Source organism: Strongylocentrotus purpuratus, unplaced genomic scaffold (genome assembly GCF_000002235.5).
Source record: "Strongylocentrotus purpuratus isolate Spur 01 unplaced genomic scaffold, Spur_5.0 spur5_contig_852, whole genome shotgun sequence".
NCBI classification, from domain to species: domain Eukaryota; kingdom Metazoa; phylum Echinodermata; class Echinoidea; order Camarodonta; family Strongylocentrotidae; genus Strongylocentrotus; species Strongylocentrotus purpuratus.
The window spans coordinates 64,312-136,400 of NW_022145560.1; the positions used below are offsets into that span (position 1 = coordinate 64,312).

Here is a 72,089-nt window from a genome sequence, read left to right on the forward strand (position 1 = left end):
ATCTCTTTGGATGTTTTTACAATACCTCATAATCGTATTGTTATTGCTTGTATTGGATGATTTCAATAACAATGCAATAATCTTTTTTATTTAACAGTTCAGTTTAGTGCATTATTACGCCAAAACCAATTAAATGGAAAGATTATTGGAAAAAAATAAACAGCACGATTAGACATAGAAACAGATGCGATAACAGCTGAAATAGTGGATTTTCTTTAAGTCGATTTCCTAAAACCTTTAAAATAATCTTTCTTTCTCCTGATTTGGCTTTCGCCCTACCACCACAGTCACTTTTTAACGAACTACCACTCATCACCACCCCACCCACTGCTTTCTATACTGTGTGTGTGTGTGTAAGAGAGAGAGAGAGAGAGAGAAAGTGGGTGTGCGTATGTTTGTGCGCGTTAGTGAGTGAAAGGAGAGGTATATAGAAAGAAGGAGAAAGTGAAAGTGAGAGAGACAGAGAGAGACAGAGAGACAGAGACACACAAAGGGAGACAGAGAGAGACAGAGAGACAGAGAGAGTGATAGATAGAGAGACAGAGACAGAGAGAGAGCAGAAAAGGAGGGGGAGGGGGAGGAAAACAAATCTATAAAAAAGCTAACAAATATTATGTGACCCTTCTACCCCTCTCTTTTCTCACCTTTATTTATTTTTTCTTCTGTTTTCTTCCATACGTCAATTTTACCTTTTCTTTTTCCCTCTTCCTATCACTTTAAGGGAGAAAATCGGTCACCCTCCCTATGAAGAAAAAAATTATATTTTCCCTAAAAGTGCAGATGATACGGGATATTTGCAGGGATTTAGGAAACGGATGTTACTAGTTTATCCAATAAACGTGGATTGCGTAGTCAGCTGTTGATCAAGTACCATGCCAGACGAAGGAATCCTTTACATCCCATTGTTTGATCAATAATATTCAGCGAAATTATCAAAAAGATTGTTTTTACAAAGACAGTCATAACATATTTGGTTCGTATATATCTAGAACATTTGCGACATGACTCGAGTTAATTCATTATTTTTATTTTTATTTTATTGAAATATATTTATTCTGGATAACAAGAATCAGATATACATTGTAGATACAAAATCTGCTTTACATCATGGTCCTGAACAGGATAAAAATGTAGTACACGGAAATATAAATAATGAATATCACCAAAGCTCACAAGCAAAGGTAAGAACAGTATAAAACTAACATATAAGAATAATATGCATTAAAAGTAGTAAAAAGCACAAAACAAAAATCAAAAACGACAATGTAATAACAGCGGAAAAAACATAAAATCACTTTAATAAAAAGGCATTAAAATATCACCATAAAAAATTGGAAGAGGAGAAAAGATATAAGGAAATTGGTAGAAAGTAAAGGAGGAAAGAGAGAAAGAAAGAAAGAGGGGAGAGAGAAATGGAGAGAGAGAGAGAGAGAGAGAGAGAGAGAGAGAAATAAGCCATGTCAAGAGCAGTAAATGAATCGGCATTGTATCACACAGGTTTAAAAAAATTGTCCTTGTACAAACGTTATATTGTTTATAATGTAAATTGACGACAATAACTGTTACAGTTACGAAATGGATAACATAAAATAGCAGAGCAACGACTATATCAGGGACTGAATAAGATCGGATTTTGTTTTGTTTTGGGTAAACATTTGATCGTTTGAGCACTACATTTGGATTTAAAAAAATTATGTAACAGTTATTACTTCACGCAGGGAAGGGGTGTTTTGGGGGTTCAACTTTCCCCTCAATTTTTTTGTTTCTCAAGGAGGGGGGGGGGGGGGGTGGTGAGTAAAATTAATGCTCCTTAACCCCCTCTCCCCAACTGAGCGAAATATCGGCCGACGCGATTTTCCTATTTCCGGGGGCAAAAATGAATTGCTCACTACCCCCCCCCCCCCAAGCCCACCCCACTGAGCAAAATATTGGTCGGCGCGATTTTCAATTTTTAAAAAACCCTCCTTGCTTGAAAAAAATCCTGCGTACGCTACTGACCCCACCCAACCCCCTGAAAGCCCATGAAATCTATACAAACAGCATGGGAGACTACCAAGACATTACGGCCCCATTAGGTGATGACTCTGCTCTCATCTGGGAGGGGGAAGGGAAAAGATCCACCCAGGCGCGTACGCAGGATTTTTCTGAAGGGGGGGGGGGGTTAAAAATTGAAAATCACGCCGAAAAATTCGTAACGACTCAGCCAGCCGCTGAATAAGCGGGGGGGGGGAGGAGGTAAGAGGACATTTTTTTTTTTTTTTTGGTGTCCCAAAATTGGAAAATTTGACCGATCGATATTTCGTATCGTTGGGGGGGGGGGGGGGGGGTAAGGTCAGCTTTTTGGGGTCACCCATTACCACAATTTTTTTATTTTTTTTATTTTTTAAATTAAAAACAAAACAAAAAGGGGGGGTTCATTAAAAACACACACATACAAATGTTAAAGGGGGGGGGGTTCAACCCCCATAACCCCCCCCCCCTGCGTACGCGCCTGGATCCACCTCCCCACCCCTCCCCCTGTAAAGTTATACCCGGGTAGCCTACGTCTAAAGGGTGATTAGAGAACATGGGTGTGATTGATCAAACTTCACCTTCTGACTCCCTGACTGAACAGAACACAACCAATTGTGAAACCATGGTCACACATTGCCAAGATTCGAGATTCGAGATTCAAACTTTGTTCATACGTCTTGAACCACAAAAAAGATACATGTGATTTCCATTGGCCTTAGGCCTATTTAATATATTCAAAGGTAGTCCCCCTCCCATCGGAATATTTCAAGTACATTATGAATAAATGAAAGTGTTTTATGTGAAAATAAGAACTGTATAAAAGCACATTTATGAAAGATAAAATACTGCACTGTTGATGAACTGTTGAAAGAAAAAAAAATTCTGTATTTATTTCTATTTAAATGCGTTTCGTATATGAACGCACTTAATAGGGGGTGTATCCTTCACCTTGATCTAGAAAAACCCGTTGAACTACATGTGATATATATTCGAATAAAGGTATTTTTTGAGGTGCGTGAGACCATTTAAAAAAAGTCTTTCTATTAGCATGGTTTTGGCAATGCTTCCGGCTCTTGGTTAAGCATCTGCTTTTATGAAGCTTGAACTATCATGAACAGGGGCGTAAATCCCGGGGGATGGGGGGGGGGCTGCATCCCCCCTGGCTTGAAGTAGGGGGGATGGCCTGTACAAACATCCCCCTGATATCATCCCCCCTGATATTACAAAAAAAAGAGAGAAAAAAAAAAGGAATTTGTTAATGTATGTATAACTGTATAGCCTACACGTATACAGTATGTCACTATCATTGAGAATAGTTGCGCGACGTGCGCGAACAAGCACTTCATAAACCTCAGAATAATTTTTCGTTATTTAGCAAGGTATTATTATAGCCCAGACTTAAACGCGAGCGCTTAAAAAGTGCAATCATGTACAGTAGATGGCCGGCTCCCCCCCCCCCCCACTCAGTGTTATTTAGGGTACGCGTATGCTCGTTCCCTCCCTTTGAAAGCACCCCCCCCCCCCCCATCTCAGGACTGCCAACATTTCTGAATCCCCCTTTCGCCGGCTTTTTGCTGGCTTTTCCTGCCTTGGAGACCCCCCCCCCCCCCCGCATCCGGAACACTGCTAAATGTACCACACCCCCACCCCCCAATTTCAGGTGAGCTCTAGTCGATCGAGGGGGCCTGGGGGCCAATGTTTTTACTTTTCAAAATGAAATAATCCCGAATGAGCTTTCAAAGCTAGCAGGAATTTCAGGAATTTGATCCCGGGAATTGATCAATTTTTTGTATGATATTCAAGATATTTTATAACCTCCTTTTTACATTTATCAGGAGTCCAGAGAGAGAGAGAAAAAAACCCTCCCTTTTTAAAGAAATTAAGAGTCGAGAACGGTACAACGAATCGTCTTCTTTCTCTAATGATTTAATGAAACGTAAAAGCTTCCGCGCTTCGCGCGGGCGGGGAAGGGAAAAACTGAATTCAGATGAGGATTAAAAGTTGAGAACGGTACAACGAATCGTCTTCTTTCTCTAATGATTTAATGAAACGTAAAAGCTTGCGCGCCTCGCGCGGGAGGGGAGGGGGGGGGAAACTGAATTCAGATGAGGATTAAAAGTCGAGAACGGTACAACGAATCGTCTTCTTTCTCTAATGATTTTATGAAACGTAAAAGCTTCCGCGCCTCGCGCGGGAGGGGGGGGGGGGGGGAAGGGAAAAACTGAATTCAGATGAGGATTAAAAATCGAGAACGGTACAACGAATCATCTTCTTTCTCTAATGATTTAATGAAACGTAAAAGCTTCCGCGCTTCGCGCGGGAGGGGGGGGGGGGAAGGAAAAACTAAATTCAGATGAGGATTAAGAGTCGAGAACGGTACAAGGAATCGTCTTCTTTCTCTAATGATTTAATGAAAAGTAAAAGCTTCCGCGCTTCGCGCGGGAGGGGGGGGGGGGGAGGGAAAAACTGAATTCAGATGAGGATTAAAAGTCGAGAACGGTACAACGAATCGTCTTCTTTCTCTAATGATTTTATGAAACGTAAAAGCTTCCGCGCCTCGTGCGGAAGGGGGGTAAGGGAAAAACTGAATTCAAATGAGGATTAAGGTTGAGAACGGTACAACGAATCGTCTTCTTTCTCTAATGATTTTATGAAACGTAAAAGCTTCCGCGCCTCGCGCGGGAGGGGGGGGGGGGAAAGGAAAAAACTGAATTCAGATGAGGATTAAAAGTCGAGAACGGTACAACGAATCGTCTTCTTTCTCTAATGATTTAATGAAACGTAAAAGCTTCCGCGCTTCGCGCGGGCGGGGGAAGGGAAAAACTGAATTCAGATGAGGATTAAAAGTCGAGAACGGTACAACGAATCGTCTTCTTTCTCTAATGATTTTATGAAACGTAAAAGCTTCCGCGCCTCGTGCGGGAGGGGGGTAAGGGAAAAACTGAATTCAAATGAGGATTAAAAGTCGAGAACGGTACAACGAATCGTCTTCTTTCTCTAATGATTTAATGAAACGTAAAAGCTTCCGCGCTTCGCGCGGGCGGGGGAAGGGAAAAACTGAATTCAGATGAGGATTAAAAGTTGAGAACGGTACAACGAATCGTCTTCTTTCTCTAATGATTTAATGAAACGTAAAAGCTTCCGCGCCTCGCGCGGGAGGGGGGGAAGGGAAAAACTGAATTCAGATGAGGATTAAAAATCGAGAACGGTACAACGAATCATCTTCTTTCTCTAATGATTTAATGAAACGTAAAAGCTTCCGCGCTTCGCGTGGGAGGGGAGGGGGGGGGGGACTGAATTCAGACGAGGATTAAGAGTCGAGAACGGTATTCTTTCTCTAATGATTTAATGAAACGTAAAAGCTTCCGCGCTTCGCGCGGGAGGGGGGGGGGAAGGAAAAACTAAATTCAGATGAGGATTAAGAGTCGAGAACGGTACAAGGAATCGTCTTCTTTCTCTAATGATTTTATGAAACGTAAAAGCTTCCGCGCCTCGCGCGGGAGGGGGGGGGGAAGGGAAAAACTGAATTCAGATGAGGATTAAAAGTCGAGAACGGTACAACGAATCGTCTTCTTTCTCTAATGATTTAATGAAACGTAAAAGCTTCCGCGCTTCGCGCGGGCGGGGGAAGGGAAAAACTGAATTCAGATGAGGATTAAAGGTTGAGAACGGTACAACGAATCGTCTTCTTTCTCTAATGATTTAATGAAACGTAAAAGCTTCCGCGCCTCGCGCGGGAGGGGGGGGGGAAGGGAAAAACTGAATTCAGATGAGGATTAAAAATCGAGAACGGTACAACGAATCATCTTCTTTCTCTAATGATTTAATGAAACGTAAAAGCTTCCGCGCTTCGCGTGGGAGGGGAGTGGGGGGGGGACTGAATTCAGACGAGGATTAAGAGTCGAGAACGGTATTCTTTCTCTAATGATTTAATGAAACGTAAAAGCTTCCGCGCTTCGCGCGGGAGGGGGGGAGGGAAAAACTAAATTCAGATGAGGATTAAGAGTCGAGAACGGTACAACGAATCGTCTTCTTTCTCTAATGATTTAATGAAAAGTAAAAAAGCTTCCGCGCTTCGCGCGGGAGGGGGGGGGAGGGAAAAACTAAATTCAAATGAGGATTAAGAGTCGAGAACGGTACAACGAATCGTCTTCTTTCTCTAATGATTTAATGAAAAGTAAAAGCTTCCGCGCTTTGCGCGGGAGGGGAGGGGGGGACTGAATTCAGACGAGGATTAAGAGTCGAAAACGATACAACGAATCGTCTTCTTTCTCTAATGATTTAATGAAAAGTAAAAAAGCTTCCGCGCTTCGCGCGGGAGGGGGGGGGAGGGAAAAACTAAATTCAAATGAGGATTAAGAGTCGAGAACGGTACAACGAATCGTCTTCTTTCTCTAATGATTTAATGAAAAGTAAAAGCTTCCGCGCTTTGCGCGGGAGGGGAGGGGGGGACTGAATTCAGACGAGGATTAAGAGTCGAAAACGATACAACGAATCGTATTCTTTCTCTGATGATTTAATGAAACGTAAAAGCTCCCGCGCTTCGCGCGGGAGACGGGGGGGGGGGAGGGACTGAATTCAGACGAGGATTAAGAGTCGAGAACGGTACAAAGAATCGTCTTCTTTCTCTAATGATTTAATGAAAAGTAAAAGCTTCCGCGCTTTGCGCGGGAGGGGAGGGGGGACTGAATTCAGACGAGGATTAAGAGTCGAAAACGATACAACGAATCGTATTCTTTCTCTATGATTTAATGAAACGTAAAAGCTTCCGCGCTTCGCGCGGGGGGGGGGGGAACTGAATTCAGACGAGGATTATTTTCGAGAACGGTACAACGAATCGTCTTCTTTCTCTAATAATTTTAGGAAACTTCAAAGCTTCGGCGCTTTGCGGAGGAGGGAGGGGAAATCGCCCCCCTGCCGCCCCCCCGCCCCCCCCCCCCCCCCCCCCCCCCCCCCCCCCCCCCCCCCCCCCCCCCCCCCCCCCCCCCCCATTACGCCAATCCTGGATCCGCGCCTAAATTTATGTACATGTGTTTGGGTATGTGTGTGTTTGTTGTTTGTTCGTTTGTGTGTGTGCGTGTGTATGTGTGTGTGCGTGTGTGTGTGTGCGTGTGTTTGTGCGTGCGTGTGTGCGTGCGTGTGTGTGGTGTGTTTGTGCGTGCGCGATCGCGTGCGCTTGCGTAAATTAGTGTGGGCGTGTGCTCGTGCTAGTATGTGATGGATATCGCCGATCATCCCCCCCCCCCACTCCTCGGTACGGATTTACGCCCCTGATCATGAACATAGTCAACCCGCAAGGAAAAGAACATCAAAACGATTAGAACACATCGGATGACAAAGCGTGTGCACACACATTGAAAGTAGAATGAACCCTCGGTGTCATAGCCCACAAACATTTAAGCTAAAACATTTGAACTTGAATTTGTATTTCAGTCTATTTAGAGAGAGAGAGAGAGGGAGAGAGGGAGAGAGAGAGAGAGAGAGAGAGAGAGAGGGGACGAGGCGTTGGAGGGAGGTCTAGGGTGACTTGCTTTCAGCATTTCAGACCATAAACTAAAGGGCTATTACCATTTTAATTCAACTACTATTCCATATAAATCAGAATTGTACTAAAAATGTTCCATGCTGAAAATTGACTCTTTTGTACAAAAGACACGCTACTACATCATGTACATTATTGGAATAAATCCCCTTATCTTTATGTCTCTCTCTCCCTCTCTCTCTCCCTCTCTGTTTCTATCTCTCTCTCTCTCTCTCTGTTTCTATATCTCTCTCTCTCTCTCTGTTTCTATCTATCTCTCTCTTTCTCTCTGTTTCTATCTATATATCTCTCTCTCTCTGTTTCTATCTATCTCTCTCTTTCTCTCCCTCTCTCTCTATCTATCTCACCACTCTCTCTCTCTCTCTCTCTCTCTCTCTCCCTCTTTCTGATTCTTCCAAGTAAGGTGTACATGTATTTCGTTTTTAGAGTAAAACTTTTCCAAGTTCGGTGATCTTCCTTAAATCTCCGTCCCATTTATGTTTGGGCGAGTTATTGCACACACCCTCACATGGCGATCAAAACATCTTTCTCTCTGTTCGCTGAGTTTACCCTCATCAGATGTACGCTCCGATCGAAAATATAAATCAATGTATGACATAGCATACATCCTGACATAATAATTAGCAAGACTCGGGGTATACGTCTAGCACAGATAAAAAGGCACATAAACTGGGTAAGGGGGTGGGTACCGGGTTCATTCAGGGACAATTTTTTGTTTTTGTTCATCACAAAAAGATGAAAATGCAAATTAATTAGGGAAAAATTAGGGTAAAACACGTACGGGAAGGGATGTCACTTTCTTTTCACATTCCGTTTCCCCTTTACCCCCCCCCTTTTTTTTGGGGGGGGGGGGGGCGGGGGCGGGGTAATCGCATGTAACCTATTTTACATCCCACATAGAGAACACGTACAAGGCATAATGCTTAAAGATATGGTTACAGAAATGTTTCTTTGAAATACTTATAAGCATAACGTTTATTTACACGGACTTAGAATTTATAGAGAAGCAGGCAAATTTCTGAAATTCCATTTTCCCAATCTCTTTATTTCGTATAATTACATTTTCACCGACCAAACATTATCATATAGTTGTTGACAAGAAAATAGTAGAAATATAGCATACAGAGTCCTTTATTAATTTTGTTAATTCAATTCGGAATACCTCACTAAAAGGGATAGTTGAGTTCTGTTGCAGAGGGCGCTACACAAAATATTTTTTTTGAGAGATAATGAAAAACTGAGTGTCAAATTTGAAAGAACATAATATTTAAATGACAAAATCATCTTTGTTTGATCAAAATCGGTTCAGAGACAGCTGAAATATAACGATTTCTAATACTTGTGTACCACCACAAATATTAGATATTTTGACAAATTTGGAAAAAACCGTTGAAAACCGTTGAAAAAAAACGAAATAATGCCTTTTACGTCGTATTTCAGCCAATGCCGATGTTGGCTTTTTTGTTGGCATTTTCGTGTTGCTTATATTACCCACAATCAGCCGGCTCATGTATTGTTATCTTTAGTTAAATAATTAAGTAGCGGTCACCATGTTCTTTTTTTAAGTGGAGCTGAATTGAGTACCGAAGCTGTGACGTCATAAAAATCTATTTTTAGAATTTCTCAATTTTTTCTTCATTTTCCGAAAGAACATCAAAAATAATGTCCAAATGTCGAAAACCAATTGAATATGTTAAATATTGTCTGAGATATGACCATCTGAATAAAGATACTCCCCATAGGAACTCAGTGTTATATTCTCTGGCTCCTAATGGTCCTAAATGTTGCCCTATAAAGTATATAAATCAAGTCTTATAACAATACATTCATGTTACGATATGATGATATATTCATCACAATGAATAGACAGCTCTCTTCCATATACCCAGAACATCCTAATAGACAGATGACAATGATTTTCAATCGTTATATCACTATGAATATGACGGACAAAGAAAGAGGACAAAATATACAGTTCCTCATTCTACCCTCAACAATTAGAGTGGTAGACAAAGGAACATCCCTTCACTGCTATTAATATGTAAACGTGTGTAGAACAGGTGTCACATGCATATTCACCTGTTGTACACAGTGGAGGGATGTTCCTTTGTCTACCACAGCAATTGTTGAGGGTAGAATGAGGAACTGTATATTGTGTCCTTTTTCTTTGTCCGTCATATTCATAGTGTATGCACCCCGCCTATTAAATCAACTGCCCCGAAACATCATCCGTACAGACCCACATTATAGACACCTTTAAGAAGCACTTGAAGACGTATTTATTTAACTGATTTTCCACCTTTGTACAATGTAAAGCGCTGTGATACTTATTGTGTGAGAGTGCCATATAAATGAATATATCTTTAATACAATTATTTTAAAATCAGGTTAGTCAAAGTTACGCAATTTTACAAACTATCACCAAAATTAACAGTATGAACTGGAAAATAATTCTAAAGCAAAGATTACAAAATAAAGCCATTTCACGGATACGACAAAACATATAATAAAAACATATTTTGAGCATATATTGGTAATTAATGCATCACTCAAACGATAATGAAAAATGAGAGACGCTGAAGGAAAATGACGTCAACAAAATGGCGTCATATTCATGTCTGCAGTCACGTGATAAACGGTTTCCTCCAATCAGAAGCGTGCTAATAGCCGATACAAAGCTCAGTATAATCCCTCCCTGGGATATGGCCTATAGAATGAGAGAAAAAATGTAAAAATGTATTTTACTGCTTCATACTTCAAGGCATAATCATCAAACATAAAGAAAGCCATCATCCATGTATTGATTATTAGTTATTAACTTTGGATATTAATAAGGGTAGCTTTTATTCAGTATTAGAAAAGATACGTTGTTTCGAAATGAACAATTATTATTTGTTACCTGAACATGTACCATGAAACCCAACTTTAGGTATGCACTGTGTTTCTTAAGCATAAATAGTTGATTTGTTCCCCCTTCCACTATTTTCTCTCACTCATTCTCTGCCTATCTCTCTCTCTCTCTCTCTCACACTCATTCTCTCCCTATCTCTCTCTCTCTCTCTCTCTCTCTCTCTTTCTCTCTCTCTCTCTCTCCCCAACCCTTTCCATTTTCTCTTTCTTTTTCTCTTCCCCTCTTTTGTCTCTTTCTTCCGAATGGCCTGAAATTTTTATTGCATCTCTTAGTTCTATTTTCTTTTCTTTTTTTAATCTTAAAAAAACTTAGTTCTATCTTACCATGCCTCTCAGAGACCGTTTTACAGATTTCATCATAGCGCCCTCTCTGGACAAGGAGATCAAACGCGTCGTTCCACCAGATGACGAAATCGGGGTTATTGTGACGTGTCATGATGGAATTCCCTCCCTTCAGACACTTATTATCGAAGTCTGGTGGCGTGATTTTCATCAAGGTGGTGTCTTCTTCATATTGACCTAGGGCTGAGACAAAGATGACATCAACCTACAGAAATAATGAAAAAAGAAGGTAAGTATAGGCCCATTTTCTTAGACCTATATAATCATAGATTTTGAAAGTTTGGCGGTGCAATTCATATCAAAGCGCTTGTTTACTGCGTGAAGACTGAACCAAAGATGACATAGCCTAAGGAAATATAGAAAAAAGTAGGCCCTGTTTTATTTTATCATCATTAATAATACTACCGATATTAACGAATCTAATAATATCAATAGTAATAACAATGATAATAATAATGATTATTATTATACTAATATAATAATAATGCCGATAATAATACTCCCGACGACGGACAGTCAACCTGTTCGAAACGTCGAGCCACTCATCCTCTCCAAGCGCTATAGTTCTCCTTAGAACTATAAGCTAAGAAAGATAACAAACAGTCCTTTTCAGGACTACACACCCCCAAGAAAGATTACCGAGTTAGAGTCCTTTTCAGGCCTCAACCCTCTCTCTCTCTCTCTCTCTCTTTCTCACATGGTGCACCCGCAAGCCTACTGTATCATAATAATAATAATAATAAAAACAGTTATTATAGTTACCAAAAATAATGATGATGATAATTATATCACCAACAATGATAATAACTTTGTTTAACTACGGAATCCTAATCCAAACAAAGTATCAAACATCGTGTCATCTATAAGACTGCGAGCCCATGAGATCAGCTAGGCCCCATTTCAGGGCTCCATTTTACAAAACAAATCTACTGAAATCATTGCTTCTGATCGGCAGATTTGTCTCTAATTTTGTCATTTGCAGGATTTGATGCACGCTGATGATGGTCTAGTACGGGGAATCTCGCTCAACAAGCCTAGATTTTCTGAGATTCCCTTTTCCCCCTCTTAGTTAAATCAAGCAATTTAAAATACTTTGTCTTATTCTCAAACTTTAATGTACTCTGTTAACTTGATATATTACGAACGTATTTCGTTACTTGTATAATTTATTTGCTCTATTATTATATTGTTATACTGTATAGTTTATACATTTAATTTAAATTTATAAATATTTGATTGGAAAAATAAATCAAATCAAATCAAATCAAAGGCCTTGGGAAACGGGTACCTGGCCGAATGGCAGATCCTTTGAAAAAAGAACTACAGGGGGGTGTTTCATAAATCTTGTTTTCAATAACAAATGCAAAATTTCTATGACAAATTTGCTCTCAGCCAATTAGATACCATGATTTCAGTAGCTTATAACAGTAGCTTGTAACTTGTTATTGATAACAAGTTTTATGAAACGGGGTTCTGATCAGAAGGCCGTCGACATGTCGGTCTCATGGTACCTCTAACCAGGCGCGGATCCAGGATTTCTTAGGGGAGGGGGCCCAACTTTTTTTTTTTGCTCCCGAAAATTTGAAAATCGCGCCGGCCGAAAAGTCGTTCAGTAGGGGGGGTGGGGGTAGTGAGCACATTTTTTTTTTTTGATCCTCAAAAAAATTTCAATTTGCACCCCCCCCCCCTTGAGCGCCAGGGGGGGGGGGGGGAGGGGGGCCAACCCCCCAAAAAGGTAAAAATCACGTAATTTTACATGATTTTTTCCCCCTGGATCCGCCACTGCCTCTAACACCTTTTCAAAATGCCCGATAGAGCGGCGCTAGACTGGGAGGAGTCGGTCACGCGAGCTGTCGGTCAATTGATGGGCCATCACTTTTTGTAATTGTTTGCCATTGAAAGTCTAAGTAAAGTGTCGTTTTTCGCCTGTTTATATTATCGTATTTTGCTGTCACTGTATTATCATAACTTAAAGGCTGTCAATACTGCTGGGCCAGAAGGGATTAGACCACCCAGCCAGGTCACTGACAGGTGGTTATCTCATCAACTCAGCTCTCAACTTTCATAAGAAAAAGAGGATCATGGGGGAACAACAGGCACCAATTGGCAAAAGTTTTCTATATTAGTGGGAGCAAGTAGCTACAAGTAGGACAGTGGGGCTTTAAAGAGCTACATGTACTTCGAGCTTACTTTGCATTTCTTCTAGATTAGCCATGTCAAATCATTCGTTCCCAACATTTTGTTTCATAAATTGTCTTATTCATCGTGATTTGAAAACATATTACCACTATGTATTAAAATGCTCATATTGTTACTGATTATTATTGTATGAAGACATCATAAAACAATACATGAAATTAAATCAAATATTCAAGTCAGCTGTTATTACTTACTAACCTCTCCATTGTTGAGTGCTTCAACTAGTCTGTCTGCTGAGGCGAAATGTATGATCTGGCCTTGAGCAAGACGCGAACCCTGCAAAGAAACAAAGAGCCATCAAATTTCGGATGATTTTGTATTGATTCATATCGGGAAATAGGTAACTTAGCCTCCACTATACAGCAACAAAAAAACACAAAACAAAAGAAATTAAAACACATTTATCAAACAATCAAATCAAATCAAATCCAACTATACCTCAATATCAGTGTATCGGGCTAGACAGAACTCGTCGTAGGCCCAGCCGTCAGCGAACCCGACCTTCCGGTTTGTCAAATCATCGTACGGGAGTGTGCTGCCGTTCTTTGCATATATTGCAACTTTGGAAGCTTCCATGTAAGGTTTGGTGAAGGAGTATGTTAGTAGACGGTCAAATGTTTGGATCCAACCTGAAAGGTAATACAAAATGTTGGTATGGGATCGTAAATTTGGTTGAAATGAACATATTAGAAGCATGTGCGATTTCACAATATTCAATGATCGTTGTAGCGGTTGAAATCGAGTCTAAAGTGATGAAATTGTAAATAATAAACTCTTAATGTTGTATCGCTCCCTCTCAAGATTGAACGTAAGCTTTAAAACAATATTTCTTGACTATACTTTCGACTGTACATTAACAATTAAATACTTCTACTCTTAGTACTAGTTTTACTGCTACTACTTCTAGTAGTAGAAGTAGTAGTCGAATTATTAACAGTAGTAGCAGTCGTAGTACAGTAGTAGTAGTACAGTAGTAGTAGTACTAGGAGTAGAAGTATTTAATTGTTAATGTACACAATATCTACGGTCCTCCACTTTGCAGCCTGCGCCCAAGTCTCTTCTCTACTCGGTGCACTATTTACAGGCCTGCACATGCCAATCTAATAACAGTGGCACTCACATCCTGGCGGGAACCCATTCACAACCTGGGTGGAGAGAAGTAATTTTTAGAGAAAATGCCCTTTGCAGTACTCACCCGAGCAACCGTCATACCAGCCTCCCATTAGCCCCTGGCCGCCCCTGGGCCGCTGGCCTGCGTTGCTGTCCCAACAGTTGCCATAGACGTCGTATACCAATTTGCAGTTCTTGTTAGCGATGGCGCAAACTTGTGATATTGAAAGAGAAGTAAATAAACTGATACAGGTTATGAAACGTTGATGCACTTGCCTGTGTAAATAGTCAGAACCGTTTACAGAGAAAAGGATATAAATCAATATGTTGTGAACCTGTTCAGAAAGTTTATGTGGTGTAGATGGATGCACTGCTTCGAACGGAGACTTTATTAATGAACTTTACACTTATTTTGTTTAGCCTATTACGATAGGCGATGTTCGCTTACTTGAAAATATACATATGGCAATGAGGCAATGAAGCAAAACCGTTACAAAAAATCGATGATTAATCGTTAATATTCGACTTATCCGAAATCTTAAAATTCTATATTTTGTTTAACTACATTGTGTATAAGCTTTTTTTTTTGCTTACAATTTATCACCTGACGAAGTGTTGCAGCGGCACACGAAACGTGGTGATCTATTGATCCCTTGTTGACCATACATTGCGAGACAAAATAATATCATTAGTGATTTTATTTTCGATAAAAACCAAGTGCTTCTTATTCTTACCCGCATCCAATATGTCCGGGTTAAATCCCCGGATGGTGTAAGTCTCTTCATCCCTGTGTCAAAAATCAAAGGTCAAGGTCAAGAAAGGTCAAGGTCAAGAAAGGTCAATGAGAAAGCGAAGATTAAATGTTCATATAACTCTTGAGAGCGGCATGTCCAGATGAGAATGCAACATGAAACTTTTTAAAGCGATACTAAACTGAAAACTCTCTGCCCTAGCGTACTGCTTTTTAATCAACGCCTTGATAGCTACTCAATGTCAACGTGCCAACAGTGCCTAACCCAATTCCTAATTCCCACTATATAGTTCAATACTTTCAAAGATGTGATCGAAGCGTGCGGAATTTCGACTCTCTTTTGAGAATCTGCATTATTTTGTTAAATATGCTGAATTGGTAGACAGACGATATAAGCGACGCAAGACTTAGGCGTAAACAAGATGTTGTATTGCCCTTTGCGATCGACACTAAAATCTACGGTCGGCGCGGGAGGGGGGAAACTCCCCCTCCCTGCTCCCACCCCCTTAGGGAGCGTGCTACGCGCGCTTTTTAAGTGATTCGCACGCTTCGCGTGCTCCCTACCGCGCACCCCCCTAAAATGAAATCCTGGCTACTCGCTTGTCCAAGCTTCTTATTTGTTTCCGTTTAAGCCCATCATTAAACACTGGGGCACAGCATTCAATGACAGGACGAATATAGCCATGCAAATAGTGTAGATGAAGAAGTTAATTTGTATAATACCTTACTCACATCTGCACTTGATACGTTGGCACCTGAGAAGCAGCTCCGTGTTACAATTCACCCGAATACTGAATGGTATAACCAAGAAATAGCTCAAGCAAAACTGCTTCGTAGACAATTAGAAAGAAGATCAAGGTCCACCAAACTGGAGATTCACAAGCAGATGTATCGTACCCAAAAACAACATGTAAAAGCCTTGATTAAGATTGCTCAGTCACTCTATCACTCAAAAAAAGTTGAGGATTGTGGGAAAGACACAAAGAAACTGTATAAAGTTGCTAATAATTTACTACATAGAAAACAACCATCTCCTTTACCAGAACATCTCACTCATGGTGATCGGTTGAAGCTTGCCAATTGTTTTAATCAATATTTTGTAGATAAAATTCTAACAATCCGACAATGCTTCCAAACGCATGTTGTACAGCTAGATGACACTGTTTGTGAAGTCGAATCAGAGTTGAGTGAGTTTCGGTCGGTCACTATCAGTGAGATAGAAACATTTATCAAGAACTCACCAAATAAATCATGTGAGCTTGATCCAATCCCAACAGATTTGGTTAAGAAGTGCAGCACAGTCTTGGCACCTGTCATCACAAGCATTATTAATGCTAGCCTTAGTTCAAGTATTGTCCCACAGGTTTGTAAGACAGCTGTCATCCATCCAACCTTGAAAAAATCGGGCTTAGATCAGGAGTGTCTCAAGAATTACCGCCCAATCTCAAACTTATCTTTTTTGAGTAAAATGCTGGAACGGGTTGTTTTCTCACAACTGACTGCATATTTGCGAGATAATGAATTGTTTGACCCATGTCAATCTGCCTACAGGCCTGGTCATAGTGTGGAAACATTACTTGTCAACTTAACTGATACTATTTTTAGAGAACTGGATTGCGGTAATATTACTGCTCTTGTTATGTTAGATATGAGCTCAGCTTTCGATACAGTAGATTACTCTATCCTGACTCGAAGGCTGAAATCATTAGGTATCAAGGGTACCGCCCTTAATTGGTTTATATCATATCTCTCTGAACGATCTCAGTATGTAAAAATTGATAATTCTACCTCTAGTAAAACTACTATGAAGTATGGTGTACCCCAAGGTTCGGTAGGAGGACCACTGCTCTTTTCTCTCTATATGCAACCAATCAGCAAGATATTTCACAAACATTGTATTAGTTACCATTGCTACGCAGATGACATCCAAATTTATCTTTCTTTTAAACCTACAATGTCTTCACTGTCCTCAGCCGTTTCAAAACTTGAAAAATGTCTAGAAGAACTGAAATCCTGGTTAATATCTAATGGCCTTAAGCTGAATGATGATAAATCTGTGTTTTTATTATTAGGTTCCAAGCACATGTTAGGGAAGGTTGACTATCAATCGTGTCATCTCCATATTGGAAAAACGTGTATCACTCCATCAAAAACAGCTCGTAATTTGGGTGTAATATTTGATCAGGAAATGTCCTTTCGTAGTCACATAACACATATTCAACAGAGTGTAAGGTACCAATTACGTAATCTAAGTTTCATAAGAAAGTGTTTATCTAAACCTGCGGCTGAGATCTTAATTCATGCTTTAATTTCTTCTCGTTTAGATTTTGCAAATTCATTGTTCTGTAACCTTCCAAAAAAAGATGTCACAAAACTGCAACGACTTCAAAATTCTGCAGCCCGCCTATTAACATTCACTAAGAAATCTGATTCCATATCACCAATTCTCCGTTCTCTCCATTGGTTGCCAGTTGAAAAAAGGATTATTTTAAAATTATGTTACTTGTACATCATTCAGTTTACTCTCTTTCTTCCCCTGCATACCTGAGCAACTCTGTTTCAAAATACAACCCCACACGAAGTCTTCGCTCCTCATCAGACACACTATTACTTAATACACCCAGAATAAAACATGCTTGGGGGGAACGGGCTTTCTCAGCCATGGGTCCAAAACTGTGGAATAAGCTCCCTCTAAAATTACGTCAACTGTCATCGACAGAAACATTCAAATTACAACTAAAAACCTATTTGTTTCTTTCGTTGTAATTATTGCAATATTTTAATTTACTATGTCTAGGAGAATTCCGAATTTGTTTTTCAGTTTATTGTTTTCTCTTTCTTATGCCTGTTACATGTACTCTTTTCTAAGCGCCATGAGCACCGAAAGGTGGACCTGTGCGCTATACAAGTAGCCACTATTATTATTAGTATATACCAGTTTCAAATCAGCTTAAGACAGTCCATATCGTTCAGAAGCCTAAACATATACAACTTTCTATTCCATTTTTGGAGGATTTCAGTGACATGTAGATCCCATTTCAGATTGGATTGCACGATGACACCAAGAATTTTAGCAGAGTGGAAGTTTTGCAGGGGTGAGTCATAAATATAACAAGTCAGTTCGGCAGGAGGATTTTTGGAGAATCAGAAGCAAGGATTTCACTAGCTTATAACAAAAACTGTCATTCATCACTGATGACAAGTTTTTTTAAATGGAGGCGCCTTGGCACGTAGATCGCTATTAAACACGTACAAGCCCGACGAAGATAATTACTATATTCAGGGGCGCATTACTACAAGGAACTTGGGGAAGAAGTGGGCTGTTGCGTGGGATGCGCCTGAGTACACAAAGGGGCGTATACAGCGGAAGCTATACAATAATAACGTCAAATACATAAGCCAGTTCACGGTTGCAGTCTGAACATGAACAGACACTATGAATATGACGGACAAAGAAAGAGGACAAAATATACAGTTTCGCAGTCCTCAGATAGGGGGTGCTTTCAAAAAGAGGGAACAAGCATACGCGTACCCTAAATAACACTGAGTGGGGGGGGCATGATATACAGGTGGAAGTATTTTTTTAAAAGGGGTAACAAAGGCTGTTTATATAGCACCTCCATGGCTCCATCGGTACAGGAGTGAATATTTCAAAATGTACAAAGTCGGACCTCTTCATGTTTTTAAGATATGTGGATATTCAGGGTTATTGCACTAAATTAAATGTGCTAACCATGAACTGGTATGTTGTAATAATAATCCGTATAATAGATTATGTCGTATATATCCAGGGTAGCCTCACCGGTATCAATAACATTCTTCCTGCAATCATAATCTCCCCGTCCCAGAAAAAAACGAAACCGAGAATCCGTTCCACTAGCTGTCTGCTAGCTGCCCTAACAACAAAGAACTTCAAGACGAAAGACTTCATGCACGGCTGATCCCGGGGCTGGTCGTCATGCACGAAACATAGTTTGTTCTTTGTTACTACGGCAGGCAGCCAGCGAAAACTAATTGGTTTAATAACATTATGGAAATGCAAGCATTTCTTCACACAAACAGAACTTTGTTATTCCTGGCTCATTTTTCCTGATTGAGGTGTCATAATTATGAAAGGACAGAAAATGAACCTTCTGGAAATGTGATTTTCTTTTTGAAATTTAGATACCGTTCGCCCAATGACTTTTGGTACCCTTTTTTCAAATTGTTTTTAATCACACATGCATAAGATAGGCATCATATATACATCATATAAAAGAGGAGGGTCTAAGCTTTACAAAATTGTGTCATTTATTAATTATAATTGTGATTAAGTTATGACAAAACATCGATAACGGGATGTTAATGCAATAAGGTACTAAGTGGGTGAGGGCATACCACTGTCTTTTGTTCATGTTTTTGTTTAATCTAGCTGACTGATGTTTTCATATAATAGCCTATTGAAACCCTTCTTTTCATGGTGCTGTTTGGGGATTTCTGAGATAGCAACTGCTTAAAATGTGAATTTTGGGCGTAGTAATTTTGCGAATTGGACCATAATGTCCTATTCATTTTAAAGATTAACTTACAAGTATTCAACGTTGCTACCATAGCATATGGCCTTTTTATTATAAAGTTAACTCACAAGAATTCGACGCTGCTACCATAGTATGGCCTATGTATTTTAAAGGTTAACTGACAAGTATTCGACGTTGCAACCACAGTTTGACCTATTTATTATAAAGTTAACGGTAAAGACCAGTATTGGCAACGCCCCAATTTCAAAAAATGAAATGGAAGCTCTCATTACCAATCATGTGAAAGAATATGTTTTGACTAATACATGAGGATAAAAAATTTGCCGGGAAACCGCCTACTAATTCATATATTTGGTAAATTTATCTCTCTCATGGTCTGGTGAGAGAGATAGGGTAGTCCCATATACATCTTTCTGTGTATAGTGCTTGTAACTTTACGAAGAATGGGCCAAATTTCTTATCATTTTGATGATTCCAGAACCTTGCAGATGCTAGATGCTAGATGATCAACCTTTTCTGATCGATTCCACAACGTTTCTTTCACAATGCAATCGCATGACCATTACTGGTCTTTACCTTTAACTTACAAGTATTCAACGTTGCTACCATAGTACATGGCCTTTTTATTATGAAGTTAACTTACAAGTATTCAACGTTGCTACCATAGTATGGCCTATGTATTTTAAAGGTTAACTGACAAGTATTCGACGTTGCAACCACAGTTTGACCTATTTATTATAAAGTTAACTAAAAAGTATTCAACGTTGCTACCATAGTACATGGCCTTTTTATTATGAAGTTAACTTACAAGTATTCAACGTTGCTACCATAGTATGGCCTATGTATTTTAAAGGTTAACTGACAAGTATTCGACGTTGCAACCACAGTTTGACCTATTTATTATAAAGTTAACTAAAAAGTATTCAACGTTGCTACCATAGTACATGGCCTTTTTATTATGAAGTTAACTTACAAGTATTCAATGTTCCTACCGTATGGCATATTTATTATAAAGTTAACTTACAAGTATTCAACGTTGCTACCGTAGTGGCCGATAGCGATCATCCAGATCTTCTCGTCACTAGTAACTGTTTCAAAGAAAGAAAAAAGAAAAAAAGATAAATCAATTCAATTCAGTATTCAATTCAAGTTTATTTCCCCATTTGGTTAAAAACAACGAAATACAATCAACATATGTAGGTGTGTGTGGGTGTGTGGGTGTCTGTGTATGAGTTGGCAGGTAGTTCTAATAGAACAAAGATCTGTAATACTATGATTTTCATGGTGAAGTATGTTTTATTTATGTCAAGATTGGCGGGACAAGTACCAGCTTTAGAAAAGATGAAGAAAACTATATTTAATAAGAGGGATGAGGAAAAGAAAATAGCCATTAGAATAGGAAAGCTGGGATTACATTTTTTAAAGTGGGAGCAGCTTAGTATTAATTAAGATTTGTTTTCCTCTCCACCGTGAGCTTGTTAAAGTGTAACTCTATTTTGCAGCCATATCTTACTTATTTAGTATATTTTTCTTGAGTAGAGAATGTTAGCAGACATCCACTGAGGAGTGTGTGTGTGTGTGCGTGTGTGTGTGTGTGTGTGTGTGTATGAGGGAGGGGGATCTGGGAGTCCCAGTAAAATAATCTCCAGTTGTTTTAATAATATATTTGTTGTTATTATAAGTGAATAATATGTACAGTTGACTTATAACTTATGTTTATGTACTTTAAGTTTACTAACACTGAATATTTGCTCAGTTATATAATTATACTGCATATGAGTTGTTGTTTAATTATGTTTATGGATAAGCAATCAATATTGAAAACGTATATTTTTTAAATTAAATTGTATGTTTGTATTTGGAGGAATAAAACAAAATTACTTTTTTTTAAGTGTATGTGTCTGTGCGTTCATATAGGCCTGTATGTATATATAATATATATAAATATAGACCTATATACGTGTATAAAACAAAGATTTGAAAGAAACATTCCTCATAATGTGGTGGGAAACACAAAGACCAGCAGGCCTATCAAGGTGATTCCCAGACTAACACAAATAACATAAAATGTTCATTTATCGTGCTTATTATAAACGGGGGTGGAATCAAGGAAAGATACAAAATAGCTCTAAAAATATTATGTCATGAATACATAAACAGCAAATAAACGCACTTCACTACACTACAATGCAATTCCAGACGGATAAACCCAGACTGACCTAGATGCGGTTCGGTGTGTGACAAGAAGAGCCCCACAAATCGATTCACACAAATTGGATGGATATTGTGGAGAAAGCTTCAAAAGGAGGCTGAGTTTATGAAAAGCTTCCATCGACAAATATTTCTTATTTCTTACCCCTACTGTCTGGTGTAGAATCAGCTATTGGATGAAGTGCCATTTGGGCTACAACCCCAGGGGGGCGTTTAAAAAAACTTGTCATCAGTGACAAACGATAGTTTTTGTTTTAAACTACTGAAATCCTTGCTTCTGGTTGGTTATCAACAGATTTGTCACTGATTTTTGTCTTTTGTCATTAAAAAAAGGCTTTGTGAAACGGGTCCTAGGTCGCCTATTACCCCAATAATTCTATTCCTATATGGTCTACACCAGTCCTGTCTACTATTCACATGGTCCAATCATTTGGTCGAATGGCCATTTCAGCTAATATTTATCAGGGGTGATTCGCGGGGAAAAAATGGCATCTAACAACATTCCCCCCTTTCGAGTAAGAAAATTGGGGGGAAATAGGGCAAAATAGGGAAGATTAGAGAAAATAACGGGAAATCGGTAAAATCAGGATAAAAGAGGGAAGAAGAAAAAAAATCTGGTTAAAATTTTTTCTAAAAAATAAAAAAATAATCGGGAAACCGATTTAAATCGGGTTTTCAGGCCTGATTTATTTGGGACAATTTCCATTTGGTCTAATTATAATAAGTCTACTACCCATATGGTCTAAACATTTTTATTTATCTTTTGGCCCTAGAAAATTTAAAAATCGCAACCCCCCCCCCCCCCCTTGAGCACCAAGGGAGGAGGCCTGTTTCCAAATAAAGGTAAAAATCACGTGTTTTTACCTCTTTTTTTCCCCCAGGGGAGGGGGCCGGGCCGCGTATTTTTATTAACACGCTAGCGAGGGGAGTTTCTTGATTAATTCCAATGAAACCGCTCGCGAAGAGTCTAGGACTGGATCGAAGCTAGAGCTCGCGAGTGCTACACGCTTTAGTGTGAATTTACATCGAGGACAAAGTTTGCTTAATTTTGTCTTGAAACACTTGAATGGTTATGGAACCTGTTTGTGTTTCTAATCTTCAAATATAACAAACACATCAACATATTACCTGGACATCTCCCTGCGTGGGGGTAACGCATGTCACACACAGAAATATGAGAAGAAGAGAGAGAATAATGTAAAAGAGAAGAAGATAGAGGATAGAGGAAAAGGAGAGAGACAGAGAGAGAGAGAGAGAGAAATAGAGAGAAGAAAGGGGAAAAAAAAGGAAGAACATGAAACTTAAATTTACACTTAGGCTGAGTTGGCTCGACATGTGCCTAAAGCACAACAATACGAAAACAGAAGTGATATATAATTGTCTTAAGAGAGAAAGATAGGTTATTTCTAAAATGAAATGAAAGGGGCTATGTGACTTTCAAGGAGGAAATTACAATTTCTATCGCTCGTAACGACTATTTTGAATTTCCTATTTTTTTTTTGTATAATTCAAGAACTTCCTGGGGCTCCGCCCCAAGACTCCCGGCAAAGGCAAATTATTTACACAATTTCTTGCTGTCTGCTGCCTCGAGATCACTGGACTCTGACAGGAGCGAAAAAAGGTAACAATGTATAGCAAGAACCCCTATTCAGTGAAGGATTTATCCTTTTTATTATTAAAGACTCCCGGCAAAGGCTCTTCCCCCCCCCCCGCACCCCATCCGTAAAGATAGAAGTGGTTCCCATGACAACCAAATTGGAGAGAGTGTGAGCTTTTTGTAGTTTAAGCTTCTAACAACCACTCCCGTGGACCTTTTATTATTCATACGTCTTGCTGTCTGCTGCCTCGATATCACTGGAGCGAAGAAAGGTAACAATGTATAGCAAGAATCCCTATTCAGTGAAGGATTTATCCTTTTTATGCAGATGCATTCTTCTACCATTCTTGACCAGAAGTGCGTTTCAAACTCAATGATGTGGGCATCATCCCATTGAATGTTGTGTCCAGTATTAAGGGCATGTTCAGCTATTTGCTGCCTTATAGTGAGGGCTTAAAAAGAGCACACTATAGGGGCAGTGCAATTTAAAGGGATGGATTAGAGTTTATTTCTAAAATGAAATGAAGGGGCTATTTGACTTTCAAGAGTGCTAAAAACTCTAATCCATCCCTTGAAATTTAAAGTGCATTGCCCCCATTGTGTGCTATTCCCTCCCGTGGACCTTTTATTATTCATACGTCTTGCTGTCTGCTGCCTCGAGATCACTGGAGCGAAGAAAGGTAACAATGTATAGCAAGAATCCCTATTCAGTGAAGGATTTATCCTTTTTATGCAGATGCATTCTTCTATAAAGTTTTAAAATACAGTCTAGGCTCCCCGCGAGCGGTTTCATTGGAATTAATCGAGAAATACCCCTCGCTAGCGTGTTAATAAAAAATACGCAGCCGGGCCTCCCCCGCCCCCCCCCCCCCCCCCCCCCTCTCACCCCTTGACCTGCCAAGTGAAAATGTGATGTGCATAGAAAACGCCCTCATGTGTCCAGACCCGGACTAAACCGTTACTTGATTTACAAAGACGTTATCATGCACTGCTTTTTATGGTCTCCGTTGTGTTAGTAGATGCTAGTAAAAAATCACTTACGCCTTACGGGGGTTCAAAATAGCAACAACAACAACAAAATTGCCTCGTCGCTATGCGGCTCGTGAAAGATGCCCTGCGTCGTCATTGGGTCATCCCCCCTTAGCAAAAAGCTAGAACCGCCCTTGTGCCAACATCATTTCACGAAAAGAGATAGGGAAACAAATATCTAACTTTATGGGCAATAGTACGTGTGTCAATACATACCTGCACCGGACGATCCAGGCGTGTAGATGTTGATTGGCTGCGCCCCGCCCGTGCCTGCTCCGTTGGATTTAGTTAAACCCAAGACCCCGAGCACCAGCGCGGTGATGCTGATGATAGCCAGTAAACAAACCAATAAAACAGTTACTCTATTCTCTTTCATGATGAAAGTACGAGTACACCTAAACCTACGCAAAGACTTTACAGTTAAAACAGAGTTCGACGTGAACAGACCGACAAGTGTGGAGCTATAGTTTCGAAACTGTAGCCAAGCCTAATATTCTAGACAGGAATAGAATAGGGACTTTTAGATTCGCATGAAGACAATGGGGATTGCTACGATCGACGTCCTTGTTATGCACTGCCTTGAATGGACGTCACACGTATTAGTCCACGCAAATCTAAAAGTCCCTATTATCGCGGATTCAGCGATTATGATACAAATGAATACCTCATACTTCAGTGAATGCATGGGCGTAAATCCTTACGTAATACCTATTGTTCAGGGGGGATGAATGAATAGATCACCCCCCCCCCCCCCCCTCCCCCTGAACAATAGGTATTACGTACTCTTACTTAACTTTTTCATCTCTCTCTCTCATACGCCTATCTACCTACTCACCTACTCTTTTCTGTCCTCCTTATCTCCCCCCCCCCCCTCTCTCTCTCTCTCTCTCTCTCTCTCTCTTTCTCCTCTCTACCCTGCCTTTTTCTTTCCTTCTTTCATTTCGACTCCTCCAATGTCTGATTGAATTTATCTTTCACCTTCTTCAGTAAGATACCATTATTTAAGTTCACACAATACATGTTCAAAGTCTGGTTCTGAAATATAGTATGTTTAAATCTTGAGTGTGATATTTTGATAGTTTACGCATTACTCACAATTTCCGCATGCGCATTACCATTTCCTTAAAAGTATAACTTCATTTATTGTATTTTAACTGTTTTAATCTGTATGAATGACATTATAAACGTGGCACTATGAACTGTAATTTTCCATACACAGTCATTATACTTCCTCTAATTCTCTCTCTTCCTCTTTCTCCCGCCCCTTCTCAGTCTCCCACGGTTACCTGTTCTCACACTGTTACCTGTTTCTTACCTTTTACTTCGTTCTTTCTACTATCCAACTCTCGATTCCCTCTTCTCTAACTCTCCTTTTCTCCCACTCTCCTTTTACTCTCCTTTTTTGCTATATCTCTCAGTGCAATATGTGAACATAGCTTGTTTGTTTGATCTTATGTTTGACCTTATGTTTGATCTTATTTTTATTTTTATTTTTATTTTACTTTTATTTGTATTATTATTATTATGCATGATTTATTGAATAAAGAACAGATTTATAATTTGTCTGTTTATTATAAGTTTTGGTTGGTAATTTTTAATCAGACTATGGTGCGCTTAGAAACACCAGTATTAAGCGCCTAATGAATGTTGTGTATTATTATTATTATTATTATTATTATTATTAACATTGATGTGCAACAGTGCAAGTTCAGTTGTTTTATCATGTAAATTGAATGTAATGTAGCCAACGGGCTGCCAGGTTCAGTATTTAATAAACCGTAAACCAAATATCGTTAAATATCGTTAAATATAAAGGACCTTTCAGTCTTTTGACTCGACGATAGACGGTCAGGAGTATGAGTTGAACAAAAAAAAAAGTTTAAGCACAAACAGGCGCGGTGGAGCATTTTCAAAATTAGGGGGGGGGGGGTCACCATCAAAATAGGGCACTTTCTGGAATATAAGGGGCACCTACAAAGGGAAACATCAAAATGTAAATCTAAGATTTGTGACGTCGAGGGCGAAAAGTTTCAAAATGAGAAAAACAACAACAAATCCTGATGGGTTTTAAAGATGCGATTGCATTGTGAAAGAAACGTTGTGGAATCGAATAGAAAAGGTTAATCATCTAGCATGTAAGTATTGGTGTGTACTGCAAGGTTCTGGAATCATCAAAATGATAAGAAATTTGGCCCAGTCTTGGTAAAGTTACAAGCACTGTACACAGAAAGATGTATATGGGACTACGCGACCACGTGTGCGATATATATTTGGTCCGAATAGATATAATAATTTACCAAATATATCAATTAGTAGGCGGTATCCCGGCAAAATTTGTATTATCACGTATTAGTCAAAACATATTCTTTCACATGATTGTTAATGAGAGCTTCCATTTCATTTTTGAGAGAGTGGCGTTTCAAAAACTGGTCTTTACCTTTAAGCACAATTTAATCATGAAAGACTGAAAATACATTTCATAAGTAACACGGTTATACCAAATATAAATGCGAGCGAGCTTTGGGGGAAATAAATCAAAAAGTTGTTTAAAGTCGCTCTATAGGGGCGTATGTTATGGAGAAAGAAAAAGTGGTATTTTTTCAGAAAGAAAAGGGACACTTATTAGAAAAGAAAAGGGGCACATGTCATAATAAACCTCGAACCTGAAAAAGGCCACTCACCAGAGATGAAAAAGGTACTTATGAGAAAGGAAAAGGGGCATCTGTCGAAGGAAAGGGGGCACCTATCAGATATGTATAGGGGCATTTATCAGAGGTGAAAAGGAGTATTTATGAAAAGGGGAAGGGGCTGTTATATATTTTTTTTAAAGGGAAAAGGCGACTTTATAAGAAGGAAATAGAGTAATTAATGAAAAGGCCCCCCCCCCCCACCTCGGGAGTGCCGCCCTGAGCACAAAGCTTTAACGTGTATGTCTTTATTTCCCAATCTGTTTTATTTTCTTCTTTTGCTTTGTTTTCCTTTTGATGTCTTTCTTCATTTCCTTCTCTATGTGTTTGGTAAAATGTTCCCTTTAATTCACCTTTTCCCGTTTTTTCTCTAGTCTCTTTCTTGACCTTATATTTGTATCTCCTCTATCGTTCTCTCTCTCTCTCTCTCCTTTCACGCGTACTTTTTGGCACCCCTTTGTAAAAAAAAAAGTTGGTCTTAGTGGAAACAAACAAATCCAGGGAGGGGAGATTATAGAAATCGAACAAAGAAGAAAGTCATGAAAATTGACACTCGAGATCGATAACTTTCTCCTTGTCAAGTTGGTCCTGATGTGTATAAAAATGTGTAGGCCAGGGGTTCTCAAACTTTTTCTTTGACGGTCCGGAAGTGATTTCTATGAAAGCAGTAAGGTCCGAAATGACACTTGTATACTGAAGATAATGAGGCTTGTTTTTGGTCAAATATCTGATCCAAGGAGAATTGTTATAGTTTAAAAAACAGAGCCGTCAGTGCTTCCACTCGTTTAAATAGAGTTTCCCGAAAAGAAAACCCAATTTCCTGGAATTAGAAGGAATTTTCTTAAAACTTTCAAAATGCCTCTTACGTAGATTTTTTATTTGGATGAATCGCTATGACGTTTGAATATATATTAATTATTTAGTGGGCTTATTTTGCCTAATGGATATTCCGTACATGGCAGAGCTTGAGGGGCCTGGCAGAGCCCCAGGATGCTCTCGAGTTTATTTGACTTTCAAGAGAGAAAATTGTCTTGAAGGGAGAAAGTGAGGTTATTTCTTTCTCTCTTATAGACAATTTTATGAGATGGAATGTTCAATCTGAAAGCTTTATGTGCTCTTTGAAAATAGCACACAATGGGGGCAATGCACTTTAAATTTCAAGGGATGGATTAGAGTTGTTATCGCTCTTGAAAGTCGAATAGCCCCTTCATTTCATTTTAGAAATAAACTCTAATCCATCCCTTCAAATTGCACTGCCCCTATTGTGTGCTCTTTTTAAGCCCTCACTATAAGGCAGCAAATAGCTGAACACGCCCTTAATACTGGACACAACATTCAATGGGATGATGCCCACATCATTGAGTTTGAAACGCACTTCTGGTCAAGAATGGTAGAAGAATGCATCTGCATAAAAAGGATAAATCCTTCACTGAATAGGGATTCTTGCTATACATTGTTACCTTTCTTCGCTCCAGTGATCTCAGTGAACTACAAAAAACTCACTCTCTCCAATTTGGTTGTCATGGGAACCACTTCTATCTTTATGGATGGGGTGCAGGGGGAGAACCTTTGCCGGGAGTCTTTCATAATAAAAAGGATAAATTCTTCACTGAATAGGAATTCTTGCTATACATTGTTACCTTTCTTCGCTCCTGTCAGAGTCCAGTGATCTCGAGGCATCAGGCAGCAAGAAATTGTGTAAATAATTTGCCTTTGCCGGGAGTCTTGGGGCGGAGCCCCAGGAAGTTCTTGAATTATACAAAAATATAGGAAATTCAAAATAGTCGTTACGAGCGATAGAAATTGTAATTTCCTCCTTGAAAGTCACATAGCCCCTTTCATTTCATTTTAGAAATAACCTATCTTTCTCTCTTAAGACAATTATATATCACTTCTGTTTTCGTATTGTTGTGCTTTAGGCACATGTCGAGCCAACTCAGCCTAAGTGTAAATTTAAGTTTCATGGTCTTCCTTTTTTCTTTCTTTCTTTCTCTCTATTTATCCCTCTCTCTCTCCTTTTCCTCTTTCCTCTATCTTCTTCTCTTGTACATTATTCTCTCTCTTCTTCTCATATGTCTGTGTGTAACATGCGTTACCCCCACGTGTGACATCGCACATAAATGCCAGTTGGAGATTCCCCATCTAAATACATGTATTGATCTCGATTTAAAAAAATCTTTCTCATTAATTCTATTAGCGATATTTCTAATACTCACACTAATCTCCAGCTAAAACAAAAATCGTCTACTTTCTCTCAAGACAACATTATATAAAGGATTCATTAATGCAAGGCTATTTGGCGAGTCATCTCTCAATGTCAATAACTTCTTGCTTTCCTCATCTCCCAGTCTCCCTTGCTTTTATATTCCTCGTTACTTCCTTCCAATTGATCTCCAACTTAATTGATTTCTCCACATCTCCATATATTCCAGTTTATGCACTGTATCTATTCTTCAATTTCGGGTATATCAATGCAAATATTACTCAAAATCCATTATATAAATCACACTCAGGCAGGGGCATCGCCAAAAGGGGGGGGGGGGTGCGACACCTTTTTTTCTTTTTCCCGACGGCAGCGCAATTTTACCGACAATATACTGACAGGTGGGGGGGGGGGTGTGGGGGGGTGCGACCCCCCCCCCCCCCCACACACCCCCACCTGTCAGTATATTGTCGGTAAAATTGCGCTGCCGTCGGGAAAAGAGAAAAGGGGGAGGGAAAAAAAGAGAGGGGAAAAAAGAGAGGGAAAAAGAGAGGGAAAAAAGAGAGGGAAAAAAGAGAGGGAAAAAAGAGAGGGGAAAAAGAGAGGGAAAGGGAAATAAAATAAAAAATAAAATGAAAAGAAAAGAAAGAAAGGAAAAGAAAGGAAAAGAAAGGAAAGAAAGAGAAAAAAGAAAAAGAGGGAGGAGAGGAAAGAAAGGAAAAGAAAGAAAAGAAAGAAAAAAAGAAGAAAAAAGAGTGAAAGGGAAACAAAAGAAACGGGGAGTGAAAGAGAGAAGAGATAGGGGAGGTAAGAGTCTGAGAGAGGAGGAGTGGGAGTAAAAGAGAGAAGGGGGTTGTTGGGTGGAGTCGTTTCGTCGAGGGAGCAAGAAAGACACGGGTAACTATGTTGCTGTGTCGGGTCAGCTGTGTCGGTGTTCTTGCTCGATCCTCGTGTACTATATCAATCCAGAAGTTTGAAGTCGGTGAGATGTATATTGTCGGTCGGCCGACAAGTTTTTTTCCCTACGAACTGTGACTTCTTATCCGCTGTGACGACTTCCAGAGTGACTACAACTACAATACTTGTATTTTCTCGAAGTTTCACTTTCCTATAATATCAGCTAAAGAAATCAGAGGTTTAAAATTTTCGGGGAAACTAAATTCAAAAAAGGTTTAAGAATCGAAAACGGTACGACGAATCGTCTTCTTTCTCTAATAATGTAATGAAACGTCAAAACTTCCGCGGGGAAGCTTCATTCGGATTAAGAGTCGAGAACAGTACACCGAATCGTCTGCTTTTTCTCATAATTTAATGAAATGTCAAAGCTTCCACGCTTCGCGCGGGAGGGGGAGAAACTGAATTTCGACACGGATTAAGAGTCGAGAACAGTACACCGAATCGTCTGCTTTTTCTCATAATTTAATGAAACGTCAAAGCTTCCGCGCTTTGCGCGGGAGGGGGGAACTGAATTCAGACAAGGATAAACAGTCGAGAACGGTACAGCAAACCGTCTTCTTTTAATAATAATTTAATGAAACGTCATAGCTTTCGCGCTTCGCGCGGGAGGGGTGGGGGAAACTTCATTCAGCCAAGGATTAACAGTCGAAAACGGTACCATTAATCGTCTTATTTTCCTAATAATTTAAGGAAACGTCTAACCTTCCGCGCTTCGCGCGGGAGGCCCATCACCCACACCCCCGTAATGAGCGCGCTTTTAAGTGATTCTCTTGCTCACTACCACCCCTCCCTCAAATAAGATCCTAGCTCCGCGCCTGCATTAATATATATAGCTATGATGCTGACTAAATTGAAGAAATAATTCGTATATTTATGTCGTCGAGAAAAATGACCATTTTGCGCATATGCAAGTACTATAGTCCATAGGAACAACAATTTAGCCTTCGGCCCCAGGTTTATAGGGTTGAATTTGTAGATATTGGACATTTAATTTTGTCCTTATTGGTGGCTAGTTTTGTCGGTAATCGTTGGCCTCTATACCCCCCCCCCCCCCCCCCACTGAAAATGGTCTAGCGACGCCCCTGCACTCAGGAAACGGCCAATTGACGAGAATTGCTTCAATCTATATTTTTCATGTATCATTAATATATGGTTTTACAATGGCTATGGTGATGAGATGTCTTGGTAATATGTTGAAGTGTTTGTTACATTTGAAGATTAGAAACACAAACAGGTTCCATAACCATTCAAGTGTTTCAAGACAAAGTTAAGCAAACTTTGTCCTTGATGTAAATTCACACTAGCGTGTAGCACTCGCGAGCTCTCCGATCCAGTCCTAGACTCTTCGCGAGCGGTTTCATTGGAATTAATCAAGAAACTCCCCTCTCTAGCGTGTAAATAAAAAATACGCCTCCGGGAACGGGGGTACCGCATGCGTGTTCCCACAATATCCGGCTCGTAACAAAGAAAAAGATCTGCCCGTATTGACTTTACACACCGGACTTTTGCTGAAAGGGGGGGGGGGGGGTGCTGGGAACACGCATATGCAGGAGCGTACGCAGGGGGGGGGGGTTGGAAGTTGGGGTTAACCCCCCCTTCATTTTTTTGTCACAAAGATTCTAAGTCAAACTTAACTCTAAGTTGGACTTAACAATTATGGAAAGCCGTTTGCATCTTTGAAAATATTTTGTTAAAGTTACTTTTAGAGGCATAAAATGTTGATTAAATTCATTCATATTTTCTATTATCAAGGAGATTTCATGTTCTTGATGTGGAATTTATGAAAAGTCTAAAATACTTTAATTTCTGCTTTTTATTATATTTTATTTTAAGGCTACAAATGTCTCTCCATATTTTTTAAGTCCAACATAGAGTTAAGTTCTACTTAAGATCTTTGTGAAACACCCCCTGGAAGGATTCGATACCTATATGTCATTATGTGTGTAAAAAGACCCCCAAAAGGTGGTCTAGGTATGATACATTTAGAATCAAAGGTTCGGTCGCTTAAGATATCGTTGATAAGTAGGTTACTACAAGAAAGTGAACGTGGTGGAAACTTCTTTTTAGATATTAGCTCTCTAAAGTTGGAGAGATCCCTTTATATTTTTAATATAATATTTCTTTGAAAGATATCGATCATCTTTGTAAAAAAAAGTAACCTAGTTTCTATTTTTACTTTCTATGTATTTGGTCAATGATATGGTATGTCGGTTTATTTGAAGTAAAAAATATTGAAAAATTAAATTCTATGTAACAATAGTAATACAATATTTAATAATCATAATGTTGATATTCAACAATTTGAAACAGACTGGTATAGTGAGAGTAGAAAATGTGATGAGAGACGGTAAATGGAAGGAACCACACATAGGAGCATCACTATCCTGGCTGTGTAGTAAAAGCTGTGCTTTTGATTCTCAACATTTCAAACACCACTGTACAAAACTCAACTGATTTCACTCAAAATCAGTACTTTAGTGACAATTGATGACACCTAAATAGCAGTAAAATACATTTATTTCAACTTACTGATGTTAACAAGAAAAATTTAAAAATTAAAATTGTAAGTCTAGTGGCTTACAGCTGCATCGACATGATTGTGTACAGTCTATGCGATATTGTGTGGTGTGTGTATTTGTGTATAGACTTCTAGGTCACTGCCTCACAGCATGTATGCAGTGCTAGAGGTCAATACGCTTTAGCATTGACTCTCTATGCTTTACTGGAGTTGAAGGAACCGTGTATTCTAAACAACTCAATTTATTCCTCTCAGTTATTATTTGATGTGAAATATGCAATCCTTTCCTGTTTACTTTTTGAATAAGATGAGATCTAGAAAAAATAACATTGAATGCAAACGAAAGGAAGATGATTTAATCACACTTAAAACAGGAGATGATATAACTCTTCTATAACTACAACAACAACAAATCAATATTGAGTGCATGAGTTTTTGAAGAACCGTCAACTATATCATTTTGGTCTAATGTTTTGTCATTAATTACCAGACTCCTTCAGCTGGAATTTTTGTCCCAGTTTCAAATGTGTACAATTAGGGATAACAGGATATGTTCAATCTTATTTTCAACATAGCACAGTATATACAATCTATCGAAATTATATAAAATGTACATTCAAAGATAAAAAAATACAACTCAAATCCTTTATGGATTTTAAGTTCATGGTGAAATCATATTTGTAAAGTGTAAGTAACTATAAATTTGGAACAGAAGGTGAAATTCAAAAAATTCTATCAATGGTTGATGTAAAACTTTGATTGTGTTTAAAATTGTATGTATAGGGCCTATATGATTGTTGTTGCTAATAAATACCTCGAAAGCGGATAAGGACGAAGAAAATTCATAGTTAGGCATGGAGATTTTTCAACAAGTTAGAGCTGAGAAGGATATTTTGAATGTATGTGTGTATGTATATGTGTGTTTGTATCATGTTATTTTAAAGTTTTTAAACTGTATAATTTATGTGTAGTAAGTAGTTTCTTTTTCTTTTTAAGGCCCCACCACAAGCAATTTGCTTCTTAGGGTGTCCTTTACCGTATTATGTTTACTATATTACTCATTTGTATGTACATGTTTCATTTTTATGGTTAAATAAACTGAATTGAGATGTAAATGAGAATAGATAGTAAACTTCAGGCTAACCTTGTTGTTCAGTTCCACCCTGATTTATGATGATATCACCACCACCACCACCTCTCCCAAGGTTCACTGCGGCGATGACGAGAGCGACGATCCCGATGATCAGCCCAATGGCGAGAATAACGATGAGTAATGACGACGACGACTGCGGCGATTCATTTTTCTTCGGCTCCTCTTTAATGATAGCTCTAACATCAGAAACACTACTCAGCTCAACATCTTTGCTTGACATGGTTATTTTATATCACGGGCCTATTTTCCAGCAGAAAATCTTCAGCTTGCTCTGAGAAATCTTTGTTGGGGATAACACTATAGTTCATCAAAATGTGCAGTTAGAATATGATGGTAATGATACAGCGGCTAGCTGGACACACCCACCTGTGCACTTGTTTTTCCTTCGAGTCGAAGATCCCTGGTATTCGGTTTATTGTTCCCAACTGCTCTCTTTTCATACTCGATATGCTATTGAAATCTAGCTCACTAAAGCTACAGGAAAGTTTGAGGCAGTGGCGGATCCAGGGCCCGGGCCCCCCCCCCCCCTTGAGAAAAAAAATCATGCAAAATCACGCGATTTTTACCTTTTTCGGGGTTGGCCCCCCCTCCCCTGGCGCTCAAGGGGGGGGGGGGGGGGGGGGTGCAAATTTTTAAAATTTTCGAGGACCAAAAAAAAATTGTGCTCACTACCCCCCCCCCCCCCCCCCCCCCCCCCCCCCCCCCCCCCCCCCCCCCCCCACTGCGACTTTTCGGGTGGCTAAGTCGTTGCGATTTTTTGGGAAACTCCAAAAAAAAAAAAAAAAAATTGTCCGCTTACCCCCCCCCCCCCCCCCCCCCCCCCCAAAGAGTGACACGTATGACCGTTACCACCAATGCATATAACCCCCTTTTGCGGTCAATTTCAAGGACATTTTGTGAAATTTAACCCCCTTTTTTACGTCAAAACAAGGGCAAAATCGTACTTTGGAATACCCCTATTTATAAGATTGTAAGGACACTTTCGCAAATTTACCCCTATTTTACCATATTTCAAGGACAAGACTCGGCTCCGAGAATTTTTCTTCCCGGTTTTCTCTTTTCCCTTCCCGGTTTTCTCTTTTCCCTTTTCCTGACCCCTATTTATCAATTTCGGGGACAAGTGTGCCCCCCTATTTTCTTTATTTCGAGGAATATTTTGTCCGCGGACATTGCTTGAAATTGACCCCTTTTTCCGCGATTTTGGTAACGGTCATGCGGTCCGGAAGTCACATTGAGTGACCCCACCGGGCAAACCTCCTTTTGTGAATTCGGGCCAATAGGTCTATGCTACGATCGACGTCCTTTTAATGCACTGCCCTGAATGGACGTCACATCAGTCCGCGCAAATGTAAAAGTCCGTATTGTTGCCTAGCTCCTGTGGGTGTGGTGCAGGCAAGTTCAGTGTGCACTCAGGCCTCTCTTGCAATGGCTTGAGTGCACGCTGGACAATAAAATTGGGGTGTTGCATCATCTAAAATCGATTTCGATTTCAAGAATCAATTTAAGGGCTTAGTGAAACACCCCCTGGCCTTGGGTTCGGTTGCAGGAGGTGACAGCTTTCACATTACTGGAAAAGGATTACTGCAGAGAAGTCACAAGTGGTGCTTTTTTGTTGTTGGTAATATAAAAAAAAATTATATATATATTTTTAGTAAGATATCACACCCCCCCCCCCCCCCCCACTGAGCGAGATATTGGTCGGCACAATTTTCTCATTTTCGGGGTCAAATACGAAGGAAAAAAAGATTATGCTAACTACCGCCCCCCCCCCCCCCCCCCCACTGAGCGAGATATTGGTCGGCGCGATTTTCACATTTTTAGGCCCCCCCTATCGGCAAATCCTGGATCCGCCATTGGCGGAGCGACTTCCAAAGTGGAGGGGGGGGGGGCAACATAAAAGGGCACTTTCTGGAGAGAAAAAAGGGCACTTACAAAATTTTAAAATTTGTGTCTCATTTTACATGTTACAAGATATTGCTTTAAGCTTCATACTTTGCAGTTGGGTGTGATGGTGTGAATATTCATCGGCGAGCGAACGAACCGAGCGATGACAATTTTTATGATTTGTGAGGTTGCAATGCGAACATTACATCTTATAACGAGTAAAAAAAGAAAAATCCTGGTTGGGGGGGGGGGCGTATAAGCACATTCTCATAACGGAAGACTGAAAAGACCTTTGCTAAATAACATAATTATATCATCTATGAATGCGAGTGAGCGAGCTTTTGGATATACAAATAATCAAATTTTTACCCAATAAATGATGACCTTCGGGGCCGGACCCACCCCCACCCCCTACTTCGGGAACGGAGGGACCGCATGTGTGTTCCGAAAATCTCCGGCTCCTAACAAAAGAAAAAGGTCTACCCGTATTGACTTTACACGCCGGACTTATGCTGAAAGGGGGGGGGGTGTGCTGAAAAGGCTCGTATATACTAGGGACTTTCTAGATTTGCACAACCACAACGTGGACTGCTACGATCGATGTCCTTTTAATGCACTGCCTTGAATGGACGTCACATGTATAAGTCCACGCAAATCTAAAAGTCCCTAATAAAAGGAAAAGGTCTACCCGTATTGACTTTACACATCGGACTTATGCTGAAGGGGGGGATGCTTGGAACACGCATATGCGTACCCTAAATAACACTGAGGGGGGGGGGGGGGGGCTTTGGACAGATACCGAAATCTTCACCAAACTATTTACATTCACCCTTTATTGTCTGATAAGATTTCTATATTGGAAGGAATCCACTTTGCAAACACAAGTTGTTGATGAATCGGGCAAACCTCCGACAAGCGCGCGGGTCACTGTGATAAAATTGTTGCTCTAGTAAATGCATGAAAGTTGAATAACTTACTAGACTTGTCGATTCTGGTTGAAACCGAGACTCCAATCGACCACAATGTATTCACTGATTAAATGTCTAGATTAATCACTTCACCAATAGATATTTTTTTTAAAATGCTTTTCGCCGGTATAGCCCTGAATAACAAAAGGCCATTTTCGTATTTTTGTAACCAAATTTAATACACAAGTCTTTGTGAAGTACCTCAATACAAATTATTTAATTCACCTGATCAAAATAACAGTATTTCAATAGTCAGAATGCAAACTGCATATATTAAGTGTTGCTAGGTAGGGCAAGCAATAACTAATGTATGCAGTTCGGATTCTGTCTTTTGAAATACAATTATTCTCATCAGGTGAATGAAATCGTTTTTATTGAGGCACTTCACAAAAACGTATGCATTAAATTTCGTTGCATTACAAAATTATTGCCTATTTCTTTGTGACCCGCATTCTAACTATTGAATAGAAAAGGACATTACACGTGTATATCAATAATCATCAGCACGTTTAAAGTAGCTCCTGTAATCGTAAATAGATGAATTACTGGCATTATTCGTATTTAAGTTATTAAGAACGCAGATTGTGTATGGTACTAGAGATTTTTATTTGGCCAATATGACCAGCATGACAGCCTCAAGGAGACCTCAAATCGGTACAAGCACACCATTACCAGATTCTCTGACGCCGAATACCCCCTCAATATATAAACTGTTATTATACTAGCCCATTTCCTACGAAACTACACTTGACCTGTAACTATCAGATGGCGGCCATTTTGGATTTGACCAAAATAACCAGTAAGGCAGCCCCAAGGAGACCTTAAATCAATGAAAGAACATCAAAATCAGATTCTCTGACCCCCAAAACCCTATAAATATATAAACTAGTATCATACAAGCGCTTTTCCTTTTGGAACTACGCTTGACCTTCAACTCAGAAGGCGGTCATTTTGGATTTGCCCAATATGGCAGTCCCAGAGAGCGCCCTTCTTGGCGTCCGGCAGAAATCGTAAAAGTATGGTATAATCTACCTCTGTGCCAAATTTGGTGCTTTTAGAAGAATCTGCACCAAAATATCCCTAACAGCCCCCACTATTATGACCATTAATAAGGGAATGTGCGTCCGTTCAAGATTAATGTCTGTGCGCGCGAGCTCTTGTAATACATAGCATATATGGTCAACAGCATATGCCTATACAAATCCCTTCTGGCTCTTTGGGATGCACGGGAACCCTCATATTTTGTTCATATTCGGATAGAATATGAGTCGGAGATGTGATTTCATGTCTCATTTGGCCATTAAGTATATCGTGTCATCATCATATTAACCTTAGAACTCAAAATACGAATTTGCATATTATGACGTCAGCATATTTATGAAAAATTGACTGTATCTCTGTAAATGTTGATTGATTCTCTTCATAATGTTGATATATTGTAGTTGAGGCAATTGTCTTCAAGATCACTACACATTATTTTTCATTTTGATGACGTCATCATAGTGAAAATTGCGATTAAAGGTAACTTGACAGATTTTCTTCATTTGCTCGTTAAGCCTATGGGAGGTGCCAATTTCGTTCAAATCATGGATCTACATGACATTAATCTTTGAGCACTATATAGCTTATTTGTGCTCTATGTTCTCCCAAATGTTGGTATGTTATAGCTGAGACGATGGGCTATAAAAGTTGTGTCTTTGGTTTTTTTATCAGATGGTGGGATCATGTCGAGATTTTCAAATGAATGCTGAATTCGCAAATTCTGTAGAACATTGCAGGAATTATGCATATGTCACGTATGTCCTATTTGTGGAATTTAAACGTTAGCAGTTTCCTAGTATTCAAATTAAACAAGGAAACCCCTTTACTTTCTAGACTTTACTGTCAGGCACTACTGAGTGACTGACCGACTTTTTTTCCTCTGGTAATAAAATACATAAAATGAGCTTAAAAGGTACTTGAGCATTTGTCCACATCAATAACCCACTTCTTGTAATGGCTCAAAATAAACTGATTTAATCTATGCGCAGTACAATATAGGTAAAACATGACGGGTAGAGAATTTCATGGAAGAAGATGAAATTGTGAAAATGCATTCTTCTTTACGTCAATCAGGGTCAAAGGTGTAACTGCTTATATTGTACGGGGTCAATGTTCATATATTGTCTCAATCTACACTGTCGCTCATAAAGGTGGAATATTTTTGGTTTACCCCAATTTACGGAATTATTTTAAAAATAATTTAAAAATAACAGATCTAGATAATAGTATACATTATCAGATTTTATCGAATAATAATTTGACAATGTGTGTTTTGCGTGACTGCTAAAGCATGTGTATGCTACTATGCTTATCAAATAGGGGACCTACGCCCTTAAGTCATAAATGACAGTAATGAGGATTAATGCCCCACAAAAGGGCACTAATATAGCACATCGACACGGTTTTGATCCTGGGGCCTTACAGTTACGAGGCCATTGCTTTGTCACTGAACCATGACTGCACGCAGCGGGGGCTAGGGTAGGGGACAGTTTCCATAAATTAAAAAAAACACAGAAAATGCAATAAATTTTCAATAATTTATTGCATTTTACCCCGGTCCCCAACATAAACAAATCCTCTGGATGGCCATGCATTTTGGCTCAAGGTATGGGCACACAGAGGATTTCTTTCTGTTGGGAACCGGGGTAAAATGCAATAAATTATTGAAAAATTATTGCATTTTCTGTGGTATTTTTTATTTATGAAAACTGCACCCTAGCCCCCGCTGCGTACAGTCATGGTTCAGTGACAAAGCAATGGCCTCGTAACTGTGAGGCCCCAGGATCAAAACCGTGTCGATGTGCTATATAAGTGCCCTTTTGTGGGGCATTAATCCTCATTACTGTCATTTATGACTTAAGGGCGTAGGTCCCCTAATTAATAAGCATAGAAGCATACACATGCTTTAGCAGTCACGCAAAACACACATTTGCATAATTTATTATTCAATAAAATCTGAGAATGTATACTTTTATATAGATCTATTATTTTTAAATTATTTTTAAAATAATTCCGTAAATTGGGGTAAAACAAAAATATTCCACCTTTATGAGCGACAGTGTATCTTCCATAGATACTACAAAGTTGAAACTTTTCATATGGATAGACCTTAATAGGAAGAGCGTTTTAGAAGATAATATAAAATCTTGAAAATACATTCTTCATTATTTAAAAGATTAGCATACGTATCTCCTAAATCATCAAAGTGACAAAAGCAAGTTATTATTATTACCATTTATTATTCTGCCCTTAATTTGTTCGCAGGATATCTCAATAATGAAAAAAAGCCATTATCATGAAACTTGCGATGATGATTGATATTAGTATAACTTAGAATTGTGTTACTTTTCAGTAACTCGAGATCATCGTGACGTCATCCAGGCGCTATTTTAATCATATCTTCATAACGAGTCATTCAGTCATCAAAACTGAACCATGTCTAAACACATTAACTTCAGGTCAAGGTTTGACATAACATCTCATCAAATTCCGCGCGCGTCTGAATTTTAAAATGCTCAAAATCATTTTTTAATCAAAACAGAGTATGTTCTAGGCCATTTAAAGCATTTCGAAAATTATGCACGCGCGTTTTTCCGTGTAACGCCATTACACAACATAGAAATGCTATTTTTGTTTCTTTCATGACCATTCATAACAGGGTGAGAATCCATTCAAGATAAATGTCCGTACGCACGAGCTCTACATACCATATATGGGCAAAAACATCCCTATACAAAATCCATAATAGCTCTTTGGGATGCACCTGAACCCCAATTTTTTTTCATATTTAGATAGAGAATGAGTCGGAAATGTGATTTAATGTCTCATTTGGCTATTAAAAATATTCTGACATCATCATAATGGCCTTCCAACTAAAAATACGAATTTGCATATTAGGAAGTCAGCACATTTATGGAAAATCGATTGTATCTCTGTAAATATTGATCAATTTTCTTCAAAATTTCGATATGTTGTAGCTTAGACAATTCTCTACAAGCTTAGTTTAACCATTTTTCATTTTGATGACGTCATCATAGTAAAAGATTATAGGCCTCATGTCAGAAATTTCTTAATGTGCATGTTATGCCTATAGAAGGTGAATTTCGTTCACGTCATGAATCTACATGACACTGTTTTTTAAGAATTTTTAAGCAGTATCTTGCTTATTTTTGCTCTATTTTGTCTCAAATTTTAGTTGACCAGCCCACCTATATATGCTTGTTCCAAACAAGTATGTCTAGTTTTTCATTGTTATTAAAGAGAAGTTGATCCCCGTATAGAACTAATATGAAAACATCACAGTAGAAGTGTACTCTTGTTAGACAATATTGTAATTTAATATCATGCCATCCACACGGTACTCCATCTGTGGGGTATTGTTAGGTGCCGATGTGCCCACGAGGACCCTCATCGACTGACTGTATGCGATGTAGGGTAGATAGTGTTCTTGTGCTGCAGGATGTGTTGCTCACCATGCTTTTCCTCAAAGCTGGCCGTCTTCCTCTGTTCTCCTTGTCCTGCTCACATTTGGATATCCTATACCAAGTACCAGGGATAATCCCTGATCCTACCAAGTACACGCGACCGCCTCACAACTCTTGTGGCACCCATGCTATCTAGCCAACCTCTCTCTTGTTCGTTTCACGTTCAAAAGTACACTGGTTATCTGGCAAACAGTTCAATCAATATTACATAATTATGTTCAAGAAATATTGTACCAATTAAAGAAAACTCTATGTAGATTTATTTATACATGAATTATTAAGAAATGAATTCCAACATTTCCTGCAGCCGATCAACGTTGGGTACTTAGCAAAGAATTGATCTTTTAGCTGCCGGCTTACCGATAGCCTGAAAGGGGGATAGAAATAACATTCAAAGACTTGATGACAAATTTGCCCGAGTTGCCCGTATTTCCTTAAAATTTGAGTACAAACATGTACAAAACATCTAACGATACTCTTTAATATAGGCGTGACACTAAAAGTAGACATTTATTTGAAGACCGATCCTAAAGCGGTACATGTTCCTGAAACTCACCGAACAGAAGTCTTGAAGATCATCAAGAGCCCCAACAATCTAAGCCGCGTTGAATCTCTAGAATGAATATTAGTGGGGGCTGTTAGGGCTAAATAGGGGTTGTTTGGTGCAGATTCTTCTAAAAGCACCAAATTTGGCCCAGGGGTAGATTATACCATTATACCATTATACCACCCTCTGGGTATGCCATATTGGGCAAATCCAAAATGGCCGCCATCTGAGTTAAAGGTCAAGCGTAGTTACGAAAGGAAATGGGCTAGTAAGATAAAAGTTTATTTGTTTATGTTTATGGGGCTTCCGGGATTAGAGAATCCGATTATGATATTCTTTCATCGATTTAAGATCTCTTTGGGGCTGCCATACTGGTCATATTGGTCAAATCTAAAACGGCCGCCATCTGATAGTTACAGGTCAAGTGTAGTTACGAAAGAAAATGGGCTTGTATGATAAAATTGTATATATTTATGGGATTTTCGGGGTCAGAGAATCTGATTATGATATTCTTTCATCGATTTGAGATCTCCTCGGGTCATACTGGTAATATTGGTCAAATCCAAAATGGCCGCCATCTGATAGTTACAGGTCAATAGTAGTTCCAAAAGAAAAATAGCTAAAATGATAACAGGTTATGTATTTATGGAGTTTTCGGGGTCTAGTCGGGGCTGTTTGATATGACCAGTATGGCAGCCCCAAGGAGACCTCAAATCGACGAAAGAACATGATAATCAGATTCTCTGACCCCGAAACCCCATAAATAGATAAACTTTTAACATACTAGCCCATTCCTTTCCATAACTACACTTGACTTGTAACTAAACATGGCGGCCATTTTGGATTTGACCAATATGACCAGTATGGCAGCCCCAAGGAGACCTCAAATCGATGAAAGAACATGATAATCAGATTCTCTGACCCCGTAAAGCCCATAAATAGATAAACCTTTAACATACTAGCCCATTTCCTTCCATAACTACACTTGACCTGTAACTCAGATGGCGGCCATTTTGGATTTGACCAATATGACCAGTATGAAAGCCCCAAGGAGACCTCAAATTGATGAAAGAACATTATATTCAGATTCTCTGACCCCCCAAACCCCAGAAATACATAAAATGTTATGATATTAGCCCTTTTCCTTTTGAAACTACGCTTGACCTTTAACTCAGATGGCGGCCATTTTAGATTTGCCCAATATGGCGGTCACAGAGGGCGCCGTTCTTGGCGCCCGGCAGAAATCTTAATAGTATGGTATAAGCTACCTATGGGCCAAATTTGGTGCTTTTAGAAGAATCTGCACCAAACGACCCCTATATAGCCCTAACAGCCCTGACTATAAAGAGATAAACATAGTATCAAATTGTTCAGGAAAAAATGAGGAATACTGTGTCAAAAAAATCTAGGAGGAATTATTTTGCGTTCGGCCGTAACAAACGAAAACGCGCGCATGCGCGTACGCGCGACTCTTTATAAAATGCCATTGCTAATAATGGCGTACGAGCGCGTTTTTGGACCTGAAATTGACTGGACTGATATTGACCTTGATCATGATAAATATGAATGAGAAAAACCTTTCCGTTATGAAGATATGACCATATGTTGATTTTCACAAAATGGCGCCTAGATGACGTCATCAGTCAAGGTCAAGGTTGAACACCTTTCTGTGCTCATTCCTTATGCCAATATGTGTGCCAAATTTCAAGGCATTTGATTGAGCCATTTTCAAGTTATCCTGCTAACAAAAAAGTGGGTCGAAATAAGAAAAATATTCTAACGAAAACAGAAGGTGGTCTGTATTATATACAGCCCACCTGACAATGCTTACGTTGAGAGGTTACAGACAAGTGACCCAGACACCAGCCATTTTGTAAATCAGTATAATAGTAGAAACCATGGGCGTAGATCTGTAATTGATACCTATTGTTCAGGGGGGATGATCTATTCATTCACCCCCCTGAACAATAGGTATTACGTAAGGATTGACGCCCATGGTAGAAACGAATGAATGTGATTCTGTTTCTTAACTCTAGAACATGTAAACTCTTCACATTTATCTGAGATGTAAAGGTCAAGAAATGACTTCCATGAATTTCTACTTGATTTGCGAAGAGTTAAATAAAATGTATGCTAAAACATTGCGCATGGCGAGGAAGCATGTTTCATAAGATTCTGAAGAAAGAAAAAAAATTGAAAAACAAATGGACAACAAAATTGAGTGTGATTTCCCTTGAGGCTAAGGCAAAAGTAATTCGAGTCCTTCAAGAAATATTTCCGTCTCCCAAAGACATGAATGAAATTAAGAAATTCAGACATCAAAGAGGGGGACGGGATGAGACTAATTATTATAGTTACATAATATAATCAAAGCTATATAAAGAAAACATACAAATATGAATCCACACTTTGTATGGATTGCAATGGCCAAAGACTTCCTCTTCTGTATGTTTTTTTTTATTTTTTATTAATAACACAAAATTTAATAATATCCATTAGATTTGTACTTTATACTTTTTTAGCATGTCAAATCTCCGACGACGACGACATGATATTCCTGATGCGAAAGGTCAACTTCAACGATTTCTTTGACGTATCCATGGAAACTGATTCATCATTGATCTCCCGTGATGGATACCAGGGTGATATTCGGTTTTATCTAACGGTAAAAAGCACGGGGCGTAGTCGAAGTGAAGGGCGGGGGCGATGAGGCAGGTGCCCCCACAAATATACAGTGCCCTCGATAACCCAATATTTTTTCTTCTTCAAAATAAAAATATCCGTGATGGAGGAGGAGGGGGGGGGGGTCACTTAAAATTAAAAGATTGCAATTTAGAAAAGCGTATAAAATGTGATACATGCGATGTTCAAACATTTTCATGCAAGATTATTAAATGGGAATGATTATTTACAAATGATATGAATCGTGTTCATAATTATTACAACACAAAGTTCTAAGACCTGTTGAAAAATACATTCGCGTTGCATCCGTCATTATCTATTGATTTATAATGCGATAGAGTTGTGATTGGTTGGTTGTAATACTTTGTGAAATTGTTACTTTGTGAAATGGAAAGTTTTTCTCTTTTTTCCGTCTGAACCAAATATTCCAGGAAAGAGAAAGTGTTGTTGCTACGAGGAATGTATCGATCCCACCTACTGTGGATCCATTACATCATGATATAATGGTCGACTGGCTTATAGATGTACAAGTAAGCATATTGCGAATGTCATTTAACTGGTGAATGTAGTTGCTATTTTTAAAAGTTATGTTCAGGTTTTTATTAGAAGATCTCGCCTTGTTGGCCCAGTCCAGGATTTTTGTCAGTTGGAGTCCATGTTCGAGAATACCAAAGTTCATAATATTAACTTTATAAGCATATTATAATATTAATATTTGTCTGATACAAGCTCAGTATCACATGTACAGGTCGGAAGAGCCGGGACAAAAAAGCTTGGACTTGCTTAATTATCGAATAAGATCGAAGATAACGAGAAATAGAAACATATCAACATATTTTTGCATTGAATATTAAAGCATTTAAAGGGACTTGGTAACATTGTTCAGATGAGAGATAGTGGTTCTAAGGTAGTGACTTCAATGCTAGATGTACAATTAAAGATAATTTGAAAATTTGAGTGAAAACGGACCATTATTCATGGTACAAATTGAGAAAAACTGATCTGATCGATTCCTTAATTCTCCCAACTATATTATTACAATTTAATTACATTTTAGGTGAATGGAAATCGTCACAAAGCAATAAAATGGCTCTACATTCCATTCCAGACATTTAAGTGTTGACAGATTTTTTATAGCCTGTTTTATGTCTTTTTTCATGGAAACACGGTTGGGAAAATTCAAAAATGGTTGGGAGAATTTACTGTTAATCACTGTTAGAGGGTGTCATACATCGACGCCTTCAAAGAAAACCAGATATCCTCGTGGTTTGAGAATTTTTTTCAGGATTTTTTGCATGTCAGAGGGTTAGTACAGTAGAAGGAATATAGTAAGTAACATTTTATACAAAAATTAAGCAATTTTTTCATCAACCTTCAACAATATTACCAAGTCACTGTAATTAAAGTAAGTAATCCATTTAAAAAAAGATAATTTTGTGGTACATGCATTCACTTTAATTCGAAGGGAACGAGAAATGGCATATGAACTATGAACTAAATGCAAAACAACATATTTCTAAGAAACATTAATTTGCAGTATCTATGACAGTTTGACAGATACAGAAAGTTGTGTGATAGAGTTCTAACCGGAGATCTAAATACCATTTAATTTGTATTTTTTATTTCAATTTCAGGTTCATCTCGCCCTTGAGAACGCGACTTTGCATTTAGCCGTCGCCATGATTGATGCTTACCTGTTGAAGCGGTATATCTCCTCGCACTACATTCAGCTTTTAGTACTAACCTGTCTCTTTCTCGACTCAAAATATGAGGAGGTCTACGTTCCAAATGTTATTATTCATATCTAGGGGCGTCAAACTATTTTTTGTTGGAAGGAGGGGGGGGTGGTTGACGGGACGGCGTGCAGGACGGAATTTCCCTTGAATAAGGGAGTTTACAGATAGCACATGGTACAAATGACCCCAAATATCCACATATCTTTTACACGTGGAGAAGTTCCACTTTTAGCATCTGAATAATAACTGCCAAAGTCCTAGATGTGCTTCATGAATACCTGTTTGCCCTCTTGAAAAGAATACTTCCACCTGCGTATCTTAGAATGTACCGTTGGCGCATAAATGAATAATGTTACATAACTTTCATAGACGCATATCCAGTATTCATCTCTGTGGGTTTTACCTTTTTGGTACAAATGACCTTTATCTGCTCATGCTCAGACTGCAACCGTAAACTTGCTTATTGTTAACAACAGAAATAAAGGTCTCTGCTTTTATTTGCCAATAAAGGAGCTAAACAAAAAATAGTTATGAGATAAAGCAATCCTGGATAGCTGTCTTTCGGTCTTTGAACAGAAGGGCAAAATAAAATTATATTTGCTTATATATTATTACGATCATACACGAGTTTTTAAATGTAGACGAAAATACATGCATATCGATATATTATTTATACCACACATAAGTGCACAGATTTCGAGAATTTCAAAATCATCTTCTTTATCCCATGGACATCATGTTTGGATTACGTATGTTCGCACGTTTCAATGGGTGATAGACAAAGGTATTGAAATTACTTTGGGTTGATTTTTCCGATTTTTTTTGCGATTTGACATAACTTCCATGTTTATGTATTTTCTTTTCATAGTTGGATATTCTTTCTCAGCTGTGTGCCGATTGCTACAAAGAGGAAGAATTTTTTATTATAGAACGACGGATCCTTCGTGCTTTGGAGTTCAATATGTTTTTCCCAACGACTGTCCATTTTCTGGCTCTGTTTCTCGCCCCGTCTGAAGTTGAAGATGAAATGGTAATAATCGATATCTTATTTAAAAGTTTTGCATCACGATTTAACCTTCATCTCTCTTGATTTAATTTGGCCAGCAGCCGCTTGACGGTTAATTCTTCTTGCTCTTTATTCGCCCTCCCTTTCAGTTTTCGCGTACTTAATATTTTCCCGCTTCAATTCCATATGTTTGACAGCGATCTCCTTTTGCTTATTTGACACCTTTTGGTAATTTCTTCTTTCCTATATGACGCAATAGGAATTGTTCAATCTTAAAGGTATGAAACATCGACCCAAATTGTCAGTTCACGAGAGAAAGGTGAATAGCAGTGCACGGACTCTAGTTGCCGCGGGGGGGGGGGGGGGGGGGAGGGGAGGTACTCACATATTAGCACTCCAATGGGTGACTTTTTCACAAAAGGTCCCACTTTTGAAAATGGGTCCGTTTTTTCAAAATTTCCAAATATCGGGTGTTTGCAGAAACACACCCGAAAATTGTGGAAATATCTTTTTTTTAGAGAACAATGCCCCCAAATGACCCCTAATAATGGGTAGGGGTTTCGAGGCTTGATTGGCACACCCCCGTCCAAACCAAATCTGATTCGTTGGAAGTACTCTCTTTAAAAAGAAAAGAGTGAATGTTCACTCTATTTTCACTCTCCAGAGGAGTGACGTCCGTGATTTTGAAAATTCACTCTTTTTTTTTACGAGAGTATGATAAACCATAATGTAGTTGTATTTGTTTGTTCAGATAAAATGAAATACAATAAGATATACCAGTTAATAGTAAAATATCATTCATTGAACATAGCCCAAAGTTGATGTAGATGAAAACTATAAACTATAAAATGTCTTTTTTTTCTTCTCTAATTCAGCTGGTTTTCATGTGTAACTATCTGGTTGATCTCACCCTACCAAACTCCCATTCCAAGAACTCCTGCCCGTCGATTTGGGCGGCTGCCGCCATTTTCTTGGTTCTTACAATCCGAAGATCGGAAACCCGTCACAAGTCTGACAACAACAACGATCTTCTAAAGGATCCTTTAAAGGTGAAATTCAAAGATTGACAACACCTGTTATTGGGTAAACACCCGAACGGTGTCGAATTCCCCATAAGAGCTGACTACTGAGTGTCTTTAAACATTTTTAATTGTATGGTAAGTATTATGAATCATTGTCTAGATATCATTATTAGTTGTTACTTTGGCTTTGTCACCCCCCCCCCCCTCGGCCCCCTCCCTCAGTGTTGACAATGACCTGTCAATAGTTGAATTGACCCTTTTTCTTGGGGGGGGGGGGGGTGGGGGGAAGTGACGCATTTAACATTTTAAATCGTATGGTGGGTGGGTAGTATGAATGTAAGTCTAGATATTATTATGAAGTTGTTACTTTGTCATTGTCACTCCCCTTCCCCTAGTGTTGACAATGACCTGTCAATAGTTGAATTGACCCTTTTTCTGGGGGGAGGGGGAGGTGGGTGACACCATAAGCCTAAGGATGAGAGAGAAACATTATAAGTTCATTTCCTGTTCATAAAGTGCGCCCTCTATTGAGAAATCTTAGTGGTTGTTTGGCCCTTTGGACGCCATATTGGGTTTTGTGGTTTCCTAAACCACTGCTTAAGGTTCTAACTTATCCTAATGGATTCTATGACCCCGAAAACCGTAGCATAGACACCTCACTTATGTCTCTCGGATGGATAATAAGTGACTTATGGCCATTTTTATGTTATGGCGGCAATTTTGGACGCCATATTGCATTTTGGGGTTTCGTAGACCATCACAAAACATTCTTACTTGTCTCAATGGATTCTCTGACCCCAGAAACCATGGGATAGACACCAAAATTATGTCTCTAGGATGAATAATAAGTGATTTATGGTCATTTTAAGGTATCGGCGGCCATCTTGGACGCCATCTTGAAAAAAAAATCAGCTTTCTGAACCTTCGATTTTGGTCTACTTTTAGTATGTTATTCCTGAGGTCGAATTCTACTAGAAACCATTCAAAAATCTTTTGTTGCAATTTTTTTGGGGTTGGGGTGTTTTTTACCGTATATTGACCTGACTATAAGGAGTAAAAGCATAATTTGTTGATTAACGTTCTATTAGATCTACTTTGATATTGCATAAAACAAATAATGAATGTTTTTCATTCGTTCAATAGTGCAAATATTTACATTCGTTGAAAGATTAAAGGTAAAGACCAGTATTGGAAACGCCCCAATTTCAAAAAATGAAATGGAAGCTCTTATTACAAATCATGTGAAAGAATATGTTTTGACTAATACATGATGATAAAACATTTGCCGGGAAACCGCCTACTAATTGATATATATTTGGTAAATTAGTTTATCTATTGGACTGTGAGAGATAAACGCACGTGTCGCGCACGTGTGTGTAGTCTCATATACATCTTTCTGTGTACAGTGCTTGTAACTTTACGAAGACTGGGCCAAATTTCTTATCATTTTGATGATTCCAGAACCTTGCAGTACACACCAATACTTATATGCTAGATGATCAACCTTTTCTGATCGATTCCACAACGTTTCTTTCACAATGCAATCGCATGACCATAACTGGTCTTTATCTCTAACGTTAATTATATTCAACTCGGCTGACGCCTCGTTGGATAGAACGTTAATCTTTCAACTCATGAAAATATTCGCACTATTGAACTCTTAACCATTCATTATTTGTATATCATGACATAATTATCAAGGCTCGGGGTATACGTCTAGCACAGATAAAAAGGCCCATAAACTGGGTAAGGGTTCATTCAGGGGCAATGTTTTGTTTTTGTTCATCAACAAAAAGAAGAAATGCAAATTAATTAGGGAAAAATTAGGGTAAAATACGTACGGGAAGGGATTTCACTTTCTTTTTACATTCTGATTCCCCTTTACCCCCCCCCCCCTTTTTTTTTGGGGGGGGGGGGGGGCGGGGCAATCGCATGTAACCTATTTTACATCCCACATAGAGATCACGTACAAGGCATAATGCTTAAAGATATGGTTATAGAAATGTTTCTTTGAAATACTTATAAGCATAAAGTTTATTTAAACGTACTAAGAATCTATAGAGAAGCAGGCAAATGTCTGAAATTCCATTTTCCCAATCTCTTTATTTCGTATAATAACATTTTCACCGATCAAACATTATCATAATTGTTGACAAGAAAATAGTAGAAATATAGCATACAGAGTCCTTTATAATTTTGTTTATTCAATTTGGAATACCTCACTTAAATGTAATGCCCAATAATGTATATAAATCAAGTCTTAAAGTAGCCACACGAAGAATCAGAAGTGTTTTGAAATGATGCAAAACTCATATCATTGCGAAGGGGAAGCCTTGCCGATCAAATACAACAACTCTTCTCTCCAAAATATGTTTGTGAGCCCTCAGTAATCAACTCTCAAAAATGTTAGTTTTTGAGATCCAGATTTTCTGCCTTCAGCGGTCCTTTGTAGAGCGTCAATATTTGTGACGTCACATACGGGACACGGCTGGCTAGCTGCATACTGCTACACGGCACTGAGCTGTTCGTCCAGTGTGTGACGTCACAATTCAGAGCTCGCTACGCTTGTGTGTTTGACTTACGTTCAGGGGCGTTCGGGGGTCTAAGGAGGGTCTTGAAAAATTGCATTTTACGCCTTTCCATGATATCTATATGATTTCTCAGCAAATTGTTCGTGTTTTTCAAGAGAAAATCTTTCCATCCATATGTAATTTGTTCTAATTATGAGTTGTTAGTGAATTTTCTTTGTGTAGCTCCTTTAACAATACATTCATGTTGCGATATAATAATATATTCATCACAACAATAGACAGCTCTCTTCCCACATACCCAGAACATCCCAATTGACAGATGACAATGCTTTTCAATCATTATATCACTATGAAAAGAAAGAGGACAAAATATACAGTTCCTCATTCTACCGTCAACAATTGCCATGGTAGACAAAGGAACATCCCTTCACTGCTATTATGTAAACATGTGTAGAACAGGTGTCACATGCATATTCACCTGTTCTACACATTCTTACATAACAGCAGTGAAGGGGTGTTCCTTTGTCTACCACAGCAATTGTTGAGGGTAGAATGAGGAAGTGTATATTTTGTCCTCTTTCTTTGTCCGTCATGTTCAGAGTGTATGCACCCCGCCTATTAAATCAACTGCCCCGGAACATCATCCATACAGTACACACACTAGACACCTTTACGAAGCACTTGAAGACGTATTTTTTAAACTGAGTTTTCAACCCTTAACCATATAAAGCGCTATGAGACTTATTGTGTGAGAGTGCCATATAGTTGAACATATCATTTATAATAATTATTATAAAAACAGGTAAATCAAAGTTACAACATTTTACAAAAACTATCACCAAAATTAACAGGAGAATAATATCTCACGGATACGACAAAACATAATAAAAACATATTTTAATGCATCTCTCAAATGATAATGAAAAGTGAGAGACGCTGAAGGAAAAAAACGTCAACAAAATGGCGTCATATGCATGTCTGCAGTCACGTGATAACGCTTTCCTCCACTCAGAAGTGGCCTAATAGCCGATACAAAGCTCAGTATAATCCCGCCCTGGGATATGGCCTATAAAAGGAGAGGAAAAATGTAAAAATGTATTTTTACTGCATTATAATTCAAGGCATAATCATCATACATAAAGGAATCCATGTATTCATTATTGGATATAAACTTTAGAGATTGATAATGCTAGCTTTTCTTACGTATTAGAAAAGATACTTTCTTTCGAATTGAACAATTATTATTTGTTACCTGAACATGTACCATGAAGACCAACTTTAGGTATGCACTGTGTTTCTTAAGCATAAATAGTTGATTTGTTCCTCCTCGATCTCTAATCCCCCCCCCCCCCCCACCCTCTTCCCTTTTTTTCCCTTACTCATTCTCTCCCTATCTCTCTCTCTATCTGTCTCTCTCTCTCTCTTTCTCTCTCTCTCTCCCTCTGTGTGACTCTCCCCAACCCTTTCCATTTTCTCTTTCTGTTTCTCTTCCCCTCTTCTATCTCTTTCTCCCGACGGTCGTTACATTTTTTTTCGCATCTCTTAGTTCTATCTTCTTTTTTTATAAATCTTTAAAATCTTAGTTCTATCTTACCATGCCTGTCAGAGACTGTTTTACAGATTTCATCATAGCGCCCTCTCTGGACAAGGCGATCGAACGCGTCGTTCCACCAGTTGACGAAATCGGGGTTATTGTGACGTGTCATGACAGAATTCCCTCCTTTCAGACACTTATTCTCGAAGTCTGAGGGCGTGATTCTCATCAAGGCGCTGTCGTACTGAGAGAGGGCTGAGACAAAAATGACATCGATCTACAGAAATAATGAAACAAGAAAGTAAGTAAAGGACCATTTACTTAGGCCTATATAATCATAGATTTCGAAAGTTTGGCGGCGTAATTCTTATCAAAGTGCTGGTTTACTGCGTGGGGACTGAAACAAAGATGACATAGCCCAAGGAAATATAGAAAAAGGAGGCCTTGTATTATTTTATCATCATTAATAATAATAACTAAAATAATATCAATAATAATAACAATGATAATAATAACGATTATTATTATACTAATAAAATAATAATTCTAATAATAATAATAATAATAAAAACAGTTATTATAGATACAAAAAAATAATAATGATAATAACTATATCAACAGCAATGATAATAACTTTGTTTACCCATGGAATCCTAATCCAAAAAAAATATTGAACATCGTGTCATCTTAGTAAGACTACGAGCCCTTGAGATCAGCTAGGCCCCATTTCAGGGCTTCATTTCACAAAACAAATCCACTGAAATCATTGCTTCTGATCAGCAGATTTGTCTCTATTTTTTGTCATTTGTCATTGAAAAAAGGCCTTAGGAAACGAGTCCCTGGCCGACTGGTAAATCCTTTAAAAAAAGGAACTTCTGATCAGAAGTCCGTCGACATTTCGGTCTCATTGCATCTCATACACCTTTTTAAAATGCCCGCTACGGTGGCTAGACCGAGAGGAGTCGGTCTCGTGAGCTTTATTTGCTGTCACTGTATTATCATGTGTTAAAGAGCTGCATGTACTTCAAGCTTACTTTCCAGTTCTTCTGCATTAGCCATGCCAATCAATAGTTCCCAACATTTTGTTTCATAAATTGTGTTATTCATTGTGATTTGAAAACATATTACCACTATGTACAAAATGCTCATATTGTTATACAAATAATACACATCAGTGAGGGCATTAGTAAGACAAATAATGTGTATTATTTGTTTTATAAAATTATGTTTTCTAACATGATTTTGATAATGACCGGTCATTATCATTGGATAATGACCGGTCATCACCCGAATTACGCGCGATTACGCGTTAGGCAAAATAAATGCCTGGTCACGTGTACGCTTTCAACCAATCATTTGATTAGGATCCACGTCATCATCTTATAATACTGATTATCATTGTATGAAGAAATCATAAAACAATACATCAAATCAAATCAAATTATTCAAGTCAGCTGTAATTACAAACTGACCTCTCCAGAGTTGAGTGCTTCAATTAGTCTTTCTGTTGAGGCGAAATGTGTGATTTGGCCTTGACGCAGACTCGAACCCTGCAAAGAGAGAAACAGCCATCAGGAGCCTGTTTCATAAAACTTGTTATCTATATACAAATGCTAAATTTCTATGACAAATTTGCTCTCAGCCAATCAGATGCCATGATTTCAGTAGCTTATAACAGTAGCTTGTAACTTGTTATTGATATCAAGTTTTATGAAACCGCCCCCAGATTTCGGATGATTTTGTATTGATTCATATCCGGAAAAGGGTAACTTAGCCTCCACTATACAGCATTTTCCTATTGGCATTAAGCTACAGTCCCATATACGTCCCGGACCGTCCCGGACCATCCCGGACCCCATCCGGGGTGATCCGGGATTCGGTCCGTGTTGACACCGTGTTGGCACCTGGATGGTCCTGGATGGTCCTGGATGGTCCTGGGCGGTCCGGGAGTCGACCCCGGATGTTTTTGACGGTCAAAAACTGCCGGGGTGGTCCGGGACGCGACTTTGCGTTTTACACCCTGGCCTGGACCTTTTCCCAATAAATTTCAAGGAACCGACTGGGAAAAGTCTATCCATGACAAGATATTGCGCGCGCACGTAGCTCTTCTGCAATGCTCAACGTACGTCCTATATGTCCAGTGTCGCGGTACGCGGTACATGTACTTTTGTATCGAGACGTATACGAGTGAGAGAAAAACAACGAATAACAACAGAAGGAAATGGAGAAAAACAATAAATAATTAAAGAACAGAGAGGAAACAAAGAATGTCATAAGCAGAGAGAGAAAACAAAAACTAACTTGAAAGAAAGAGAGAAATTAGAGAAGGAATTAATCAAAGTAATTAGGAAAGAGAGAAACCAAATAACATTATGGTTTTTGTGGTTTAATTCCGCCTTCTTCAGGGTTTCAATTTTTGACGTGTAGCCTACTTTCAAACCATTTGCTGATTCGGACCCCCCCCCCCCCTAACACACGTGTACACATATCGACACATACACAGACTACACTCGACATAATATGTGTAATGGTAATGTAATACATAAACTGTGATTTAAATATTGCACTCGTACCATTTTCTATTTTGTGGGATCACGTCTTTCATTTTTTAAATTCATGTCATTTGTTTCTAAGACCTAATTTCTCTAATTCTCTTGACCCCTCTCCCTTCAAGTTGTTTTCTAAGACCTCCCCCCCCCCTCATCTCTCTTCATATTTGTTTTCTAAGACCCATTTCTCCCCCGCCCCCCCCCCCCCCATCTCTATTCATATTTGTTTTCTAAGACCTCTCTCTCTCGACCCACTCTCTCTCTCGTATGTATTTCTCAGACCCCTCTTTCTTTCTCTCTCATTAACCCCCTCTTCATATTTGTTTCTAAGGCCTCTCTCTCTCTCTTCATATTTGTTTCTAAGACCCCCCCCCCCCCCTCTCTTTCTCATTTCTTGATATTTGTTTCTAAGACCTCTCTCTCTCTAGCTCTCAATTCATGATATTTGTTTCTAAGACCATCGACGTACGTCTGTGCATGTACGATTCGATTTGGCGATCGAGGAGCGTAGACTAGACTCATTCAAGCAGTTTCATTGCTATTTACCGGGAAAATGTCCAGGCCAGGGTGTAAAACGCAAAGTCGCGTCCGGGACGGTCCGGGACAATAGTTTGATCCGGGGTGATCCGTGTAGCCACCGTGCTGGGTCCGGGGTCATCCGTAGTGGCGCCGGGGCGGTCCGTGTTGATCCGTGGCAGTCCGGGAGTGAGTTATTGACCGCCCAGGACCATCCAGGACCATCCAGGACGCGCGTTTCCGTTTTACACCCTGCCCTAGGCTTTTCGGCAAGAAATTACACGAAACATGCTGTATCCGAAGTCTAAGTTTGTTTATATCGACGTCAAGAATAGCGAAGCCAAAGCTTATGTACAATTTCAATTGGGGATGCGAGGGTCTTCTTGTTCAAGACGGTTTTCCCGATATATTATTGTTTTGTTATCGCTGGGCTAAATTTTGCGAGCTGATCACGCATCCTTACGCTCTTAGAGTATTGCGTATTAATGGATAAAAATAAATGATACGACTAGGAAGATCAACTAGTTAGTATAGAGAGTTAGCTAGCGCTACGTGACGTTTTCAGAGTTCTGGTGGTGTGCAGAGCGCCGAGGCAAGATGTGCGCGACTAGACTCCGAATACCAGTCGGTTTGTAAAATTTTATTGGAGAAAAGCCTAGGGCAGGGTGTAAAACGGAAACGCGCATCCAGGACCACCCCGGTGCCAACACGGTGTCAACACGGACCGAATCCCGGATCACCCCGGATGGGGTCCGGGATGGTCCGGGACGGTCCGGGACGTATATGGGACTGTAGCTTAAAAGCATCACACTTTTTTGAACAAAACATCCCGGACCATCCCGGATCACCCCAGCCCATGGTCCGGGATGGTCCGGAGTGGTCCGTGCTCGTCCGTGCTGGTCCGGCTTTATATGGGACTGGGGCTTTACAGTTGAACTAGGTTTTTGATTTTGATTCTATTTTATTTCTGCATTTTGTCCATATAGAATATAACTGAATAACAAAGAACATATAAATGTAAGGTATAATACAACATAAACAAACAATAATTTCTTCATGTCAAAATGTTTTTTTACATAATATATTATGTACATAATAACGAAACTTAATATTTACATAACATACAATCATAAATTTAAAGTATTGTCTGAACTATTCTGTTGGAAAAGTGTAGGAGACCGCAATCATAAGCAAAGCTTGACAAGGATGGCGGCCTCAAAAAAGGTTAAGGGTATATGATTATTTTGCAAACGAGTACTCGTTTGTGCCACGTCTATTATTGCTGTGTTATATCTTTCTAAATATACTATGAAATTTTATTTTAAATGTTCTGTATAAACGTTATGCTTTTTAATGTAAATATGTTCATATTTCTTCAGGCCCACATGGGAGACCACTACTTATTGGTTAATGGGCTACCCTGACAAAAGATTAAAAATAAATAAAATAAACAAATAAATAACAAAACGAGGGTAGGCCTACACGATAGTTATAGAACTAAAGTTTGCTCGGATATGGCGCGGCCATTCAAACCACGGCGGTTTTATGACTACAAGGTTAAGTAATACGCAACACTTTCCAGGGCCCGGGCCAATGAAAAAAACTTTATGGTAACTATGACCATTAATGGTAACTACAAAGAAATCTTGATTCCATTGACTGTTGAGTGAGGTTGGTAAACGAGACCCTGAATAAGTATTATATTCCTCTTTTTTTTAGAAATCTAGCCATCTGATTGGTCGAAATTGTAGTCGTGATTTTAGCCATTCCCGGAAAGAAACGAACTTGTTCATGAGTGAGATTCCCTAAAGATTCCGGGTACCGGGAAAATAGTAAACTTTTGATGAGATCCCCATTGGTTTACGTATTAAAAGTTAGTTTGTGCGAGTGCGGATACCATACATTGCTTTTTGTCTGCGATTCCAAAATGATTGTAACATTCAGTCATCTTTCCAGCAAATATTAACAGATAGTGTCCCAGATTTTATGTAATGTTTTAACCAGCCTTTACTCAAGAAAAGGCTAAGGTAAAAAATTCTTTGTAGATTTTGTGTGAATTCGGTATATAAAAGATATACAGACTGCTTTAATATTCGAGGCATGTTTGTTTTTACAGGCTCTCAGGGACGTTACATCCTGCCATCACCCCCTCGGCACGCCTCGAGGTGATAACAGGATGTAACGTCCCCTTGACCCTATAAAAACAACTATCCCTCATATAGCAGTCATTATATTTTATTATGCAGAGCTCAGTGAAAACTACGCACAGGACCTTTGTTGCGCCATTCATTTACAAATGAAAAAGTGCAGAGAGGGGAAGTTGGAGAAATTAGAGTGAGAGAGGGAGAGAGAGAGAGATGGGAGTGGGAGCCAAAATTATAACAACTGAATCATATCGGCAATTTGAATGAGTTAGAGTTATAGAGCAGTTCTTGGATTATCCTGACAGGATATTCATTTCAATATCATAATTTACACAAAGAGGGTGTTTTTGTGTTTGTTTCTTTGCCCCGTTCTGGCTTTCTCCTTTTTCTTCTTTCCCTTTTGCGGCCGGGCCGGGGAGGGGGCACATGCTCGTTATGCCCTATTTTCCTGGACACGCCATTGAAACCAAATCGGATCAAATCGAATCGAATCAAATCAAATCAAACCTATCGAGCGGCGTCATCTTCGCCCTGGACTTCGCTCATCTGGCCTTACTCTCCAAATGCCCATTACTCATCTCAAGGGATATGGAGACAGGGCATTTCCCTCTATTGCTCCTCGCCCGTGGAATTCCCTCCCATCATCTATTCGCGAAATTGACAACCTGGATCACTTCAAAGCTTCACTCAAACCTGACATCTTCCTTCAAACATTTAAATGCTAATTCTATTGGAGGAGCTCGCGCCTTTGAATATTTTTTTTAACAGATATATGGCGCCATACAAATGCTGTTCATCATCATCATCATCATCTATCCAAATCAAAGCAAATCAAAATCTAATTAAATTAAACAAATTTATCAAAAATAAAATAAAATAAAATCCAACTATACCGCAATATCAGTATATCTTGCAAGACAAAACTCATCGTAGGCCCACCCATCGGAGAACCCGACCTTCAGGTTTGTCAAATCACTGTATGAGAGTGTGCTGCCGCTCTTTGCATACATTCCAACTTTGTTAGCTTCCATGAAAGGTTTTGTGAAGGAGAATGTTAGCAGACGGTCAAATGATTGGACCCAACCTGAAAGGTAATACAAAGTGTTGGTATGGGGTCGTGAATTTGGTTCAAATTAACATATTGGAAGCATATGCGATTTTACAATATTCAATGATCGTTGTCGCGGTTGAAATCGAGTCAAAAGTGATGAAATTGTAAATAATAAACTCTAAATGTTGTATTGCTCCCTCTCAAGATTGAAATTACTTTAGCTTTAAAACAATATTTCTTGACTATACAATCGACCAATTGGCTGTTCACGTTTGGAAATTATATAGTAGAACTGCATATTCTGAAATGTTCATGGTCGCAGCTAGACCATGGGGTGGCCTTAGGCGCTATTCTAAATATTTTGTATTCACCGGGAACACCAGTAAATTTTTGATTATTAAATATCTCGAAAGCAGAAGTGTTCTACGGGCTTACTTTTCTGGTTCTTATAGTACATCCACAGGGGTTTCCAAATATATCAAAAACTTTAAAGAATTACTATCTATCCAATTTTCAAAGTTTCTTATAACTCTACCTTTACGATGACGGAGGAGTCAAATGTCAAATAAATCAGGGTTTCTTCTTCAAATCGGCAACACTCATTTATCACATCATCATTATTATTATTATTGGTATGATCATGATGATCATGATTATCATTATCATTATCGTTATTATTATTATTAATATGTACACTGTGGATTGCAACCACATTGTACATTAACTGTGTGTATGTGTGTATAGCATGTAGCATTGAGTCAATGTATAAGATCACATATTACAATATCATTATTTTTATTATTATTATCACTATAATAAGCAAATAATTACCGTTGGTGAAGGTGATGGCACAAACTATCACTTCCGAGGCGATCTGAATGTAGCTATCTTTCCGAAGCGAAGCTGAGGAAAGATAGCGTATACATTCTGATCGACGAGGAAGTGATAGTTTGCCATCGCCTGAAACCAAAAGGTGATTAATTGCTTTATATTCCACATCTAAAACAATTTAACTACAACAAGAAAAGGACGTGTATGCATTTACATAAAAGACACCTAGGCCCAAATTCACACTAAAAAAGGTTTAAGTTTAACCCAACCCCTTGAGGGTACGGTGCGCGCATGTGTTTTATTTCATTGCGCTCAATGGTACTGCGCGCTTAATTACGCCTGTTTTAGTGCGCTTTTGGATAATCTTCAGTGAAAGTGCGTTGCCCTGTGTAGATAGTACCTCTATCTTGAGTGAAAGTGCGTTGCACTTTGTAGATAGTACCTCTATCTTCAGTGAAAGTGCGTTGCACTGTGTAGATAGTAGTACTATCTACACAGTGTAACGAACTTTTTGCTTCTCCCATCAAAAATGGGCGAACTATCTTTCATCACGTGATTTACTTTTGACCAATCATAGAGCAAAATTCTTAGTATGTGGAATATAATAATAATTATCATGATTATTATCATTATTATTAAAATTATCATGTTCTCTATTTTGAATATGATCAGTATCACTAACATTATCATGTCACATGATGAATAAATTAGTATAGTGCTATTAGTACCGTTAGTAGTAGTATACAGTACTTATTCAAAGTAAAAGTAGGAGTAGTAGTAGTAGTAGTAGTAGAAGTAGTAGTAGCACATGAAGAAGTACTACTATTAGTAGTAATAGTTATAATAATAATAACATAATCATAAATAGTAGTTCTGAATATAACTACTAACAGTATAGTACTAGTACCAGTACTAGTAGCAGATGTAATAGTAGTAATAATAATAGTAATATTGATTGTGATAGTACATGTAGTTAAGTAGTATAGTACAAGAACCAGACGTGTTAGTAGTATACCACCACTCCTACTTCTAAAAGCTGATGTAATACTAGAAACAGATGTAGTAGTACTAGTATACTACCACTACTACTACTATACTAATAGAAGTAGTGGTAGCAGTAGTATTATTATTAGTAGACTAGTTTTACTGCTACTACTACTAAGCTACTACTACTAGTAGTAGTAGAAGAAGTAGTAGTAGTAGTAGAAGTATTAGCAGTAGTAGTAATGGTAGTAGTAGTAGTAGTAGTAGTAGTAGTAGTAGAAGTAATAGTAGTAGTAGTAGTAGTAGTAGTAGTAATAGTAGAAGCAGAAGTAAACAATGTACACAATATCTACGATCCTGCACTCTTCTCTACTCGGTGCACTATTTACAGGCCTGCACATGCCAATCTAATAACAGTGGCATTCACATCCTGGCGGGAACCCATTCACAACCTGGGTGGAGAGGAGCAATTTTAGAAAAAAATGCCCTTTGCAATTACGACTTTATTATGATTATATGGTATATACTCACCCGAGCAACCGTCATACCAGCCTCCCATTAGACCCTGGCCGCCCCTGGGCCGCTGGCCTGCGTTGCTGTCCCAACAATTGCCATAGACGTCGTATACCAATTTGCAGTTCTTGTTAGCGATGGAGCAAACTTGTGATATTGAAATAGAAGTAAAGAAACTGATACAGGTTATGAAACGTTGATTCACTTGCCTGTGTAAATAGTAAGAACCGTTTACAGATAAAAGGATAAAAATCAATATTTTGTGAACCTGTTCAGAAAGTTTATGTTGTGTAGGTGGATGCACTGCTTAGAACAGAGAGTTAAATCATGAACTTCTCAATACGATAGCAGATGTTCGCTCAATTAAATATATACATATAGCAATGAAGCAAAACCGCTTTAGTATTGTGTTACAAAAACGCGGTTACGTTCATTATTAGACTTATTCAAAATCTTAAAATTCTATATATATTTTTTTTTTTTCGAGGAGGGACATGGAGGGGGGGGGGGCGGATGTAAGAATTTCACAATTTCACGGTTTTATGGGATCAGATTTAAAATTGTGGCAATCAAGGAAGCAAGCAAGCAAAAAGAAAGAAAGAAAAAGACAACACTTGCAGACAATTAAAGACTTAGAATTTGCCTAGAGAAAAATTGATGGTTGAGGCATTGAGGTTGGAATTCAGGCCCTCCAATTAAAAAAAAAATAAAGCCCCTCCCCCTATTTAGCGACGCTGCTATAGTTGATAATGCCCAACTAAAAAACCGAGTGATGCTAAATATATTACTCATTGCAGATAATATCGCTAGTGATATTCGTTTGTCCCGCAATACCCGTATTCCGTATAGTATATAAGAGACGCTTGCTTACAATATATTTTATCACCTGACGAATTGTTGCAGCGGCGCACAAAACGTCGTGATCTATTGATCCCTTGTTGACTATACATTGCGAGACAAACGAATATCACTAGCGATATTATTTTTCAAAAAAAAACGAGTGTTTTTTTATTCTTACCCGCATCCACTATATCCGGATTAAATCCTCGGATGGTGTAAGTCTCTTCATCCCTGCGTCAAAGATCAAAGGTCAAGGTCAAGAAAGGTCAATGAGAAAGTGAAGATTAAATATTGATATAAATCTTAGGAGTGGCCGGCATATCCAGATGAGAATGCAACGTAAAACTTTAAAGCGATACTTAACTGAAATCTCTCTGCCCTAGCGTACTGTTTCTTAAACAACGCCTTACGTCAGACTTACGGCCATCTTACGCATTGTTGTTCTCACAAGATGCTCGTACGTGAAACTGACGGCATTCTCAAGTCATTCGTAAGAAGATGTTACGATTTTTTGGACATTTGTCGGGTTGCAAAAAAGCGCAACACCTTACGAACTCTAGGAGTCGTTCGTACGAAGGCCATACGAATATCCGTCTGTAAGAGCCTTCTATGAACAACTTAAGGCGTTCTTACGATCATCGTAAGAATGTTAAGGCTTCTAGAATTGTCTCTCGACCCTACGAAATGTACAAATATCTTGCGTGGTTCTTACGATGTTATTACGACGTCCGTACGGCTGCCTTACGAAGAGAGAGAGAGTTTCGTGCGAGGTTGAAAAAATCTTGGACAAGACCATCGACCAATCTTCGAACTTACGAATGGTCTACGAACGCTTGTTTCGTACGGCCTTCTTCAGTAGATCTTACGAAATGGTCTGAAAATCGTTCGTAAGGCGTTCGTAACAGCCCGTAACGGTATTTGTGACCGAGGCTTTGAACAACGCCTTAATAGCTTCTCAGTGTCAACTTGCCAACAGTGCGTAACCCAATTCCTAATTCCCACTATATAGTTCAATACTTTCAAAGATAGGAAGCGTGCGGAATTTCGAGAGATCTTTTGAGAATCTGCATTATTTTGCTACATATGCTGCATTGGTAGATAGACGACATATAATTATACTAAAGTAGGCCTACACCGACGACTCCAACAGGAAAATAATGTTCACTTCATACCTCCACTGCCATATAATTATTCATGCAAAGCTGCCACTCCTCAGACAGTAAACTTCCAGTGACCTTTAATGGCATGCTTCAAATAATTTCGTATACTATTCATAAATACCCTGGCCACCCGAACTTCCACAAAATAATGTGCGTTTGAATAACCCCAAAACAGCCAAGGACCCGTTTCGCAAAGATTTTTTTTCAATGACAAAAAGCAGTCACAAATTCAATTCAATTCAATTCAAGGTTTATTAAAAACATGCGTCGCAGCCCAATGGCTGAATTGGTCATGAGTACAAGTAAAAGACTCATTGTATATTTCAGACATAAAATGCAGTTACAATTATTGATCTGCTATATTGAAATATATAGTTGATATGTTAAGATTGCTTGGGCAGCAAAAAATAAGAAAACAGAAGATAAAATGAAGTCGGAGAAACGGAGAGGAGAAACATGAAGTAAAGGAGTAAAGAAGTAAATGAGGAAGTTGTTAAAGTACATATGTACATCAAAAAATATATATTGCATAAATGTACTTTTAAAGAGTCATTAAGAGAATATACGAATATAAAAATAGAAATGAACACATTCTTTTCATAACATTGTTGACGTTTGCTATTGCAAGTATTTGTATTATAGCTTTAATAGAAGAATATTTATTATTATTATTATTAATTGAAGAATGATATTTAAAAAAAATGCAATTAAGGCACTCTATCATTCCTTTTCCTTCAGTTATAAAGTGGTTATTGAAGGGAAAGGGAACATAATTTTGTTTTTTGGTTTGTTATTATCTTATGGAGAGTAAAAATCAGGAAACTTCAACAGTGATTTGTGAAAAGAGTATATAATACAAATAAAAATTGTATATTAATTCATCTATTTTGATTAATTGGGCTTGGCTTTATTGAAAAGATCGACAAAGTAAGGTAAGGGGCTATTTCGGAAACGATTGGTTTTGCATTTGCATTGATGATTATCTAGATGCATGGAGTAAGGAGATGGGTATGTTTTTCCGAAGAGGTAACCAGGTACTACATGTTGGTAGTTTAGCTAAAGATATAGCAAAATCCACACAAAGCTTTTCCCTTCTGGATTCAAACGTTGCCATATCACACATTTGGCAAGCATTGGTATAATGTGTGTGTCGTGGACCCAACATGATTCTACAGTACATACTCTTTTTTGAACTTGCTCCAAGCTTCTTATTTGTTTCTGCGTAAGCCCACCATTAAAACTGGGGTACAGCGCGTTCCATGACAGTACGAATATAGCCCGTATATACCAGTTTTAAATCAGCTAAAGACACCTAGTCCATATCGTTCATGCAGAAGCCTAAACATATACAACTTTCTATTCCATTTTTGGAGGATTTCAGTGACATGTAGATCCCATTTCAGATTGGATTGCACAATGACGCCAAGAATTTTAACAGATTGGAAGTTTTGCAGGGGTGAGTCATAAATATAACAAGTTAGTTCGGCAGGAGGATTTTCGGAGAATGTCACACTAAGTGAAAAAAACACTTTGAAATCTGTTGATAACTAATCAGAAGCAAGGATTTCACTAGCTTATAACAAAAACTGTCATTCATCACTGATGACATTTTTTTTTTACTGGGGCCCTGTCACGTAGATCGATATGACACACGTTCAAGCCCGACGAAGATAATAATTATATTCACGGGTGCATCTTTGGGCCTACATTGAACTTGGGGAAGAAGTGGGCTGTTGCGTGGGATGCGCCTGAGTACACAAAGGGGCGTATACAGCGGAAGCTATATACAACAACGTCAAAATAAATTGTAATAATAATCCTTATAATAGATTATGCTTTGTTTATCCAGGGTAGCCTCACCGGTATCAATACCATTCTTCCTGCAATCATATGATTACCCCGGCTAATATACACAATGCGTCCCAGAAAAAAAACGAAACAGAGAATCCGTTCCACTAGCTGTCTGCTAGCTGCCCTAACACCAAAGAACTTGAAGATGAAAGACTTCATGCATGGCTGATCACGGGGCTGCTCGTCAGTCGTTGTTACTACGACAGGCAGCCAGTGAAAACTAATTGGTTTAATAACATTATGGAAATGCAAACATTTCTTTAAAGAAACAGAACCTTATTATTCCTGGCTCATTTTTCCTGATTGAGGTGTCATAATTATGAAAGAGCAGAAAATGAACCTTCTGGAATAGTGTTTTTCTCTTTGAAATTCAGATACCGTGCGCCAAATGATTTTTTGGTACCCTTTCTTCAAATTATTTTTAATCACTCATGCGTAAAATATACATCACAAATATGTGTCATTTATTAATTATAATTGTGATTAAGTTCTGACAAAACATCGATAACGGGATGTTAATGCAATAAGGTATTAAGTGGGTTAGGGCATACCACTGTCTTTTGTTCATGTTTTTGTTTAATCTAGCTGACTGATGTTTTCATATAATAGCCCATTGAAACCCTTCTTTTCATGGTGTTGCTTGGGGGTTTCTGAGATAGCCACTGCTTAAAACGTAATTAGATTTTGGGCGTAGTAACTTTGCGAGTTGTACCATAATGCCCCATTTATTTTAAAGGTTAACTTAAAAGTATTCGACGTTGCAACCATAGTATGGCCTATTTATTATAAAGTTGACTTACAAGTATTCAACGTTGCTACCGTAGTGGCCAATAGCAATCATCCAGATCCTTTCGTTACTAGTAACTGGTTCAAAGAAAGACAAAGGACAATAAGACAAATCAATTCAATTCAGTATCCAATTCAAGTTTATTTCCCCATTTGGATACAAAACTAAGAAATACAATGAACATATGTAGGTGTGTGTGGGTGTGTGTGTGTGTTTGTCTGGGTTGGCAGGTATAGTTCAAATAGAATAAAGATCTGTAATACTATAATTTTCATAGTGAAGTATGTTTTATTTATGTCAAGGTCAGCAGGACAAGTACCAGCTTTAGAAAAGATGAAGAAAACTATTTTTGATTAGAGGGATGAGGAAAAGAAAATAGCCATTAGAATAGGAAAGCTGGGATTACGTTTTTTAAAGTGGGAGCAGCTTTGTATTAATTAAGATTTGTTTTCCTCTCCACCGTGAGCTTGTTAAAGTGTAACTCTATTTTGCAGCCATAACTTACTTATTTAGTATATTTTTCTTGAGTTGAGAATGTTAGCAGACATCCACTGAGGAGTATGTGTGTGTGTGTGTGTGTTTGTATGAGGGAGGGGGATCTGGGAGTACCAGTAAAATAACCTCCAGTCTTTTTAATAATATTTTTGTTGTTATTATAAGTAAATAATATGTGAAATTGACTTATAACTTATGTTTCAATTCAATTTTCAATTTATTTATTCAACCATAACAAAAATACATATACAATAATAATTCATGATAATATAAAAACATGGGGTTAGGGGCCCCTGAAGAAGTTTGAAAACAAACTTGTGATTGGGGCACCAACCATAACACATATATCGAGAAAATTAACAAAAACAACATTAACGGGAAAACAAATATATACAAGAAAAAGATTATAAAGACCTACATGTATTTGAGGATAAGACATTTACAGCAAAGCACCAGCAAAGGACGCACACAGGACACGACGTCAAGCGACACTGCGTCATTATGTGCGCCCCGGCTGGTGCTTTACAGTATTACAAAACATTTATATACAAAATATAAAAAAAGAACAAGTGGAGCAAGTTATTCATTATTTAATTGAGCGTGGTTTTTGTACTGAAAGAACATTTTATTTTTCAAGAGTTTTTTAAATTTATCAAGAGTTTTACTTAGTTTAATATCATTGTCTAGGTCATTCCATAACTTAATTCCATTACAACGTAAGGAATTTGACTAATTGTAGTTTTGGGAAGAAATTGATGAAGATCTGCGTGTTGACGGGTGAAATATGAGTGATAGGAGTCATTAGTGCTAAAAAGATCATTAAAAGTATCTGGCAAGGCATTCGTATGATAATGATACATAAAGATATAGGTATACATAAGTACAAGGTCAGAGACCTTTAATGTTTTACATTCAACAAATAAATTGCTTGTATGGTTATTAAATGGTACATTACAAACTGTTCTTATTGCTTTTTTCTGAGTAATAAAAAGTCTATTTAAGTGTGTTTTAAATGTATTCCCCCAAATCATACAACAGTATTAAAAAGTGAGATGAGGCAAAATCAATGTGTTGATACTTGGGTAATAATCTTGCCATCCATAGTGACTTGTGGGATATCATTACTAGCTTTTTTATTTTTTGTTTTAAAGAGAACATATTTAGTTTTTTCAAAATTTAAAGACAATTTATTGCATTGCAACCAGGTAACAACATTGTGGAGCTCCTTATTAAACAGGTGAATTAATGTGCTGATTTTTGAGTTAGAAAGAGTAATACTGGTATCATCCGCAAAAAGTATGAAATTAAGAATTGAAGAACAATTTATGAAATCATTAATATATAACAAAAATAATAACGGGCCGAGAACAGACCCTTGCGGAACTCCGTATAATACACGACTTAAATCTGATTTGACACCGTTGACCACAACATATTGCATACGATTTGATAAATAATCATGAAACCAATCAAGAGCATGACCTCTGATTCCATAATGTTCCATTTTTTTAAGAAGTATGTCATGGTCAACGGTGTCAAATGCCTTTGAGAGATCTAAAAATATACCAACAGTAAAATTACCCTTATCTATTTCTTGCATTATACGATCATACATATAAAATATAGGCATGTATTTGGAATATTTTTTATGAAAACCAAATTGTTGCAAGATCAATATATTATTATAATTCAGAAAATCATATAAACGTTCAAAAACAAGTTTAACAGAGCGGATGATTTTAATCAATGAATTTTTGTATTTTTTATATTTCTCTTCTTTTTTTCTTTTAGTTTTTGATGGTCCAGAATATTTTCGAGAATCTTTATATAAATTATTTTTCTTATTAATTGACTTTATAATGCCAGAGGAGATCCAGGGTTTATGGATTCTTATTTTTTTAATAATTTTATTGCGAACGACAGGGAGACATTCATTATAGAAACGATAAAAAATAGAGTAAAACATGTCATAAGCATGATTCACATCTTTTGAGGCATAAATAGGATTCCAGTCTACACAGCTCAATTTCTTTTTAAAATCATCAATCCTAGAATCATTTATCAATATCATGAAACGGGATTCCTTTACAGGTAAATTATGAGTGTATTTTGTTTGCAACATAAAATATTGGAAAATGATCTGAAATATCTGAGTACAATAACCCTCCACCGTGTTCAATTTGAATTGCATTTGTGAATTGCATTTGTTTATGTACTTTAAGTTTACTAACTCTGAATATTTGCTCAGTTATTTTATACTGAATATGAGTTTTTGTTTAATTATGTTTATGTATAAGCAATCAATATTGAAAACGTTTATTTTTGTAATTAAAAATTATGATTGTATTTGAAGGAATAAAACAAAATTACTGTTAAAGAAAAGTGTGTGTGTCTGTGTGTTCATATGGGCCTATATATGCCTTACATGTATAAAACAAAGATTTGAAAGAAACACTCCTCATAATGTGGTGGGAATCACAAAGGCCAGCAGGCATATCTAGGTAATTCCAAGACTAACAAAAATAACATAAAATGTTCATTTATCGTGCTTATTATAAAGGGGGGAAAATCAAGGAAAGTTACAAAATAGCTCTAAATAGATTATTTCATGAATACATAAACAAAAAATAAATACACTACACTCTACAACAATACAATGCCAGACGTATAAAACCAAACTGACCTAGATGCGGTTCGGCGCGTGACAAGAAAAGCCCTCCAAAATCTGTTCACGTAACTTGGATGGATATTGTGGAGAAAGCTTCAAAAGGAGGTCAAGTTTATGAAAAGCTTCCATCGACAAATATTTATTATTTGTGACTCTTATTGTCTGGTGTGGAATCAGCCTAGTTTGGATGACTTGCCATTTGGGCTACAACCAGGGGCGTTTCACAAAACTTGTCATCAGGGACACATGACAGTTTTTGTTATAAGCTCCTGAAATCCTTGCTTCTGATTGGTTATTAAAAGATTTGTCACTGATTTTTGTCATTTGTCATTGAAAAAAGGCTTTGTGAAACGGGTCCCAGTTCGTCTATTACCCAATTAGTCTATTCTCATATGGTCTACACCTGTCTACTATCCACATGGTCCAATCATTTGGTCGAATGGCTATTTAGGCTAATATTTATGGTCTCCGTTGTGTAAGTAGATGCTAGTAAAAAATCACTTACGGGGATTCAAAATAGCAGCAACAACAAAAATCGCCTCGCCGCTAAACGGCTCGTGAAAGATGCCCCGCATCGTCATTTTGTCACCCCTCCCCCATTAGCAAAAAAGCTAGAACCGCCCCTGTGTCTCCGTCATTTCACGAAAAGAGATAGGGAAAAGAATATCTAACTTAATGGGCAATAAATATAGTACGTGTGTGACGGTGTGTCCATACATACGTGCATCGGACGATCCAGAAGTGTATACGTTGACTGGCTGCGCCTCGCCCGGGCTCGCCCCGTTGGATTTAGTCAAGCCCACGACCCCGAGCACCAGCGCGGTGATGCTGATGATAGCCAGTAAACCAACCAATAAAACAGTTTCCCTATTCTCTCTCATGATGAAAGTACGGTACACCAAAACCTACGCAAAGACGTTACAGTTAAAACAGAGTTCGACGTGAACAGACCGACAAGCTAGTGTAGAGCTAGTTTTGAAACTGTAAAGCCTAATATTATAGAGAGGAATAGAATATCGCGGTTTCAGCGATTATGATTAAACACAATACCTCATACTTCAGTGAATCACAATAAAAAACGCTTTTATGGAGAAGAGAAATCATTTCTGTATAGTTTTATTTATACAACTATAGCTCACTCCCAGATCCCAAATGATTGGTCATGCGCGGTCACGTGTGATTTATTTACTGAACCTTTTCATGGAGTTACTAGCCTATAGTAACTCCATGGCCTATTGCACGCTGTTTCATGAAAAAGCGTGCAATATTTTCCAGTCCTATTGCACGCTTTTCAGTGCGCAGTAGTGCGCCTAGAGGTTAAATCAATCCATGGTGAGCATATGAGCCTATTCTTGCCCCGCCCCCCCCCCCACTCTGGAAACGGGGGTACCGCATGCGTGTTCCCAAAATCTCCGGCTCGTAACAAAGAAAAAGATCTGCCCGTATTGACTTTATACACCAGATTTTTGCTGAAAGGGGGGGGGGGGGTGCTGAAAAGGCTCGTATAACAAAGAAAAAAAATCTACCCGTATTGACTTTACACACCAGATTTTTGCTGAAGGTTGCTGGGAACACGCATAATGCAGTCGCGTACTCAGGGGGGGGGGGGGGGGATTTGGAGGAAATGGGTGACCTAAAAAAGTTGACTTTACCCCCCCCCCCCCTCACGGAACGCCCCCCCCCCCCCCCCGCTTCTTCAGCGGCTGGCTGAGGCGTTGCGAAATTTTCGGCCCGATTTGAAATTGTTAAAACTCTCCCTTGAAAAAATCCTGCGTACGCGAATGGTTCTTACAACTCACGAAATACGTTGTAGTCATTAACCCACTCAAGTGTGAATTTGGCGCATCTTCCCTCATCTTCTTCAACCAAGAAATGCTTGTAGCCTGTCATTAAGGACAGGATTGGTGACATCATGGACCTATTACGGATGGACATTCAAAGTGATTCTTTCTCTGATCCAATGATAGTCGCCGCCTTCTGATTATGTGCATCTTAATGAGAACATTCAGCTGTTTTAACAATAACGACTGCGTAAGCATTTTCGGTCATTGACAAAGGAGCAGTTTCCCTCTCTTCGGTTTTGTTTGGATGGTGTGCTCTAGATCTGTAAGATTGTGTCTTAAATAAAAGCATCCCTGCAATGGGGAGCAGCAAAGTTGAAAAGCAGACGATTTTGGTGATATGAAATGTATTATTACTGATTCGCAAACTTTCGCATACACCTACGACCTTATAAAACAATTAGAAGGCCATGATCTGTATCAGCCCTGTGCGTTGTAACTCTGGAATATTATGAGGAAATAGGGGGGAACGGGATTTTCAATCACAACCCCCAAATCCAAAAATAACCTCTATCTGGTAATATCAATATGTTTCTCAAAATAAAATACATGTTCAGTACACGGAACAACAATTTCCGAAGCCAGAACTGCACATCGATTTTCATTGATTTAGGCAAGTAATTATCTTCTGCGCGTGTAGATTAACATGTGTAAAATCACTATCTTGATTCTGTCCCGGATTTTGGCGGTGACCATGATAAGATCAAAGTGAAGAAACATGAACGGAATGTAATTGAGACGACATTGACGGAGACAATCACAATGAATTCGTTAAGAAACTGATGAATGTCCATCCGTAATAGGTCCATGGGGACATAAAATCGATAAAAGAACATCATAATCAGATTATCCGACCCCGGAAACTCGGATGGCGGTCGTTTTTTATTTGGCCAATATGACCAGCATTGCAGCCCCAAGGAGACCTGCAATTGATACAAGAACATCATAATCAGATTCTCTGACCCCGAAAACCCCCTTAATATCTATAAACTTTTATCATACTAGCCCTTTTCCTTTTGGAACTACACAGAGGTGGCAGCCATTTTTGGAATTGACCAGCATGACCAGCATGACAGCCCCAAGGATCCCTCAAATCGATGAAAGAACATCTTAATCAGATTCTTTGACTCCGAAAACCCCACACCGGACTTATGCTGAAAGGGTGGGGGGGGGATGCTTGGAACACACATATGCGTACCCTAAATAACACTGGGGGGGGGGGGCTTTGGACACTTCACCAAACTATTTACATTCACCCTTTATTGTCTGATAAGATTTCTATATTGGAAGGAATCCACTTTACAAACACAAGGGCCCGAATTCTTTTGTTTCGACAAACCTCCTTCTGTTTTTTTTACAAACCAAGGTTTGTAAAAACGCGTCGAAACGCGTCGTATGACGCACATAAACCTCGGTTTGTCGACAAACCTCCTTTGTGAATTCGGGCCAGTTGTTGATGAATCGGGCAAACCTCCGACAAGCGTGCGGGTCACTGTGATAAAATTGTTGCTCTAGTAAATGCATGAAAGTTGAATAACTTACTAGACTTGTCTATTCTGGTTGAAACCGAGACTCCAATCGACCACGATGTATTCACTGATTATAATTATGTCTAGATTAATCACTTCACCAATAGATATTTACAAAAAAGCTTTTCGCCGGTATAGCCCTATATATTACAATA

At 38.6% G+C, this 72,089-nt stretch overlaps 2 protein-coding genes across 3 annotated transcripts; both read right to left on the bottom strand.

The window, feature by feature from the left end:
- Positions 1 to 9,810: 9,810 nt before the first annotated feature.
- On the bottom strand, positions 9,811 to 34,194 carry LOC756858. 2 transcript variants are annotated; one of them, XM_001196747.4, is made up of 8 exons: positions 33,731 to 34,194; positions 20,409 to 20,472; positions 14,851 to 14,903; positions 14,202 to 14,330; positions 13,445 to 13,635; positions 13,205 to 13,282; positions 10,790 to 11,012; positions 9,811 to 10,262 (listed from the first exon to the last, which is right to left on the bottom strand). In XM_001196747.4, exons 1-8 carry the CDS (start codon positions 33,957 to 33,959, stop codon positions 10,216 to 10,218), a joined length of 1,014 nt encoding a protein of 337 aa, XP_001196747.2. In that variant the 5' UTR covers positions 33,960 to 34,194; the 3' UTR covers positions 9,811 to 10,215. The 2 variants fall into 2 exon arrangements, with proteins under 2 accessions (XP_001196747.2, XP_003728506.1); XM_003728458.3 differs by lacking the exon at positions 33,731 to 34,194 and adding an exon at positions 24,438 to 24,705.
- A 17,424-nt stretch (positions 34,195 to 51,618) lies between these two features.
- LOC100889873 lies at positions 51,619 to 69,572 on the bottom strand. Its single transcript, XM_030994984.1, has 8 exons — positions 69,286 to 69,572; positions 65,415 to 65,478; positions 61,782 to 61,834; positions 60,782 to 60,910; positions 58,278 to 58,468; positions 53,648 to 53,725; positions 52,236 to 52,452; positions 51,619 to 51,707 (listed from the first exon to the last, which is right to left on the bottom strand). The coding sequence occupies exons 1-8, from the start codon at positions 69,443 to 69,445 to the stop codon at positions 51,661 to 51,663; spliced, it is 939 nt and encodes a 312-aa protein (XP_030850844.1). The 5' UTR covers positions 69,446 to 69,572; the 3' UTR covers positions 51,619 to 51,660.
- Between the last annotated feature and the right edge of the window lie 2,517 nt (positions 69,573 to 72,089).

Coding starts and splice junctions, on each gene's coding strand:
- LOC756858 (XM_001196747.4), bottom strand. CDS start 33,959: ATGTCAAGCAAAGATGTTGAGCTGAGTAGTGTTTCTGATGTTAGAGCT. Junction 14,904..20,408: donor GGTAGCAACGTTGAATACTT/GTAAGTTAACTT, acceptor TTTTTGACACAG/GGATGAAGAGACTTACACCA. Junction 10,263..10,789: donor AACGGTCTCTGAGAGGCATG/GTAAGATAGAAC, acceptor CTCATTCTATAG/GCCATATCCCAGGGAGGGAT.
- LOC100889873 (XM_030994984.1), bottom strand. CDS start 69,445: ATGAGAGAGAATAGGGAAACTGTTTTATTGGTTGGTTTACTGGCTATC. Junction 65,479..69,285: donor TTCTGGATCGTCCGATGCAC/GTATGTATGGAC, acceptor TCTTTGAACCAG/TTACTAGTAACGAAAGGATC. Junction 61,835..65,414: donor GGTAGCAACGTTGAATACTT/GTAAGTCAACTT, acceptor TCTTTGACGCAG/GGATGAAGAGACTTACACCA.